The 60,948-nt window shown below is 40.8% G+C and overlaps 2 protein-coding genes across 3 annotated transcripts; one reads left to right on the top strand and one right to left on the bottom strand.

The window, feature by feature from the left end:
- The first annotated feature begins 3,932 nt into the window (after positions 1-3,932).
- On the top strand, positions 3,933-10,112 carry ppa2 (inorganic pyrophosphatase 2). Its single transcript, XM_034230155.1, has 12 exons — positions 3,933-4,199; positions 5,122-5,186; positions 5,293-5,337; positions 5,430-5,483; positions 5,805-5,924; positions 6,141-6,227; positions 6,383-6,509; positions 7,657-7,784; positions 9,465-9,550; positions 9,645-9,714; positions 9,829-9,868; positions 9,957-10,112. Exons 1-12 carry the CDS (start codon positions 3,941-3,943, stop codon positions 9,977-9,979), a joined length of 1,104 nt encoding a protein of 367 aa, XP_034086046.1. The 5' UTR covers positions 3,933-3,940; the 3' UTR covers positions 9,980-10,112.
- Positions 10,113-10,733: 621 nt separating this feature from the next.
- On the bottom strand, positions 10,734-45,529 carry tet2 (tet methylcytosine dioxygenase 2). Of its 2 annotated transcripts, none has more exons than XM_034230153.1 (10): positions 45,167-45,529; positions 18,087-21,116; positions 17,916-18,006; positions 17,725-17,818; positions 17,413-17,621; positions 16,167-16,317; positions 15,979-16,068; positions 15,551-15,688; positions 15,054-15,402; positions 10,734-14,909 (listed from the first exon to the last, which is right to left on the bottom strand). In XM_034230153.1, exons 2-10 carry the CDS (start codon positions 21,070-21,072, stop codon positions 13,510-13,512), a joined length of 5,508 nt encoding a protein of 1,835 aa, XP_034086044.1. In that variant the 5' UTR covers positions 21,073-21,116; positions 45,167-45,529; the 3' UTR covers positions 10,734-13,509. The 2 variants fall into 2 exon arrangements, with proteins under 2 accessions (XP_034086044.1, XP_034086045.1); XM_034230154.1 differs by lacking the exon at positions 45,167-45,529 and adding an exon at positions 37,041-37,859.
- Between the last annotated feature and the right edge of the window lie 15,419 nt (positions 45,530-60,948).

Below are 60,948 nucleotides of genomic sequence, written 5' to 3'. Positions count from 1 at the left end.
GGGTGCATCTGAGAATAGAGAGGGTGCAGTGGTAAAGTGCTATTTTTATAAGTGGGGAGTGGACCTAACACCCTCTAGGGGGGTCCTCACCTCCTCTAGGGGGGTCCGGGGGCATGCTCGGGGTTGATTTTTCTTTTTAAATATTGAAGTTAAAAGCATCAATCTGGTGAACTTTGAGAGCAAAATGAAGAGATCTATGGATCTATGTGCTCTTTGCTTGATTCATGCCTTCCCAGTCCCTTATCACGTAGCCTCAGTGGCGACTGGTCATTAGGGGCAGGTGCAGCCCCACCTAGTGTCAGCAGAAAGTATTACAAATAATGATTACAAATAAATGCAAAAAATGAATTCAAAAATGTATAAAATATATTTTAAGATCATGTTTAATCATCTGATTCGTCTGTACATTGCTGTTTTAGTCTGTGTTCTTCTAATTAGTGTCTACAGTGTGTGCCTATTGAGCTGTTTAGAGCCATGCGGGACAAAACCCGATCCTGCCCCTCCCTCTCCCTGTCCCAATGGTGACTGTAAAAACTACACTGCGCATGCTCAGAATATTTTCCTATTTAATGTGTGTGGCAAAAGAATAATGACGATAGGGGCATAGAGCTGCCATCCCCACCATACGTCATCTCACATAATTCAGAGCTGATTGGCTGTAAGTACGTGTGCCGCGAAAAGTGTGGTGTGTGAAGAGGAGACGAGAGAGCTGCAGTGAGGCGTCCTAAAACCCGGAAGTAAGCTGCGCATGGCTTCCCTCGACAACAAAGCAATGAGATTTCTCCATAGGATTTTAGAAAATAGCTCCAAATAAGATCTGTGGGAAACAAACCTGTTAGATAAATGCACGTTTTGTTCAGCCGGATAATATCCACATGTCTACCCTACTTTTATAATTTTCGAATCATAAATCTATTGATTAGATTAGATTTATGATAGAATTTTGAAACTACAAGAACATAAGGAGGACTTTTACAAAAAAGTAAGAGATTTTTGTCCAGAAGGATAGGCAAATGGACTTAATCTTCAAGTCAAGGTAAGACTGCAATTTTATTGAAAAGGGGATCTTACTAAGAGAGAACAATTCAATATTTAAATGATAAAATTACATTTTTTGGGTATCCTTTTGTTGAACTGTCTGTTTAAAATTAATTGAAACATCAGACAAAAAAAGCTTTTGAAAATAATATTATATTTTGATTTAGGTCAAAATATAATATTTGTAAACCTGAAGAGTCAGTGCCAGTGCCTCACCAGCCATGAACCTCACTGCAGAAGCTTATAGACATCTAAGTTTTTTGTGCCCCACCACTTTTGTACATATAAAAACGCCACTGCGTAGCCTATAAGAGCATGGCGCCAGTTGTTGTAGCCAGTTGTGGTGAAGGCATCTGACTTACTTGAACCGAAATGTCTACATGCATAGCAGAGGATGGCATCTTTTTTACATGAATATTCCAGCCAATCTCTGTTTTGAAACCATGAGCTGCAAAATGAGGCGAGTTGGGTACTTTTTTAAATATACCTGGGCAGGCTCTGTTTTGCTGAGATCCTCTGGCACTTGCGGGCCGCCGAGGGGTGGCGGTGTTTGGGGCAACGAAGACGGCTGCGGCTATTCCGCCTCCGCGGGCGAGGTGGGCAAAGCCGGCGAGTCGGACGTTATTGTCCACGACAGTGGCCGCGGCTAACGTAATGTCCCCATGATCTGAACTGTTATTACCTGCAGTAGATGCAGTGTTACTGCTGGCGATAAGGGCTGGTTGTTTTAACAATTTTCTGATGTCCATCACTGACTGCTGTGTAAGCACCTTGCAGATGACGAACGCGCAGCGGCACACGTCACGCACACCTGACATAATAATAACGTTACTTACCGTTTAAATTGACCAAATAAATGCAGCAGACAATGTTATTTAACCACAATTACAATTTATTTTATTTCAACTAAATTCTTATTATTATTATATATGTAATTTTTTTCACATTTTTCAAATGAGGGTGCATAACGACTCAACTGAGGGTGCAATGCACCCTTATGCACCCCCGTAGAACCGGGCCTGTGTCAATCTGATCAAAAGACTGGTTCAATGGCATTAAAACGAGAAAAAACGCGGCTGAATCGGTTAATCCATAGTTTGATAATGTTTCTGGGTAATAATTTGTTTATAATCCATAATTCCATTTTAATGTAAAAATCGGAGAGTAAAAGTTAGCTGCTAATGGTAGCCACCAGAGTTATCGCAGCTTCCGGTCTTGGCTATGCGGCAGTCTCACACACACACACATTACCAAATGAGGAGTATTTGGGAGTTCCCCTCGATTCCATTGGCTCTGACGGTTAGAAAGAGATATCAATCAGCAAAATCGAGCAAGGGGGGCCAGAGATAGGTCAAATCCACCCAAATGACCCCAGAAGTGGGTTTTTTGTTTAATAAATCTCTCTAAAAAGGTCAAATATCACTTGTTTTGCATCAATCTTGATGCAGGGTACTTATTATATGTTGTAGTTTGGATTCATAAAGCTTTTAGTCTACCATCCCATCATTCAAGGGTGGTTTTCACTATAAGTACTTTTTTTTTTGGACGGACACAATAATTTACATTTATTTACTGTGTTCAATCTGAATTCACTTTAAAATAAAAACATCTATATTGATTCTGACACTTCTACATCCAACTCACAGGTGTAACCTTGCTTTGAGGAAAAAAGATTATTAATGTAACCCTTTTAGAAGGGAAGATATGGTCATTTGTTCTGAGAATGTAATTTTCGAGCCTGAGACCTGAAAAACAGGCTCGGGGTTTAACAGGTTAAAACCCACCTCTTCTCCTTAGCGTATTAACATCTTTTAGAGTGTTGCTTTTATTGCTATTAAATTGTCTATTGTTTGTACTTGTACTTGTTTTATGGTGTGTGAGCTGTGCTGTGTGATTTTGTGTATGTTTTAATTTGTTTATTTCACTGGACAGCACTTTGGAGGTGATGCTCTATAAATAAAGCTGTATTGTACAAACTTGTTGTTAGCTCCCATTCAACTAGTAGTTACTACAACTTGTTTCTCTTTAGTAAACTCTAATATGGAAATAGCTACAATTAAAAATATCAAAATAATAAATGAATAGAAAAGAAAGTCTTCAGAGATTAATTTTCCTCTCTCTCCTTGACAGCCATGCTTGAGTAATCACATCAAATACCATGTTTTTCTTAATAAAAGGGGCAACCAGCCATGTTTCCAGTCATTGGACAAAGATGTGTGTGTTAATGTGTCCCATTGCTAGGTGGCAGCAAAATAAATATAGCCTACACATGGACCACCACAAGTATGCAATGGCAGAGCCGTGAAGTTTATATGGACAAATTACCGGTTGCATTGATTTGACTTCAAAGTAAAAGTGCAACTATGAATTACAAGCAGCTTTGTGTTCCAAAATCAGTCAGTAGTTTACATAACATATATGTGGATAAACAGAGATTAAATGTATGCCAAAAATGTCTTTGTGCCTGTCTGGAAATGTCCATTTTATCAGGCCACATAAAAAAAATAGAAGATTGACCCTCTCCACTTTCGAAACCCCCAGAAGCATTTTTTGTAAGCATGTTTATTGAATTTATACATGTAACCCATTATACATACATATGATAACGCTTCCCATTGAGAACTACTTTATTTCATGAAATGCATCAAGTTATTATAATAATAAGTAAGTAATAAGTAAATTAATACATTTAAGGATTAATGGTAAACCCTGCAGTGAACCATTTTGTCTTTCCGTCAACCGCTTATATGTTGTTATTAAATTCCAACATATCTTCTCCTTTATGTTTCTTCCATTGGGTCTTGATTTCATTGTGTATTCATATAACATGTGGAGTGAGCATAGTCTCAGCCTGGAGTGCTTTTACTTTGAAAACCTCTAACCGGAAACGCCCGGTTTCATCATGGCGGACTTGACATTTGTGGAAGTGTCTGAGGTGAAAACGGGAAGCAGGCCAGGAACCGGGAAAGAGTGTATAATGAGACCGCTGCGCCCTCTGCTCGGCTGCCTGGACACAGTTTTCGGCTCATTTCGTGCTTCTAGAAACAAACTCGTCACACAAGCAGCAGTAGTTCCGCATCTGAATTATTTCAGGAAAACGATGCACTATCAAACGGAGGAGAGAGGACGCCCCCATTCTCCTGACTATCGGATTTATTTTAGTAAGTTATGATCACCACCGCCATGGGGACGAACCAATGCGTGTCCCATTCATTTCGTAGTGTTTTAGCACACGCTGTGTGACAGGTTTGACCTTTGAGTTGGATGTGCAAGGTTGTTATTGTAGCACTATTAGCACTTAGCTTTGGAGTGAAACCCCCCTTAAAATGCTCAACGATAGTTATCCGTTTGCTGAAATGGTGCATAAGCAGAAAGGCGAGAACGATGTTTCTATTTCGATCCGGGACACATCCTCACGTGGTTTTTACATCCTGTTTGGGCTGTCACGTGGTTAATAGCTGCACATACATATTGAATATTGACATTTACTAGTCAAATTAGGATATAATGTAACACATTTTTAACCTAGTAAAGTGTCACTTTGTTCTGTGTCCAATATGGATAATGTTACTATATTTAGTCGTGACTGTAGGTGTTGTAATTTAAACAATAAGAAGGTGGCAACTTTTAGTGTCTTGTATAATTATAAATGAACATGAATGACTGAAAACGGATTAAATTAGGAAATATTTAAAACAGTCAGCCTTTCTTAGTGAATCGAACATTGCTATGACAAGAACAACTATGCCTATAAAGGTCACTAATACAATAATATATGTTGTCTCAATCAAAAAAGCAAATGCTGTATTTGGCTACATTTGCATTTCATAGGATACTTCAGCCACAAAATGCATCAGTTACTCACCCGTTGTCACTTTGAATTGTTAAAGATAAACGTGTTTATCTCGCAGCCTCCAAGGTGAATGAAGAATAAAAAAAAATTGAGAAAAGACTTGATTTGAAAAAAGGAGGCCACGTTTAACAAAAGCAAAACTTTATCTGTTTACAAATAATTGTAAGTTCATACTGTTTGTATGGAGGTTGCTGTATTATTTAAAACGTTTTGGGTTTGTCTTTTCTCAGAAACATCTGATGGAAAATACATTTCACCTTTCCATGACATCTCACTCATAGCGGAGACAGAACAGGTAACGCTTTGATAACACCTGAGTGATAAATACTGTAAAAAGTTCACAACCTGGATAAACATAATATTCATACCAGCAATTTACACATTTGTTTTTGTTTCAACAGGACAATGATGTGCCAGCTAAAAAGCCCAAGAAGAATGACAGTGAGGTAATGTCTGATTAAATTATTTATCATAAGTTGACCACCTGGAAACTTTCGACCCCAGCAAACACTGCATAAAGCATTCTTTCTTTCTCCAGGTGCTCTTTAACATGGTGGTGGAGGTACCTCGATGGTCACATGCTAAAATGGAGGTGAGAAGGCAGTACACTACCTCACTTTTATGATTGTTTATTATTATTTCACATTTACTACTACTACTGCTTAGGTAAAGGCTGATATTGACATTTTTAAGTTATAACTGGAACGCCAACTCCTATTCATTGAAACTCCAAGGATGTAACATGAGTAGCCTCAAACTATTACTGTTATTATTTAATGTGTTTCTAAACGGAGGTTCCAATACTAGCTTTTTCCACAGTTAGCAGTAGCTTGACACTGTTCTGAGTGTTAATGAAAACATTTAATTAAGTTTACAAAATTACACAAGTCTGATTATTTGCTTCTTTTTCCAGATTGCAACGAAGGAACCCCTGAACCCGATCAAACAAGATGTGAAGAAAGGAAAGCTCCGGTATGTTGCCAACATATTTCCCCACAAAGGTTACATCTGGAATTATGGGGCGATTCCACAGGTGAGGAAAATGCACGGAAAGAAAATTAAGTTATTCAGGCTTTTTATGTAAAAACAACAAAAGACTTAGACCTAGTGATGAATTCAGTTTTTGTGTCCAGACATTTTTTGTCAGCTGTGTGTTTATTTATTTATTTAATTAGTCAGATAGATGGTTCAAAAAGTTTGGTAGAACATTTTCATTTCTTACATGTTTTTGAACGGTTCCTATGGAAAGACGTGGGAAGACCCGAACCACACGGACGCAGAGACAAAGTGTTGTGGTGACAATGATCCCATCGACGTTTGTGAGATCGGCACCCAGGTAAGACTGCTTTAAGTGTTTTATTAATATACAAATTCTCTCATTAACACCTCTTGTTGTTAAATACCAACTCTGCTAAATCCTCAGAACTATCTTTCGAAGATAGCTTGGATTGATTTGACTACTTATTTGTTATCTGTTGTGATGTGTTTCAGGTGTGCTCTCCAGGTCAGGTGATCCAGGTGAAAGTGCTCGGTATCCTGGCCATGATCGATGAGGGAGAAATGGACTGGAAGGTCATCGCTATCAACATTAAGGACCCTGACGCCAAAAAGCTGAACAGTGGGTGTTTTCCTCAGATCACATCAACAGCCAGCATCTAAAAACCGCCTTACAATGATCCATTGTCTAGCTTGGAATAATTTAGTTCAGGAATCCTTGCCTCAGGGAAAATAGGGATTTATCTATACGCAAAACTTTTAAGTACAAATGGTTTTATATTAAGTGTCAATGAAAGTAAATGAATATGCCCAACCTATCTCCAGAGCTTGTCAGATCCACACTTTATCACATACAGGGGCGGACTGGGACTAAAAATCAGCCCTGGGGGGGGGTGCTAGTGAACTGTCAACAAACTGTCGGCATTCTACAGATGGCCAGTCCGCCCCTGCCGCTAACGAAGTGTAAACGAAGTGTAAACGAAGTGACAATGATCCCATCAGCGTTTGTGAGGGTACCGGCCCATCGGAATTCGTCCCGATGGCCAGTCCGCCACTGATCACATATGATGATAAATAATGTCTGTCTGAGTTGGCAAGTCAGACAGAAACTTCAGACTATAGTTTAAACTCTTACCTAAAACCTTCCCTGTGGAGTTTTCATTGTCAACACAGCTTTGTTTACAATCAACATTTCTCTACTAAACTATTGTGTATATCCTAAAGGCATTATAAACATGCTGAATGTTTCTTACAGCAGTTGAATAACCTGTTTCTGTTCTACTTTTAAGCATGCAATGTTTACTATACAGCTGCAACCTTCTCCTAATGTGGTTTTAACAGGGCATAATACATTGATTAAGGCCTGTCCACACCTAAAGAAATGAATCTAATAAACATGTTAAACTGAGTTTCTCCACAAATGATCATGCAAAAGCACCATGTTAAATCTCGTGCTCATGTGTTTGTTGAAAAAGTCATTAAGCGAGAATAAAGGCACAATAATTACTTTCTAAGTATTTCAAATGTACTTTTCTAATTAATGACATCTATACTCGTAATAAGACATGGCAGTTCTAATCAATTACCTTTTTAATTTCTAATCTCGAAAACGTTTGTAAACAAATACCATTCTACTGAAGGATGTACATTTGCAACATGATATATCCCTAAAGTGTAAATGGAGTCAGAGTCGTATCTAATTTATATTTAAGACAAATTATTGTGCATTTAGTACTCTGTTGTGATTCTGTTTAATGTGTTTTCTTCAGGCATAGAGGATGTCCGCAAGAGCCGGCCTGGTCATTTAGAGGCCACTGTCGACTGGTTCAGGAAATACAAGGTTCCTGATGGAAAGCCTGAGAACCAATTTGGATTCAACGGACAATTTAAAGACAAGGTACAGAAACTTTTGTAACACAGTATGTAAATAAGGCATGTTTACCCGGAGGTAGAGTCTTTTGTGCCTTAAAGGTCACCTATTTTGCAAAATCCACTTGTTCATGTCTCTTCTACATCAACATGTGTCTCCTCTGTGGAAAGAGACTCTGAAAGTCTCAGGAACAAAGATTCTCTCTTTTTGTCCTGATCCATTTCTATAAAAACCTGTCTAAAAATGAGCTGATCAGATTTTGGCCACTTTATGATGTCATAACGATTTTTTTTGCTTGTGTAACCATTAGCCAATCAGCAACCAAGGTAACCCCCCCCCCCACCCCCCCCCCTGCCTTATCACCTGAATCTCCTCCTAGAGCACCATTGTGTTCTTTATAACCAAATGTCTCTCAGAGGGGCGTGGGGCAGAGTCCTGCATCGGGTCGGGTACCCGACGGGTGACCCGCAAAAAAGGTGATTCGCGGGTGGTATTTTTTCAAACGCTTTTTTCCGGGTTCGGTTCTGGGTAAAACAAAGATGATGCGGGTCGGGTCGCGGGTATTGCATAATAAATATATTAAAATAATAATAAATTAGTTTAATGTTTAAAATCCTCAGACCTCTCCACCGCGGGACCGCGCATAATCATAACCTCTGCAGCGCATCAATCTGCTGCTGTGCGCGCCACATTCGAAATGGCTGAGGTGAAGCTCTCTAGCGGAGAATACAGCATTTTCAATAACACTTCCTCAAGAGCGAAATCCAACGTCTGGGAGGCTTTTTGTGTCATCCTAGATGGAGGAAATAACCAACATCCCACGCTTTCTGAGACAAATATGAAACTGCGTGTGTTAATAACTGCACGTTTTCACTGCTCATAGGCTATGCGGGTTCGGGTCGGGTTGCGGATCTTGTGCCGACGGGTCGGGTCGGGTTGCGGAACTAATTGGCAATATGTGCGGGTAGCGGGGCGGGTTCGGTATTGCACGTCGCGGGAGCGGGTCTTGAAAATCAGACCCGTGCAGGACTCTGGCGTGGGGAGGGGCTCCTTGTTTTCATCTAAAGTAACAGACAGAGAATCAGCACTTTGGAAACAGGGCTGAAACAGAGGGGATTATGGGATGCGGTAATGATCTGTTTGGTGTTTCAGCCAAACACTTCAGAGACAAGTTTGTATATCTGAGACCTATAATAAATTGATGAAAAACAGTATGATAGGGTGTAACGGAGGAGATCTTTGGGGCCATAGATCTCGGCCTCCGTTACGGATTGTGTAGCTTCGTTGGTGGCGAAGTGTATGTAGTGTGTGCATCTGTCTGTGTTTTAGTTTGTCTGTTTCTGTTTGCTGGTTTTGTTTTGAAACGTGTTCCCCTTTCCCCATGTTACTGCTGATTGTGTGCACCTGGTTCCCTGTGTTGTCTCCCCCCACCTGTGTCTAATTAGGCTCTGTTTCCCTGTCTGTTAGGGGGCTGGTAGTGTGTGTGAGATCCTTGTGGCTGGTGACTGTGCTCACGGGAACAGCAGGATTGAGGCTGTGTCCTGTGCTCGAGTGTAATAAATGCCCACACCTGGTTATATTTTTGGACGTTCTGCCTCCTTGCTTGGTCGGGCCGCTCACTTGTCGGCCTCACATAGGGGAACTTTAAATTGAATGTATTGCTCCCTATGAAATCAAATGTGTGTTTTTGTATGTATTCTCCTATAGGACTTTGCAGTTGAGATCATAATGTCCACCCATGAGCACTGGAGGGCACTAGTGCAGAATAAGTCAAATAGCGCAGGCATCGCATGGTAGGTAGGAGGTGAAACTCCTGCAGTGTAAAGTTATGTGATGTATGTAATTAGCTATGTTTGGTGAATGAACACAACTTTTCTTTTTGTATAGCAAAAATATCTCCTGCTGTGAGAGCCCCTCTAAGTGCAGTGCAGAAGAGGCCAAAGAGGTGGTGGAATCGGTGAGTTCTTCCATATGCTGGTGTTTCAACAAATATTATAGCAAACATACACTTTTAGATAAAACTGTGAAAGTTATGTTTAGTAATTCTCCTGTGTAATGTTTGACCCCTCAGGCCCCTGCATTCGACAGCGCACATGTTGCGTGTCCAGAATGTAAGTACACAAAGTCTAACCTGCATTGAATGTGTTTTTTTATGATTCAATGCTTTTATTCTTATTCTAAATCTTCTCTCGCTCGCAGTGGGCAAGTGGCATTTTGTCTGAGGATCTGAAGACAACATGGAAACCAACTTGAAGCAGCTGAACACTTTTGAATGCAGCTTGATTGATTTTTTATATACACTTATATACTAATAAAGGACTGGCTTATCTAAAGCCAGTTGAGTATCACTTGAAATGTTTGGCTCTATGAAACCTGATGTACTTATATGATTCTGTTTTCTTCAAGGTTGTGTCTTCCTGGTCGAATGTACTTATTGTAAGTCGCTTTGGATAAAAGCGTGAGCTAAATGCAATGTAATGTAATTTTTGGTAAGGACACATTTTAGCTGTAAAAAGTGCCATCTGAGTTTATCACCAAATCATTTGGAGTAAAACAATTTAATGGAAATACAAAGGACTTGAAAATGGGACAGTGAAGATCTGTATGAGATGTTTTTGAGTGTCATGTTGCACACCAGATTGATTTATAATAATATTTTTAATTCAGAGGTTAATCCCCTCCAAAAATGTATCTCCTTTTCCATTGAATTTTAAATGATATTGTATATTTTCTGTAGTTTTTTTGTGTCAAAGTCCAGGTCCAGCCTTATATGGGACTAAAGTCATGATAAGGTTTTTATTGGGCTTTAGGACTGTAATCAGTTTCTGCGAGAAACCATAACACCGATTCCTTTCCGTTTTGGTAAATCAAATAAATCCATTAATAATCGTCTGTCTAGTTTCATCCATTACTACAAAACGTCAGCATGTGGACAATAATGCACAATAATTTAATTACTAGTATTAACAAATAAAATTGTTTTAAATAAATATAAATTTTATTAAAAAAACACCCACATCTCAGCAATATCAGGAATGATATAATTAACAGCTTTCAAATAAACTGCATTCATTACATTACAATACTTACAGTATTAATAACCATCCTTAATTCCATTTTCGTAGCATACCAAACTTCAGGAGAACAAAGGGAACGCTCAAAAAATAAAACGACAGGGAAAAAGTTGCACATTTTTTTTATACCCTTAGTGTCTAACTGCAAAAAGACCAAGTGTGTATCAACTTCTAGCTTGACCTTTGAGCTGAGCACGTGTTAGCGCACTGGTTAAGCCCCGAAAGTCATTCAAGTAATGTTGACTCACTCAGAAACACTCCCAAGCATCTTCAAGTATGGCTATGCTTTTAAACCCGCTACATCTTAGACACCTTGGCTTTCTCAACATCAACCTGCTACTGTAGCTGGGTCCTGTACAAGGAAATTCAACATTTTTAATGTATATTCGTTTATACAAAATTTAAACAGTTAAAAAAAAAACTAGAACTTCTAATATCTGAGCTGACAGGATAGTAAACATTGCTGTGACAGTGAGCGTACATTTACAGACTTCCTGGATAATCCAACCGTAATCACTCTGTTAACCTGAAAGAGCCGAAATAATAATTAAAGATATGACGAAGATTGCTGATGTGCTCTGTGGGTCGGTTAGACAGACCAAGAAGAACCTACATCAACATCAAATAATGAGTTGTATTCCTGCAATACAGGTTCTTGGTATGTACATTGTGACATAATTTATTTATTTTTTAACACATTTACAATCTATTTAAATAAAACGTTTTGTAATTCTTTATTACATATTTTTTTTCCTGAAAAAGAAATGAAGTGCTTTCAGAAAATGAATATCTTGAAGAGTGGGGTAAGTCATTACTATAACATGACAGTCATATTGCATTAATTAAATCAAACAGGGAAGGAAAATCATTATACAATTGCTTAGTGGTTATAAATAAATTTAACTTTACACAGGCGCAAATATGTGCAGCTATGTTAATCACTGCCCTGGTCCTGCCCCATAGCAAATACATTGCTTTGTTACTTTGTCAATAGCATACTTTCCCTTTAGTCAACTCAGTGCATGTTCAAATTACTTTTAAAAGATTGACACTATCCCACTTAATAGAAGTACAACAATTGCAGGAAAGTATCTTGTGGAGCAGACATATATCAGATTCAGGATGCAATGGCCAGTACCTGAATTAGAAAATGACCGGATGAATTCAGACGATGAACACGAAGTAATTTGAAAATGTCCCTGATTTTACAGTACCTTCAAAGGTTCAAGTTCAAGCAATACTTTCTAGCACACAGATGAGAAAGTAAAACATGAACTGCTGTTGGTGGCCTGAAGTTGCACATTTTGAAAGTAATATACAAAGGATAAAAGAAAAATGTTTTAATCCTATTGCCAAACTAGTTTTGAGGTATATGAAAGGTTTGCACTGTACATTATTTAAAAGCCTTCTCAAAAAGTCTCACATTGTATGTTTCTAGTAGGTTGGATAGCACCTTTGTTATATAAAAATCAGTTGAAACCCAAAGTAAGACAATGAAATAGACTGTTATCATTCTTTACAACACAAAATCTATAACAGTAATTCCAAAAAGAAATTAATTTACTGTACAAATCTCACCTGTTTATCTTACAGTTAGATTACAACAATTAAAGACCCCACAGCAAGCCAGCTGCCTCTGAACCGACACTGAGCTGACCCTGTTTCATGTTCCTCAGTGTATAAAAAGCACATTTCCTAAGCACCACAGACATACAACTACACGCAATATTCACAGTCCAGGTTTGTTCAATGAGCCCAAGGTAAGGAACATTGAAAACAGTTGTTGACGACAAAGTAAACCTGGAGAAAACAGAATATGACAAATGTGGACTTTTTTCCCCTCAAAATGTTAAAAAAGCACCATTATAATGGCTCAATTTACAGTATAAATGACATAGTAAATTAAAAGAAGCACCAACACAATGATAGTTAAAAAAATCTTTTTGCGTGACCTTGAAACATTTTCCCGGATTGACCATACAATCCAGTGTTATAAATTATGAATTTAATTTGAATGGTGCGTAGAAATTAATTATTCTAAATGTAACGATTAAGTTAACCAGATTTCATGATTTAAAACTATTATTAAAACATAAAATTCTCATCATTAAAAAGTGCTCTGAGAAACACTGACTTGCCAAAAACCATTGTAATGCTGATTGACTGACCTTGGGAAGATATTTTCAGTGTCCTTTTGAGATAAGTTATTGAGTGTCACTCGTAGAGTGCGGTATTGTCATAGTATGATGGAATTTGAGTTTAAATAAATGGTAACAATCACACACGTTAGCACCGTGAATGTTGTCATTTACAAAAAGTCAGTGTTTTATGCCAAGAGTAGAATTTTGTAAGAAAAATAAAGCCACAAAAAAGGAAACTTTGTTTCCATTAAAAATAGGTCCTTATAGATTAGACTGAGAGCACCAGAGATTTTGACAGTGTGTATCTTGCGAAAGTTGCCAAACAAAAATAAATACATCCTTAGGAGGGTCAACAATCGGAGCTTGATTGTTAAAGAAGTGAAAGACCTGATGGGAAAGATGATTCATATCTCAGTTGATCACAGGTTCCTTTTTCAACACTGTTGCCGACTTTACGGATAGGAAGGAGTGTTTAGACGAGGCCAGTGGTGCTTGTGTTCTTTGTCCGTCATAAATAAAGCACCTTAAATGTCCATCTTACACAAACTGACTGTATGGGCCTGTGACCTTGGTGAAGGCGTATGGAGTTGTATTGACACAGCTGTTTGTTGTGGACGTCATGGACCCCTCCATTATCGACTGGATGAAGCGCTGGTAAGTTTCCCCCCCGGGGGCTTCTAAAAACTCTGGAAGCTCACGCTTCACCGGCTTCTTGCTCTTGCTAGGTGTCCCCTCGCCACCGTTCTTTTCTGCGTCTTCCTCCTTCTCTCGAGCCTTCTCGGCCATCTTGGCTTCCCATAGTGACAAACCATGCTTGGCCTCGTTCATATTTTTGTGCTGGTAGAAGACCAAGGAGATGCGCGTAGGGTGGGTGCGGTTGGGGTTTTTAACTGGAGTTGTAGCATGGAGCTCTCGTTTTGCACACTCGATGAGGACTGAGCCGTGGCTTGGTGCCAATGCCACTCCGCCGATGTCTGGGTCCAAGAAGTTGTGCTCATTGTCCGACCACACCTCAGGCTTTTGCGGGGTTGTGGGAGTCTGTGGTATTCCAGGCTCTTGCTTAATACCAGAGCCCATGAGGCCCCCATTAGGCATACCTGACCCTGGCTGTGCTTCAGGGTGTAAACCCCCACCAGTCATCTGAGCAGAAAGCATCTGTGGGCGAGGCAAGCCCATCTCTGTCTTGATTTGCATATGGAATGGATCTTGGCCTGGAGCTACGATTTGAGGACTCCGAGACAGGTATGGATTTGGGTATCCTCCAAACTGATTGCCTTTGTTCACAGCAGCATAGTCTAGACCCCCATGAGCTGAGGGTGCTCTTGAGAGGGGGTCCATAAACTGGGAGTCTGGGGCTCCATTAGGACCATAAGGGGAGTAAGGTCTCATAGGGTGAACTGGCCTCATGCCGCAAGCATTGTAACCATTGACCTGTAAACCTGGATCACCATACCTTGGCGGATAATTGACCTCATAACGTGGCTGTACACCGTACTGCTGCTCTGAGTAAAGCGCTGGCCGCTGTTGTCGATACATGTCCAGGTGCTTGGGGTTTGAGGCATAGTACGGATGGTAACTGTCCAGGGGCATTCCTCCGTTACATTGATAACCTGGGTAGGGACGATTTGATCCATTTATGCAAGGGTTCGGTACGTGAAGAGGAGAGGGGTAAGGGCTGGTTGGTGTTGGTGGCTGAGGGGGATACATGCTACCTGGCCTGGAAGTGCTTGGAAAAGACCCAGGGTGGTTGGGGAACCTGGGGTAGCCGGCTACATTTGAGCCAGGATAAGGGGGAAGAATGTTTTGGTGCTGTTGTTGCTGTAATTGCTGTAGTTGCTGTTGTTGCTGTAGTTGCTGTAGTTGCTGATGATGGGCCCCCATGGGGTGTGGTGGCTGACCTGCCTGTGGGATTGCTCCCACAGCACCTTGGATAGGTCCTAGAAAACAAAACCACAAAAAGGTAAAAAACTGAGCAATCCAAAGTCACCTTTTGTCAATAAATTGCTCTCAAGTTTTTCACTACAAAGAGATACTATATTTAAAATACGTATAATAAAATGTCAGAATAAATGCTACCCTACCTGCCATAGGAGTGATCTGAGGAGGTCTCTCATAAGTGCTAGCTTTTGCCTTGGCCAGGAGGGCCTTTTCTGCCTTTTCATTGTCCAGCATGGCATTCCTCTGGGCAGCTGCCTTCTTAGCATCCAGCTTTTTTTGCCGACAAGACTTGGCTGGCTCTGAAAGCATGCGCACCTGACGGCGGAAGGCACTGAGGACTTGGATGGCGCCTGACTTGATTTTCTCCTGTTGAGCCTCCTCACTGCCAAATTCATCAGTGTTGGAAGCCTTATAAAGAGGCAGGACATGGAGCTGCTCATCCTCTGGTATCTTTCCAATCTCCCGGTTATCCTCACCTGTTAACGTGCACACCTGGAGAAACCATTTGTGTTCAATACTCTTGTACGTTGTTTTGAACTCAATGGGACTTAAGTAAAGCCCGATTTGCATTTAGCAGTTTCTTCTCAACAAAACAAGATACTTATATAAATATACAGTCCATCCACCAGGTTTTGCTTACCACAGTGCTGCCTCCTTGCATGTTGTGGAGGTCTCTGTGAGCGTGTGCACAGAAGTCCAGACAAGCAGTGACACCAGAGAAGGGACGGCCGTCCTTGAACCCCAGACGACAATCTGGTGCCCTGTGTTCATGTTCCACCTGTGTCCAGGAATTATATGACGTGCATTTGATATTTAGAGTTTAGAAGTCACAATACAATATAGATAGGAAATCTGTACCAAACTACTTCATTATGTTTATACTTTGAGCAAATACCATGTGCATTGTTGTATGCAAGTATCACTCACATGTACACATGTTAAATAAAATCAAAGCTTGCTTTAGATTTGATCTGAAAAACAATGATACCTTTAAGAAACAGGACATTTTTGTTATATTCTTTGATGATAATATATTATTTCGATGTAAGTGTGGAAACAATTACACACCTGGTTTCCATACGCATCAGGTGCCAAGTTTTTATACAAAGGACCCAGTAAGGTTGCTAGATTTTGAAAGTTGTGCTCCAGTCTCTCTTCCTGAAAGACAAAAATCAGCCAAAATTAGTCATCTGAATTTATATGAATTATTATGTATTATATAATAATTATTATATGATAAACATGGGGAATTATACCTCTTTCACATCATCTCCCAGTAACTTGAATTTTCTTGGTATTTTGCTCCGGGCAAACTTGCAGCCGTTGTAGTACATGCTCCAGGAGCAGCCGAAGGAGAACGATGCTCCACAAGCGTCAGGATTTAACCCCTGGCAGGCACAGGTTCTCCTGAAGAGGGAGAACGAAAAATATTAATGTTCCAATTTGCCCAGGTCAACTCAGTGTTCAGAACAAATTGTGACTTTTTAGTTATTGAAAAGGGAAAATAACAACCAAACATTGACGACACAAATGTTTTGTTTAAAACTAGGGATGCACGATATTGGTTTTTTGAAACCGATACCAATACCGATAACTTCCTGCTTCTCAAGACCGATACCAAAAAAAAAATTACGCCACTAATTATTTTAACGCGATTAACGCATGTGTATTTTTTTTTCCTAGGCCGCCCCGTAGTTTCAGAGCGCATCGAGTTTAAAATACCATCTACAAGCTGATGCTGACAGCCCCGCTCCTGCCGCCCGCTTGTGGCAGACCACACTTCCACGCTCACCGGCAGGCACCGACTGGCCATCTGGAGGACCGGGAGGGTGTGTGTATGTGTGGCCCGAGCGAGCGAGAGAGAGACCTTACGTGCATTGTTGTTGTTAGCATCTGGTGCTAGCTAGCTGCGCTAACGGATATACGGAGCTGTTTAAATGAAAACAGAGGAGCGACATTTCGCCACAACTGCTCTGAGCACTTGACTTTATGCAGGAAGCCAGACAGTGGGACATTGTACGAAAAGTCAGCACACTCAGCACGGATAGTGCGCAACATGATTGCAGCGTCCAGGCAGCTCCGGTTCGAGCATATGCCTTGAGTTGCACATAGCTCCAACGCCCATACCACCGACGACATGTTTGTTTACTGTCCTGGCTTCACGGCCGCACACCATTTACGTCACAGCCAGGCATGAGTTAGGGAGCGCTGGATTTGTGAAAAACTCCCGTCTTCCTAAACCACTAATACCACAGTACTGGCAAAACGGGAGGAGCCGAATGAAAAACAAGCGCCCCTCATCCCAATCCACCCACACCGCAGTATTTTTTTCTTTTTTTTTACCCCAAAAATATATTGTATATTATCGGGGCTATTAATACTGGTATCGGGTTTATCGGGATGACGTCATAATTCCTAATATCGGACCGATAATTATCGTGCATCCCTATTTAAAACAACTTCTATTGCCCACTTGGCCAAACTTGTTTTGCTGTCACTTACTCCTCATTGATTGCACATCGTCTCTGGGTGTGGGCTCCATGCTTTGTTAGAGTTTCTCGTAGCTCGAGGTAGAGGCGGTCAGCCAGGCTGGGCTGGATGCCCTCCCAGACCAAGATTACTACAATGATGCAGGCTGTCTCACATTTGTGACCACTACGCTCCCGCACTAACACCAGTAGCTTTTCATCTTCACTTGATCGACGAATCACCTGAAACATGAAAGGTAAAACAAAATTGTAGGAATGTAAAGGCAAATAGAAGGGAAGCTGAAAAGCCTTTCCCTCAAATTAAATATACAATACTGGTTCTTACCCATTTGGCTATGGGGCACCCTTGTGTACTTTTTCCTTCCTTGCCTGTGTAGATTACTTTCTCAATCCTGATTGCAGGCCCAGTTAGACCGGACCTTTACAAAAAAAGAGGCAATAAAGATAAGTAACAAAGTACAAATGGTGGTAATGTAACACAGTATTTTTAAAAACATAAACAAATTTGGGCTTTACCTGGTCTCCATGCTCTCACGTATACCGGCGACACTCGGAGCTGAGCCCAAGTGAGTGTAATATGGGCCTTCATCCTTCTCACTGATTTGTTCTAAATATAAAAAAAACATACATTAATATCTAGAAACCAACCAATTAATCATATTTCAGAAACAACATAATGAGACTCACCAACACAGTGGCAGGATGCAATGTCATATTGTGTTTTCAAGGGAGTGTCCAGCAGATTCTTTATAGGAGTATCCAATAGCTTCATAGGAGAGTCCATAAAGCTTTGTAAGAGAGGTTCCTTCTTCGGGGTGAAATCATGGTGTCTTTTTAGGCCTACAGCAGGAGGGGCAGCTGGTGATGATTCATATGCACCAAGGTCAGTGTTGGTTGACAGGATGGTGACAGGCCCAGAATATTCCACCTTGACTTTATTTAATGGATTGATGATAAGGGATTTCTTCTCAAACACGGGGGAAAGCTGGTATTGCCTCAGGCTTTGTTCCATGGAGGCCAAGATGCTTCCCGGCCGCCTGCCTTGATCACACTGGACTGTTTCATTCTCCTGCTTAATCTGCACTCCACCTAGGCCTGCCTCTCGCATCAGCAAATGCTGCTCCTGCTGTTGGGAACACTGCATTTCGAATCTGGGTTCGTTTTCCATTTTAATAGCTCGCAGGCCATGTTTGGGATCAATAGTGCTCTGAAGGGGATGAGGAGGGCCCTGGCGCTCCTGCCTTTGTAACAGGTGCATACGCAGGGCTGCATGCCTCTGAAAGTCTGCATGGGGACCCACAGGTGCCAGAGGCAGTCGAGGTCCCCTTTGGAAGTGAGTGCATGATGTCTGCAGCTCCTGTTCAGCTTTAACATATATCTGTGCTGATACCTGTTGGTTTAACGCGCCTTGTGGTAAGTGAGGTTGTGGCGGCGTGGAGGTCTGGGAGAAGTCTGCATGGTTGGGCTGGTGGCAGTGGTTGTTAGGCTGTTGTGGTTGAAATTGCTTGAGGTTACTGCTGTCTGGGTTTGGTGGAAACTGTCTTTGATGTTGTTGATGTTGTTGCATCTCTGTGGTGTTATTGTAACTGAATGTTGCACGGTCGCTGTGCTGAATGTGTTGGTTGTTGGATTGAGAAGAATTGTTTCTAGGGGGCTGGTTGTGTTGAAGCTGCTGCTGACTTGGCTGAGGCTGACTGCGGGGTCTGTAATCGGGAGACTTGAGTGGCTGTCCCTCAAATTGTGGTGGGTGAGACAGGGGACGTTGTAGAAGACAGTGCTGTTGTTGTTGTTGTTGCTGCTGTTGCTTTGTTGGTGAAAACCCAGGTGACAGTATATCCTGCAGGTCAGGGTCTTCACATAAGTGCTCTGACTGCATCTGGGTCAGGTAGTGGTTGTCTGCCTGCTGATCTTGGCAGAAATTACGCTGCTCAGGCAGTTTTTGGGGTAAGGGCTGTTGCATTTGAGGTGTTTTCGAATTTGAATGCTGCCACTCAGGGGCAGTGTTGTGCTGGGCTGGAGCACTGTGTGTTTGGGCCTGGAGACGTTCCTGCTGTTGCTGCTGGAAGCTGTTGCTGCTATCTGTGAAACCTGACTGTGTCTGGAATCTTCGCACTGTATTTTGCTCCATCATCTGGCAGTGAACCTGGGGGTTAGCTATCTGCTGCTCTGACTGAGGCTTAGCAGGAAAGCCCCTCCACATGCCCTGCTCGTGTGCCCGGGATGACTGGGCACTTGCTGCTTGCTCCTGGGAATGTGAAGAGCTCAGCGCTGCCCAGGCTCTCTGGTCAGGACTTAGCTCAGACGTGTCCTCCATACCGTTTTCTAACCCAGCATGATGTGGCTGCTGACGACTTGGCCCCATGGGTCCTGTACTGTCAGCACCATGTGAGTTCCCAGCATTTCGTTTAAAGGTCTGGGCTTGAATCTCATACTGCTGGCCCCTGTCATTGCCATGGCGCTGATTCTGAATAGACCTGGGTTCTTCACTTTGCCCCATCTTCTGTATCCCAGAGTTAGGAAAGTGTCCATATCCACCTGTCTCTGCTGCCTGTGGAGGAGCATTGCGCTCTAGAAAAGAGTTCTGGTTAAACTCTTGGTTGGCCTTTGCATATATTCCTTGACGATTTGTGTCATCTGGATAGCACCGTGGGCCATTTTGACGTTGTTGTGAGCTATTAGCAGTATTTGCAGTTGGCATCATGCCAGGCAGCTGACCTAGAGACCCCTCTTGACCAGAGTAAGATGTTGTCCGCTGCTGATGCTGGTGTTGCTGCTGATGCTGTTGTTGCTGCTGCTGCTGCTGCTGTTGTTGTTGCTGCCTGTGGTCTGCTTCAAAATTGTTGGAGTATCCATTCACTACAAAGTTGACAGAGTTATAATTGTTGCCACCTTCAACATTACTTGATGCCACAGGCCGCTGTTGCTGTGAGTCAGGCATCTGAGCTAAATTGGGCATTCCTGAGGTTAAGGGGGGTTGAGAACTTTCACTGGGTAACTTATTTGTCAGCGAACCATTGACAGCATCAAGCTGTTGCCCAGATGTTTGTGGTGCGATTGACACTTGCTCAGGATAATACTGAGACAAGGTTTTTTCTAACAGATCACCAGGAGTGCCTTCTATGTTTGAGGGAGGGGATTCAGCACCGTTTGGAATCGAGCCTTGTTTATTTCTTGGCAGACCAAAAATATCTCCATTGGGAAAAATAAAATTCCTGTTGTCCAACTTAATCTCTGTCTGTGGGGAATTGCGTTCAAACTCTGTTGCCTTTGTCAACTCAGGAAAGCTATCCACCAAACTGGAGGTAATATCATCATTTCCTCTCATTTCAGAATCTACTTTAAGTTTCTTGGGTTGGTGGGTCATTAAGGACTGCTCATTGAGTGCATGCTTCAACTCGCCATTCATCAATTCTCCGTTCATCGTGTAGGGTCCTTGATCGAACAGCCCTTGTACAGAAGCAGGACTGTTGGAGTTCTCCCTGTGCCTCTTCATGGAGTTGGCACCTGCACTGGACTTGTAATGGTTCCAGTTCGTATCTCCAGCGTTCTCCAGAGAATCACTCTCTGAAGACTGGCCTCCATTCTGGAGTTTGTGAGGGATGTTGCGAGATGTTCCAAATTGTGATAATATCAAACGTTCTTCCGTCTCATGTCTGGCCTGTTCTGTTTCCATCTGGCCTGCTCAGAGTCCATCCACAGGGCTGCCCTCTGTCCGTCCTGCAGGGCACAAAGAGGAAGAGATTGTTTTAGTTACATTATTATAATTCATCTGTTTTCCAATACAATTATATGTACCAAACAAATATAATGGTACACAGCAGTTCTCGCAGAATTGTACCCCTAGATCTGTGCAGGGTCATATATGATCTTCTGACAAACATCTAAACTCAACATTCGTGAACCCTAAGTAAAAGTCTGAAAAGGACCTGGGTGAGGGGAATATCAGTATAGTAATTTGTTAAAGTAACACAATCCACTAGAAATGGATTCATCCCAACCTAATCCCTCAATTTAACAGACAATGTATCAAAAGGTTTCCGTAAGGTACACCAGGTTTTGAGGTCACATTTTTTTCAGTGCCCAGTATCAGGAGTGCATCGCAATAGTGTTTCCTTTTGAAGACCCTTATCTCAAACTGAATGCTGTGTCTTCCTGTTTTGTACAACTGTTTTAAATGTCTATGAGGAAGGTGTTAGGACAACAATGTTTGGAAACAAACCAGTTGGTTCAGTTTGCCTAACAGTGCAATCTTTCTTGGACAGACACAGGAAGAATTCTAGGTCTATTGACCTCAATCTGGATTTATATTGTAGTAAAACAATAGCTTTGATAGTTTTCAATACAGATGGAAAGAAACTTGAAAAATGGTGGTCAACACAATATACAACCTCACCAACTTACAAAAACTCACCTCTTCAATCTGGCTTTTAATGTGTGATTGTTTTTGTATTGCTTGATTTTAATTTAACTATATTTATTTGTTGTTCTTTTCTTTTCACTATCTCTGTAAAGCGACTTTGAGCACCTGTAAAAGCGTTAACAAAATAAATCTATTATTATTATTCATCCGATGATAGCATCTGTTTAAATCCATTTTCTAGATTCTGACCTCAGTTCTCATGAGTGTTCTATGAAGTCACTCAAAATCACGAGTGATACTTTTTGGTTTATTTGTAATATCAATTTCAGAATATATTATAAACTAAACATGAGTCCAGTTGATTGAAGGCAGTAGGATGCAAGGTTAATGTCCCAGATGGTAGATGGGAGGAGGAGCTGGCTGCTCGTCAGCTGTTCAGTGGTGCTTTTCCTCACCCTGAACACATTGTCATGTCAAATATGCAAATGACACTGGGTTGTCTAGTTTGATGCCTTTTGTTATCATGGTTCCTAGCCATGTAAGCTTTTTGCCATGAAGCTATGATGAGAATACAAATGTTTCCCACACTAACTAAACCTTCTGGCTAAACTTCTTTACACAATGTTTTGTTTCAACTCTAAAGAGTTTGTTAGCAACACATACATTGGAATTTGTTCGTTGCTATCTGGTTCCATCTGAGCATTACATTAAGCATTTTCTTTTTTGCAAACATTTTTACTGCACTGAAAAAGTATGAACGTAAAAAACAGGTCTTATAGATTCAAGATAAATAGGACAAATTGTGAGAGTAGCTTCAAATTGCATAACTTGGGATCTTAAGATCTGGTAACAAAGTCATGTATTGAAAATAAGATCTATATTATTCTGTTCAGCAGCAAACAGAGCTTATGGTTTTATTTTTGCTTTCCCTGCACGCTTTCTCTCTGCCTAAAGCATATAGATTCCAGTGAATTCAACAGAACATTGATTTCTGTCTGCCTCCCTCAATTATTAATGCATGTCACATCCGCAGCATCTGCAAAACAATTCCAGCACGTAGGCACAAAGAGACGCAGTCTAATCCATCATAATTATGGGCAACTCTCTTGCAGATGCTGAAGGAATGCGCGGCTGACAAGCACCACGAGGTGCCCACATTCAGTTTTACAGTAAAAATATTAAGCTCTAGAGCAGTGGTTCTCAAACTCTTTTCAATAATGTACCCCCTTTAAAAAAAATTCAGCCAAGTACCCCCTGATCAGCGCAAAAACTATTTGTTGTGGAAAAAAGCCTATATAAAGAGGTACAGTACAGCGCTGCACCATCAGTGTCTGATTTATTAAAACAACAACCGTGTAACTGAGAAACACTTAAATGCTACATTTCAAATGTTTACAATCCATCACTAAATTCATGGCAAACCAATTTTAACATCATGCAATAACACAGAGACGACATTAGTTGCATTGAACTGATCTGTTTAATAAGTTGTAATTTAGTGAGAAACATGTGCGTGCTGAGGATCTTTGTCATTCTGACAGCGAGGCAAACTGCAGTTATTACACTTCGCGTTTTGAAATATGTGTAACTCTATTAATATAAAACCCACACTGCTCAAACTTCGTTACTTTTCCTAAAATTGGTATATTTATCTATTTTTTTTCCTTCATTAACATAAAATAAATCTCACGTACCCCCTGCAGTACTCCAATGTAGCCCTAGGGGTCCGCGTACCCCCATTTGAGAACCACTGCTCTAGAGAATCTTAGTTATAATGTAAATTCATGGTTGGCAGGATTAAAAGGGAGTGTCCTTATACACCACAAAACTTGTTGCATCAAAGAAAGCATAATGACATTTTTATCTTGCATGTCTTTTTATTTGACTACATTATTTACCTGGTTTTGACTATCGACTTCCAAGAAAGAAATAAACCCTCATACAGTTTTTCCATTTCTGTTTAGCCTGCGGTATCTAATGCAATATAGATGGCCATCTTTTCAAAAAAGCCATGCTCATCCCCGAGCATCATTTTACCTCATATGTTGAAGACAAGAGAATATACCATTTTATGACTTGAACACAAGCATCCCACAGCCACAACAACCTTTACTATGAATACTCACAGACATTTGGAGCGCTTGACTAGGTCTGAAATAGTATGTGATCTTTTTTGATTATTGTAAAACATGAAACCCAATATTACAATACTTTAAAGACGACATGTATCATCCTTTACATTTCACTTTGTTTCTTATAGTTCATCCAGGAAATGATAAACCTGCAGCATATAATAACAAGATACTAATGAAATTATTATTTGTATCGTTTGTCAGTTATCAAACGTGTGATCATGATGAATAATTATACGTGATGTGGACAGGTCTTAAAGGTTTAAACGTGCCTTGAAAGTACATATTTAAATACAACAGGCATGAAATAAAGCATCCTGTCATACCTAAGATATGTTTTCCAACTATATGACTCTTTGTCAAACTGTCCGGGCAGCTTCAAATAGTTTTAGTATATGGTCTGGCACAGCACGGTGTCCACTAAACAGCACTGTTCATCAAGGCAATGTAGGTTCTTGTAAGTTAAAAAGACTTCCTGCTTTAAGTTCTTATACAATTAGGTCAGCCTAGCTCTTGATGTACTTAAAAACAAGTAAATAATGTCCTTGGAGCTCTGAGAGAGGCCTGGAGTCACTACTGCCGGCTGCTATGGTAAAGTTCAGAGAAATATGCTTTACAACCTTTGAACACATAATTGGATCCAGCTTGAGGTTCCCACAAAAGGCCTCCTGTTAATGCAAACCTACTATAGGCTCACTATAGGCACTGACTAATGTTTGGGGGGAAAATGGAAAGAAAAAGAAAAAATATTTGAGGTACTATGGCGTGTTTCATTTGGCATGATCATTCACCATCATTGCGCCCGATTACCACATCTGGAAGAGATTACAGCTGCTTATGATTCTGGCAGAAGAGATGTCGTCTTCAAACAAATCGTTTTATCCAAAGCATTATAAAACTTTTTGAAATGTTTTTGTCTATGTATTTAAATATCCAATTAACTACAACATGCATGACCGTTTGAAGAAAAATCATCCATTAAATCATGTACATGGCCTCGTTCGAGAAGGACCATAAACGAATGTAAGATTCAGGGGTGGATTGCACTGGATGGAAACATGTACACTGCGCAGATGTGTAATATGAGTCCAGAAAATATATATCTAATATATTACGCTACACATATGGGAAGAATCTGCCTCTTGGGAGTCTGTGGACTTGAGTTTTTTGTCTAAAAACAAGGACACTGCAGCAGTTCAGTTTACATATTCTGTCTAAAAACATATTTCAATTGCTTTTTAAAAAGTTGCCCATTTCATAAAGAAAACTAAGACTGCAAGATACTATGCACTTTCAGGGAAAATGTTTATAATCCGGATCTATTTCTTTAACCATTATGTCCAAACTGGTCACACGGACCATGAGCGAGAAGAAAACAAGTCACATCGTGGCCCAGCGGACCGAATACATCACGTCACCCTAAACAGGAAGCTGTCAGGCCAAGCAGACGAGCTGGTTCACATAATGATCTCCTCCTCTGTGTCAATCATCCCTCCAGGACGTTAGCAGCCCTCCAGACCCCCAAAGTTAGCGTGCTAAATCTCCCACTAACGAGCCAAGCTGTTACAAGGGTGTCTGGAAGCTCCCAGCGTTGTTGCAACAGAGCAGCAGCTGCCTGTTAGCAGGTGGAAGAGAGGAGCAGTACAGTGGACACAAAGACAGCTCTCAGGTCAATGCTGCGGAAAATACTTTCATTTGGTGTATGCTCGTTAACTTTTCTTAAACTTGTTCACCTTTTTAAGAAAAAACTGTTGTTGTGAGCTTCATATAAATATAATTGTGTGTTATCCAATATGGTTTGAAAGGGTTTCAGAAGCCAGAAGAATAGAGAAGTCTAGAAAACTCTAAACTAATGATTTGGAAAAATATAATAATAATATCCACTTCCTTTTAACATGAATAATACTTGATAGAAGTGATGATAGAAAATAGATTTGTTTAATGTCCCCAAATGCTATTTAATGGCTTGAAGAGTCATTTAAGGATGGCAGCATGCACATGAAAGTGTCTTTAATATAACGTTGATTAACCAATGCAAATTGTTTCAGTTTGTCCATTGAATTGCTAAAAGATGATCTTTACTAAAACTTAAATCTACAAATGAAGTTACAATGCCCCCAAATGCTACCTTCTTTAATGGCTTGAAGAGATGATTTATCCATTAGTGTTGTGGTCAGACTACAGACTAAGAACTGGGCCAATATAATTCAAATGTAAAATATCTACTGAAATGATACCACTGTGGGTAACTCATTAGTTCTATCCTCACAGCACTGGAATGTAAATATGAAGCATCTCGGGCAACAGGTTGCAGAACGAATCTCCCCGTGCTGCTGTCAGACACAGCCCTAAATGAAGAGCCATAGCGAGACGCCATCCTCAGCATTGTAATCAGAAGTGACACTGAGCCTCTTTATGAGTATGTCAAAGTTATTAAAATTGAAATGTGTTATTTTGACAAATGAGTACGAGAAAACCATGTGGGAGTTGTGAAGCGTCTACGGGTGATGAATGTCTTTGCATCCCGGAGGTGTCTTCATTCGACACAACGTGTATCTGAGGCAGATCTGCTGATTTCAAGTACTGCGAAGCTTGTAGCATGATATGAAGAGGATGTAACGACATGAGGTGATAATGATCGGTCATATAACACTTTTCGTGCAGAATAATTAACTTTGGTCATAACAATGATGCAAATGCAAAAAAATACACTGTCTCCATGCCAACAATATACTAAATAATTATTCCCACCTTGATTTAAAATGTTAACATTCTTACTAAAAATCAGCTGCACTAAGTTATAAACTAAATACACAATCCAATTAAGAGCTGTTTTGCAGTAGACTCTACATTCACTACGGGAACTTCAATTTGAATCAGTTTGGTTTGAGGTAGAAAAGAGTGACCTGATGCTCCCACCTCTGAACCCTCTCACATATAAAGCATCTGATCCCTGCAAACGTAACAATGAGGTAAGCGGGTGAATACCACTTCCCGACCCCATGTGACTACTCCTTTGTTTTGTCTGGCCCCTCAGAGCAGTCTGCAAATCAGTAACTAAGTCAAGAGGTGACCGGTGGCGCTAAGCTGCTTTCGGCGCAGATCCATTCCTGCGGGACAGTCCGGGCTTTCCAAAGGACTGAGCGGAGCCAAGCAGCTTGTCACAGTTGGATACACCCACACTGAGAAAAAAAATAAAATCTTTGCAAGCCTAGAACAAAGCCAGAGATCCCAGCTGAGTGTGTGTGCGCCTGTCATTGCACAAACACAAACACACCGATGTTTATAAGTCCAACTCTGACTGGGCTTGCTTTAAGACATTCCTAGTATTCGCTGCTTCCTCTTAATTATTTATTGGACGTGATTCACAGGGAGATCTATTTTTGCTCCGGAAGTAGAGTGCTAAACTAAACCAGAGGCCTTGTGGTGGCTTCAGTGCCTGCTGGAAGTTATAACGCTTTGATCTATTTTGGGTTTCTTTCTAGTAGCTAATGTCCACCAGGGGAAATGAGAACTCTGTTTTTTGTTTATGTTATGACTCAACTTGTTTGGCTTGAACTGGACTCCCAACAAAGCTTTCTTTTCCTCCAGAAGCCAATTTCTTTGTCTCTGTATACGCTGTTGTTTGGCTTCTCTCCCTCTCCCGCAGCCTTACCTCCAGTCCTCTGCCCTGTAATTACTCCTCCAGGTTCCTCCACATTATCTGACACTTCCCTCCTGTTCAGTCTATCGTCTAGCCTGTAGTCATGACTTTGGCCACTAAACGCTGTTGTGAAAATCTAGACAGTCATTGTCTCTGTAGGTATGTATTTTCTGGAATTTATAGATGTTCACTTGCTTTAGTGCTTTAGAGCCTGGGGGCAAGGGTGGACTCCTGAACACAGTGTGACCAGTGTTGTTAAACAATGGACACAGTTTGCACAAGAGTCATTTAAGGGTGGCAGTTAATGCACAGGAAAGTACAGCCTTATTTTACATTACATTACATTGCATTTAGCTGACGCTTTTATCTAAAGCGACTTACAATAAGTACAGTCGACCAGGAAGACACAACCTTGAAGAAAACAGAATCATATAAGTACATCAGGTTTCATAGAGCCAAACATTTCAAGTGCTACTCAGCTGGCTATAGATAAGCCAGTCCTTTATTAGTATATAAGTGCTCTGTTAGCAGTTCTTTGTTAGTAATTATATCGCTTATTTGTTCAAGTGTTTTGTTTTTGGTATAACTTTGCTTAACCAAATGCAACTTGTTTCTGATAGTCCATCGAATTGCTAAAAGACGATATTTTTGTCAATGACTTAAGCTGCAAAAATTGGTATTATGGATATTTTGTTTTGGTTTCTTGATGCTTTTTCTTCACAATACTAGCTTAACAAACTTTAATGCGCCTGATAGCACCGTGTTTTTGTTATTCCCAAAGGAGAACCAGTGAAATATGAGAGCTGCCATAGTAGATGGGGTCTATTTGGCGTGACTTGGCAGCCGTATGTGACATTCAGCGCTAACGACAGCTGCTGGGAAACTCAGGTCTCTGCACTTTCAGATTGAGACCTTTATATATACAGTCTATGGTTGAGACCCAGGCAGCTAGGCTAAAGAGTCGTGCTGGTGTAGAGCGAGGGAGAAGGTGCGGTGCGGGGCAGCACTGTAAATCAAACACACACATGCCAAGCCACACCGCTGTTTTGATGAATAGCTCCAAGAATAAGCCATAATCTCAAGTGTATATTTCCTTTTCTTGGCTGTTTTGGGTCCATTTGCATTTTCCTGTTTGTAAGATAAGAACCTGCAGCAGGCCAGAGACAGTACATTTCTCAGAGTACTTATTAAAAGGTTCAAACCACATGCGCCAACAACTGAGTCCTAACAGAGTCTGTGTATTAGTAATACTAATATTTCTCTATAACTTGGCTACATATTATAACTGTATTTCCACTACTATAACTCAATGCTGATGCTACAATAACAACACCATTACACACCACAACCTATGATATAACAGTGAACTAACAGGGTTTGTCAACAGTTTAATATGAATATTCACAATATCAATACTTACTACAAAGAAGGCTTTTGCTTGGTACTTTGCCAGTTATTTAGCCAACTTTCCCACTGCATTGCTATCTCTTTTTTAACCATAAGTATAAACAGGGTCTATGCAGGAATCCTGAAGTCAAATGTAAGACCTTTTAAGAGCTTTTTTAAGACCCTTTCCATACATTTTAAGACCTCATCGCCACTTCCAGTTTTAACCGGTTACATTGGCGACACACTTTACCTCACATTTACTATATACAGTATTGATTGTCCTTCCTTCTTATCTTCCAACCATTTGGACGCAGACTTGCATTTCCCCATAACGATGTTGTTTAACAACCGGCGTAAACGGACCTTCGTGCACTATCAAGCAGTGAGCGTGCGATGTCCTGTTCAGATGACGTCAAATCCAACGGGATGCCATAAATAAACTACACAGAATCACACTACACACCTACGCAATGATTACATTCAGGCAGACTGTAGAACACAACCTCTTTGGACAATTCATATACTTATTGAAAACAAGCTACAAAATGTAATACCTTGGAAAATGTCGTTTAATACTTTCTAAGACCCCGCGGACACCCTGATAAACATTGCCTACATTTGAAAACATTACTGATCGATGTGATAGTGTACTTATCAAACAAACATCTCGTCTCAAACTTAAATTCAATTGCTTATAGAAGTGTCAAAAATACGATGTAAATAAACTGGGAAAAATTTCTAAAAAATGTCTTACTTCCTAAAGTAGTATTTATATTGGTTTGTTTTCAAAGTTTCTAAGTATTATTGTCATTTAATATTCCAAAACTTAAAACAGGGTGTAAAAAACCCAATAATTATATATAACTCAAAGTTAATTACAGTGTTTATAAGTTATATGTAGAGCAGGGACCTTAGTTCTGCTGAGTTGTTGAAATGTACGAGCCTCATTGGAGCCATAATGAAATCCAGTAAGGTCTAATACTTGACATATTAGAGGAGATGAACTGACCTATAACTTTTTACCCATCCAAATATAAATCCAAATCATGATATGGAGTGTAAAGAAGGTAAAACTAGGTCCTTGTTTATAAAAGGAGGCGTGTGGTGTTGTGCATTGGTGTTTGGACCAGGAGGTCACAGGTTCAAACCCCACTGCAGTCAGCATGTCGTTGTGTCCCTGGGCAAGACACTTCACCCCAGGGGGATTGCCCACAGTATTGAGTATGTAAGTCACTTTGGATAAAAGTGTCTAACAAGTGACATGTAATGTAATAAAAATCATGGGATTGATATTCAATTTCAAAACATTGAAATACCATTATGTGATGTTAGACGGTTCAGAGTGAAACCTCATCCTGAGAAACCTCTACCACAGTAATGAAGTCAGATGACTTGCATTATGCAGTGTTTTAAATCCCCCCCTTAAATATAGAGCGGGACCCGCTGCTCTAAAACCTCATGACCTCTGGAACATTTTCACAACTCTGCATTCCAGCTGGCTGTGTAAACAACACACATGCATGCTCAGAAACGGGGGCTCTTTTTTAAATATTTATTATCAGTCTTGTGTAGAATGTTTTTCAGGTTTTTCAGCAAGTCAACCTCATACTGTTTTGGTTTTCAAACAACATTTTAGTGGGGCATTTCAGTTATATCTTAGTCAAAGAAAACTGTAGTTTCTAGTAGTAGTTTTTTAATATTTCTTTTTTGTTTGTTTTTTAGCAGTAAAAGTAGTTTTTTTTTGTAGCATTTTAGTATAGTATTTCTTGCTTCTTAATTGTTAGATGCACTTATTGTAAGTCGCTTTGGACAAAAGCATCAGCTAAATAAAATGTTATGTAGTAGTTTACGATCAATGAAAATGTTTGACTTTTGATTCTTTGCTTGGTCAACAGATTTTATTAAACATTTCAGTCAATCTTGTTTTCAAACTACATTTTATTATAACATTTTGTAAATAATATGGAAGGTTGATATAGTCACAGTTTGTGTCTAACATACAGTAGCATATACAGTAGATGTATTGGAGTAGGTGTAAGGAGGATTTTTAAATATTGTCTATAAAACTACATCTGTATTAGAACCTTGTTATTTTTTACATTAACTCTTGTACAAATCTTAAAAAAGTCCTTTTTGCATGAAAAAACAAGCTGTTTACTAAACTGGAAGAAATTGATGTTTATTGGAGTCTTAGCACTTAACCATACATGCTCGACTAAGTGTTATGGGTTCAGCTTTTGATGGCACAGCCGGAAAAGGCTCTGTCAACAAGGATAAGAGGACATTTTATGCCCACACATTTGGCTGATTTAAGCCAGTGTTTGGTTATTCCTTTAGACATCCGTGTAGACATTTTGAATGATGGCAGTGTGGCATATGGCTAGCATATGAACGGAGGGAGTTGACTCCACTGTAGAGAGATTTGGGGGAAAGTTAAGGGGGTGGGGACTGGAAAGTCTGCAAGGTCAGAACACCCCAAGTCATAAAGCACAATGTGAAGTGAAGCGCTGGTAGCATGTGTTGTTACTGACTGCTGGGGCTACAGGACAGATGTTAATTTGTGTTCTGCATCTCACAGTCTCTCAGTCAGGCACCTCACACACTCATGCAGTGTGTACAATGCACCTCACATGGTTGCTCGTGCCTCCTCTCTCTTTCTTTCTGTCTGAACATATGACACTCTCCACCCTGGCTCCGAAACAAAAGACCCCTATGTCTGCAATCGTTTCTATAATCCTCCAAATATACATGCTGGCCAGATCCTTGTTGCATATTCCTCGGGGGAGCTTAGATCTTGTGGCTGCGCTGTCACATGAGTAACCTTAGGAACATGTGGGATATAGCGCAGAGAGAGGAAATATCCAAACAAATTAAACATGAAAGTAAATTCCTGAACAAAAACCTAGATAAAAGCAGACCACACGCACACACACACACACACACACACACACACACACACACACACACACACACACACACACACACACACACACACACACACACACACACACACACACACACACACACACACACACACACACACACACACACACACACACACACACACACACACACACACACACACACACACACACACACACACACACACAGGTCAATGCTCTTTGCAATCTTGCTATACCTCATTTGTGAAATCATAGAAATACTACTTTTTATTTCTCTTAAAGGATCAGTTTGATATTTTGGAAAACTTCACTTTTTACACTTTAAAATGTATACCTCCATGCCTGAACCATAAATATTAAGCTACTTTAAGTCACTGCGCTCTATAAAAAGTTTGGTACATAACCCCCTGTATCATTTTGACACTTTTGTTTTAATTCAACTACTGCTATATAATAATAATAATAATGCATTTTATTTATGGGCGCCTTTCAAAGCTCTCAAGGACACCTTACAGAGCATAATTAAAAACAATCAACAAAGAAGAGCACACAGTAATACAAGACTTAAAAAAAATACTTAAATAACAGAGACTTAAAAACAACAATCAGTTTAGCAGAGATTAAGAAATAGAATACGCCAGTTTAAAAAGGTGTGTTTTCAGGCTGGATTTGAAGGGTGGGAGGGAGTCCATATTGCGGATGTCTTGTGGGAGAGAGTTCCAGAGACGGGGGGCAGAGTGGCTGAAGGCTCGTGACCCCATGGTGATCAGGCGGGCAGAAGGTACAGTGAGTTGGAAGGCAGAGGAGGATCGGAGAGTACGAGAGGGAGTGTAGATGTGAAGGAGCTCAGAGAGATATGGAGGGGCAAGAGTGTGAAGGGCCTTGAAGGTGAGGAGCAACACTTTGAAGTCTATGCAGTGCTTTACGGGGAGCCAATGGAGTTGTTGGAGAACCGGAGTGATATGATTAATGAAAGGAGTTCTGGTGATGATACGGGCGGCTGAGTTTTGGACCTGTTGGAGCTTACGTAGGGATTTCTGAGGAAGACCAGAGAGGATGGAGTTGCAATAATCGATACGGGACGTAACGAGGGCGTGGACGAGGATGGCGGTGCTGTTGGGTGTGAGTGACGGGCGGAGGCGGTTAATATTGCGGAGGTGGAAGTAGGCAGATCGAGTGATGTTGTTGATGTGAGCTTCAAATGATAAGGTGCTGTCAAGGATGACACCCAGACTCTTAACTTGGGGGGAGGGTGAGACTGTGGAATTGTCAATAGTGAGGAAGAATTTGTCAGTTTTAGCCAGAGTGGACTTGGAGCCAACTAGGAGAAACTCGGTTTTATCACTGTTGAGTTTTAAGAAGTTGGATGAGAACCAGGATTTGATTTCCAGTAAGCAGTCGGAAAGGGCAGTGGGGGGAGAGTGGAAGTGGGTTTGGTGGAAAAATAGAGCTGGGTGTCATCCGCGTAGCAGTGAAATGGGATTGCGTATTTTCTGAAGATATGGCCGAGAGGTAGGAGGTAGATGATAAATAGGAGGGGGCCCAAGACAGAACCCTGAGGAACACCAGTGAAGACTGGTTGGGACTGTGATTTGAACTGTTTGAGTTGGACAAAGTGAGTACGGCCGGAGAGGAAAGATCTAAACCAGGTGTGGGATGTGCCAGTGATACCAATGGAAGATAATCTGTCAAGGAGGATTTGGTGTGAGATGGTGTCAAAGGCTGCAGTCAGGTCAAGGAGGATGAGTATCGATAAGAGCCCAGAGTCAGCTGCTACTAGGAGATCGTTTGTGATTTTAACCATGGCCGTCTCTGTACTGTGTGAGGAGCGGAAGCCAGACTGAAATTCTTCAAAAAGATTATTGTTGTTCAGATGAGTGTGGACTTGGGCTGCAACTGTTTTTTTGAGTATCTTGGAGACAAATGGTAAATTAGAGATTGGGCGGAAATTATTCAAGTTGTTGGGGTCCGCACCAGGTTTCTTGAGAATAGGGGTTATTGCACCTGTTTTGAGGGATGAAGGGACGAGACCAGAGGTAAGGGAGGAGTGAATTATCTCGGTAATTAAAGCGGAGAGAGAAGGTAGACATGCTTTAACTAGGTGGGTAGGAAGGGGGTCAAGCTGGCAGGTGGATGATTTTGATTTCCGAATGAGATTTGATATTTCAGCGACAGTGGGAAGTTCGAAGCTGGATAGTGGGGAGGAGAAGGGAGCATACGGAGTTGAGTGAAGTGATGTATAGCTGGAGGAGGTCAGTTGCTGGTGAATATTTTTGATTTTGGCATTGAAAAAGGTCATGAAGGTGTTACATTGAGAGGTTGAGTACAGGTGGGGTGCAAGAGAGGCCGGTGGCTGTAGAATGCTGTTGACTGTAGAGAACAGAGTTCTGGTGTTTCCTTCACCTAACCTAATTAAATTGGCATAGTATGCTGTTTTAGCAGAGGAAACAGCATCCTTATAGGCGAGTATGTGGCTGTTGTACATGTCCTTGTGCACTACAAGGCCAGTTTTGGTGTACAGGCGTTCAAGACGACGACCTTTAGCTTTGAGCTGGCGTAACTCAGGTGTATACCAGGGGGCAGAGCGGGTGAAAGAGACAGACCGGGTTTTCAGAGGTGCATGTATGTTTAAAAGGTTCTGGAGTCCATCATTGTAATGGGAGACCAGCTCATCGGTGGTTGATAGGCAGTCTTTGCAGGGGAGGTTGTTAATTCCATTAGAAAAAGCAGACGTGTTAATATTCTTAATGTTACGGAATGAGATGGAACGTGACATATTTGCTTTGCTATATATTAGGGATGCTCCGATCGATTGGTCACCGATCGAGATCGGCCGATACTCACTCTCTACCGATCGATCGGTGCTCTCTAAACATGCCGATCGTGAGAGCCGATCGCATGACGTAAAATACATGACACTTTTCTCTGTGTGCGGCAAAACAAGCTCGCCAAAATGGCTTCACCGGTCTGGCAGTATTTTAAGGTGTCCGAAAAAGACAGTAAAATAGCGGTATGCAACGTGTGTGTGAAGCAGAAATCCTGCAGCTCTGCCCGCCGGACCGGTAAGCGGAACGAAACAGACAAGAGTTAGACCTAACACACTTAGCTATTTTATCTACCTCTGGAACAAGCTAAACTAGTCATTATAAATATATGTATTCTTCACTGTCGGGTCACTCATTACTGGATCAGTGAGCTCCATGAGATACTGACAGGCTGTCAGGAGAGGGAGAGAGGGGGGAGAGAAAGAGAGGGAGAGAGGAAAAGAGAGCGCTTCCGCTCATTTCTCCCGTGTTATTATCCAAAGTTAATGTAAACTTGAATAATGTACATCATTTGAATGTAATAATTAAGTTGATTGTTGTTTGTGGAAGCTCCAGTGAATGAGCCCATTAACTGAGTTTTAAACATCACTTTAAATGGAAGATTTAAAGTGATGTTTAAATCTTCCATTTAGGCCCCGCCCACTCGATCGGATCGGCGATCGGTATCGGCCGATACTGATTCCGGCGATCGGCCCCGAAATTGGCGATCGGAGCATCCCTACTATATATATATATATATATATATATATATATTTTGATATTTTGTTAATTCATGTCTTTTTAAGATAAATAGGTTCTAGTAGGTGGTTAGGTACCTTTTGGACTGAGCTCGACTAGCTGTTTCCATGTGTTTCAGGACTTTAGGCTAAGCTATTGTAAGCTAAGCTAACCCTCGGCCGGTTAGTTAATATACAGAAGAAGAGTATCAATCTTCCTTTTAACTCTTAATAACTATCAAATAAGCATATTTCCTAGAAGGTTTAAATATTCCGTTAACGCTGAAAGATAACCTGAAATGCTAATGTTTGGATTGTTTTGCACAAACTTCTTTATGTCATAAAGAATCCCCAAAAGTTGATCTATCTGCATTATGCTATGGTCCTATACCGCTTCTGTTTTGGATTGAGATGTGGCAATCTCTAGTTTTGGTCAGTGAAAGAATGCAGACACATGTGAAGGTTTTCACCAGGAATGCAGAAGCTCAAGGTTAGTGATGTGTCTCATGTTGCTTTCATCAATAACAACAAAGGCCTATGCACAAGGAGGGAATCTAAATTCACACAGAACCACCCGGGGTCTATTTCTTCTGTCAGGTAGAGAAGTGCAGTTTCCTGTTGATGCTCTCAGTGGCCTTATTACTACACTGTGACGTAAAGATGGCTGCATCACATGACAGCCTGCAGCCACAGATCTGTTTTTCTTCCCTCTTCTATGCGTCCCTCTCCTTTCATGGTTGAACAAAAAAACATGCAGCTCTGCAGGTACAATGAGCATGCTGTGAATTTGAATGCCAATACATAAATAATGCACTTTTTCAATTGAATATAATGGGAAATCTCCTTACAATACAACAGCATGCAATGTAGCTGTTTAATTTAATTATGTAGCATTACATTTTTGGGGTATTTTAGGGTTATATACATGCAGATACAAGTACATGCTTTTCACTATCTTGTGATTTCCTGCTTTAAATCTGGAGACAAGATTAATGGATTAAAGCAGGAACACACACTTATGTTTGTAATTTCTGAGAGCCTCCTCCCCCTCCTTAAGAAGAAGGGATCTGTACTATCTACATTGTTCTTTATGTGTAATGCAAGACAGATGTGGCCGGCTTGTGGAGAATCCACTGCAGTCTCTTTGCTTTTTGTCTCATTGCCTTCTCTTACTGGGTTGTGACATGTTTTAACTAACTGCAGCACTTTTTGATTGAGTTCATTTTTGCAGTACTTAGCATACTTTAATTGAATACATGTCTTTTTCATTCATTTTATTACCAGTGCTTCAATTCACAAATGTCTCATTAGTATCAGCTTTGGGAATTTGGATTAACTATGCAGCTATGAAGTTATAATTGTTATAATCAATTATGGTTATAAAGTGTAAAACAGGGGAAATCTAACGCTTTAATACTAGAGTGCAATGTATATAACATTATGTGGACCTACACAGGATCTTAAAGGGAATATTAATCAATTTAAAGACTTATTTTTCCGCTAAAATCGACATAATTCAGTTTCAGGAATCTGTTCTTTTTTTGTCAGCCATGACAATACAAAAATGTATATATGAATAGCTGACTGCAGGAAAACCAAAGGTATAAGTGTAGGCTGTGCACATATTCCTGTAAAGGCTGGATATCTTTACAACTAACTTTTTAAATAGTTACCTGAAAACAGCCTCAGTTGATGCAGCTGGAGGGTGAAGCTGAAAGATAAAACTGGAACAATGTAGTCTGGATAATAATAATAAGTAGAACTCGTATTTCATTTACTGGTAGAGCTCCCTTCAGGTAAAAAATATCAACTTCAGGGTAAAGAGTAACTGGCACCATAATACTAATAAGCCCTATCTAGGTGCTCTTAGCCATAATTAAGATGGATGTCAACAGTAATCCAGGATTGTTTGATAGTGTTGCACAGGGTTCAGTGCGCTCAAGAGTTGCGTGGACAAGACACATAAAATATATTTACTAGTAAAGACACACAAGGTCTGGGAAATATAGGAGTCGATGATTTGTGGCAACCTATTAAGGACCCGAGGACAAAGCGTTTTTGTGGAGTCTACTTTTCAGGGGCGAGGCCGCACTGTTGACAGTTTGAACTTGACACAGTCCACACTGTGGATCCAAAGCCCTTATGTAAACAGAGAACTCCAACAGGATCTTCATTGAAGAGATTTCCCTTTACAAATAGAAAATTCAGTTCAACTTAAAGATACAAATGCATACATGTGGGATGTTATGCAGGAGTTTGAGGACGTTGGACGTGTCTTGGCTCTAATGCGTGTGGTGTATAATGTCTGAGTTAGAGAACATAAAGGAGGTGTACGCCTGAAGTAAATGGTAAAGGTGAAATTGTTGAGCATGATATAGGAATGTAAAACTCAACGTGTTAGAGATTAACACGTCTCCGTACATTTCTGATACAACTGGTTTAGTAGGTATTCTGGGAAACCTCCCACTCGCATGAAAAAAACATCCAGCTACTTTACACTCCTACCTATAACTATCTTTTTCGAATTATGCTTGTTTGTTAATTATATATTTCTTCCTTTTTTGTTATTATAACACCGGAACATGATAATTAAAGTCGTGCCAAACAACCTCTGATTACCGGCCACAAAGTCATAGATCAGATCTTTAAAGCAGCTCAGTTCAGCACCATTCACACGCATGTCGTGCAAGAGAAGTACATTTTTGATGGTGCACAGCAGTTAAACAGACTTGACAAACCTGTTGGTATTCATTCTCCCTGTTTAATCACCAACCAGAGGAAAGCCTGCCTAACTATGAATCCCACAGTGCAAAGCTTACACACACACACACAGTCTAAACCCTTCTGTGGCTGCATCACATGGAGACTCTAATTAAGAAATGGGCTTCTGAGCGTACAACCCCACTAACCTGCCCCCCCACCAGCCTGTCTCTCTTCCCTTCTGACCCTTTGTCTATGCAACAGTCAATATATCTGACTAACTTGATGAACTGTGCGCTGAGTAAAGTTAATTTCTCTCGGAGTGCCCGGTAGCCATGGCGACCATCTTATGAGCTCCCCAAAGCCCATCTGGTCAAAACATTAGCCCGGCTCGCTGCAGATCAGGCCGCTTTGCCGCGCTGTGCACATGTGCTTTATGCATTGATCCGGGCCAGTAAATCAACAGTGCCGCATATATATTTGCACGTGCGGATCAACACCTTTTAAAATTGCGAGTATTGAAACGTAGAAAAAAATCAAACCTGGCCCACATTTCTTTCTGGAGTTTACACTATTAAAATCTAACAGTCTTCTTTTGATCTACAGTGTTTATTTTTAGAGTGAAAAACAAATAGAAATAGAAAGGAATACTTTATATAGACCTTTTCCTCGTCATTCATTCTCCCATCCACTACGATTTGGCATGGTATGGAAAAATTCAAGCCAAGCGATGATTAAACCGAATCCCATGTTTCTACAATTCGTCCTCTCGGCTGCGAGCCTTGGCTCATTTGTTGAGCAGATATTTCCTCTCTGTTTGTGTGATCCAAATCCAAACCAGTCTCCAATCAAACAGGAAGCGGAGGTGAATGGTAAACAGAGCAAAGGGAAACATTATTTTAGGAGGGAAATTAAAACATGGCACAAAGGCACTGAAGGAATTTTAAATGGTCTTAATCCCAGGCCAGATTTCAGAAGACTGAGCTTCAGATGGTGGTTTACTGGGAACCAAAAGCAAGGTAAGTTTCTCTACTTTCTTCATTCTTCTAGTCATGATTAGTAACAAATGTCTTGGAGGAGTACATATTAGCTCTGTCTGTCTTTTGTCATCTGCTAAGCAAATGTGTTGATATTCTTCCTTTCATTGGTTTCTAAGCAGCATGACCTGAACCAGTGTTGCTAAGCTCCCCTTTTCCCTCCAATGAGTCGGCGGCACCTGACTCTCATTAAATAACAACCACAAATCCTCCGAAGAGAGGGATATTTTCTGTGATTCATAAGGAAGTTCAGAGATTTCAAACAATATTTTATATAGAGTCCTTTAACATTGTCTGTGTTCAATTGTTCACCAAATATGTATGAACCTTAGAAATCATCAGAGCTAAAATTGGACACAAAGTTGGATCCTTTTAAACAAAATAAGAAACTATATCTACAGAGGGATTTGTCATGAAGTCATTAAGGATCTGATGCTTCTCGTTTTATACTGATTTATTGTATAGTTTCTTTTATTGGTGCAATTTTGTCTGTGTTTTATAATTGAGTTTAACATTTGGAGCTTTAATACTAATTGTTGAGATGTTGTGTTTTGTACTGTTGCTTGGGTATTCTTTGTTGGGTTTTAAGTATTCTAACAGCCTGTGGACTGGAATGAGCATTGACAATAATGCAGTCGGTTCATGCATACATAACTAAACATTAGAATACATAAATAAAAAAACGCACAGGAAACTGCATTTGCACGTAACATGTCTTATTTTGGTATAAGTTTCCATCCATTCAGACCCATAGCTATACTCAGTCTTTGAAACGTTCCCAATATAAATACATATGTAGACGCAAACCAGCCTTATTGTCATTGAACACAACGGCTCGGAAAGACACCAGCTGCTGCACGCATACATTCCACTCAGGAAACCTAATATTGTGCGCGAGCCACTCGAGGCCCTCAGAGGCAGTTAGTGATGTCATTCAGAGCCTTTGGTAGGGGTACGCTCCTAAATGACATTCAGGACCAGCTGTCTGTCTTTGCGCTTCTTGCATAGACAACAGGGGGCCACGGAGCCTAACCTTTTCAATGACAGGTCCTAGCAGCAAACCGTTTATATCTGACAGCCATTTTAGAAAAGGGTTAACAGCCAACAGAAGCACTTGTTTAGGTCATCGTGGATCCCATTGAGCTGGCCTGATCATGACAGGGCTGTGATGATCATGAGACCGGGGCATTAGTTATGGAAATGCCTTTTCATATGTTGTTCTAATCAAGCCAATTTGACCAGAAGACAACATTTGACAAGCCATAAATGAGTCTCCTCTTTCGGGTCCTTTTATCTAATCCTTCGGCATTAGACCTGTGACAAAGCCTCCTTATTGTCACAGATTGAATTTAACTGCACAGACCTCTATACACCTTGACATGCAAGTCTTATCAGGGTCCTAGCATGAGGTTGGATCACTTTTCAAGATCTGTAAGGCATATTGACAGCCTGTGTTCAGGTTTGCTTTTATCCATGCATTGGAACGCCTTTTGTCAATCTTTTTTCACAACCTTTAAAGAGCTCTAGATTTAACTCAAATTCATTGATGCATCCAAACATTTGTATTATGTTCATCTTCTTTAATCAGTTTTCTCAAATATTCCATATAAAACTGTGCAAGCTCAACGGTGAACTCAAATGTATATTATTAGTTTCCTTGCCCATGTTGGTTTTTTTCATGTAATTTTGCTTTCATGACCCAAAGCTTGAAGTGTAAATGGAGTTTATAAAATCATCTAGCTCGACAGAAAAGTTAAACAGCCAGTTTAATCGTCTGACCTGCACTATAAAGGCCTGTCGCTGTGCTATTCGCTGTAAGAGCAGCGTCCCCATGCTCTCAGTCTCGCCTACTCCTCGAGCACAGACACTGTTGTGACTGGAGCTCTTTATTTCCTCTTTTCTTACTCTTAACTTCTCATAGCGGAACTGGCGCCACAGCTTTCAAGCAGGTTGTCCAAGCGTAGGAGCGGCTGCCCGGCGAGAGGCGGGAAGGGACGCTATTCGCTTTGAGGCGGTTACGTAACATCTCACTTCCCTCTCTGGGCGCGGAATGCCAGGATAGTGTTTGTAAACAGAGCGGCCATGTGCGTGTGCTCACGTGGAGGAAGCTTTTGAGTCACTGCCCTCGCTGTCTCACCCCTGAGGTAAACCCTGACATCGATACATTGCAGGGCGAGCAGCACTCCCTCCAGCCCCGTGCCACTCACACAGAGCCTTATCACACTCACTCCGTAATCACGCTTCAGCCCGACTCACCACGCACCGCCTCGTGGAAAAAGAAGGCCACGAGTCATGTTCGGGATTCCCAAAGTGTCTCGTGAGGCAATTACTGATAACAATGTCGTATCTCAGACTTATAAAAACATTTGTATTACATAATTATAGTGTTGACCGATAAACCACATGCAGGACATAAAAGTCTCTTTAGCAGGCTAAGACCTTCAAGGGAAAGACAGGATTCTTGGCGCAGTGAATCTGGTGAGGCAATTATTGATCACTGATTTTTTTCCTTTGTTTGTGATTTTGATTCAGTTCATTCTTTGGGTTTATTTCTGGAGGAAATAAGCACAGAGAAATCTGGAGCCCAGAATGTTTACAGTTTGTACAGACATAGAGAAGGGATTCACAATCAAAAGACTTTTTGATTCAGGCTTAGAAGCTGATCAGTGGGTACAACATTGGGAAACATACATTAAATGGAAAAACCAACACATCTACCATGCTATTTTTTGTATTAAAACTCAATAGGTATTTCTGAGCTTATTTAACATTATTCTGAAAGTCTTACTTTTCTTTTATCAACAAGAAAATTATCAAAGCTGTTGGTGACTAATTTAGTTTAAAAATGTATGTGTAAATGAACAAATACATCATGGCATGTCCATTGCAGACACACTTGATTGTGGTACACTGCTTTTCTATTGCTCTCTATAGAAAAACAACCCCCAATGGCAGACAAGAAGGAAATCAATATTGTAAAAATCAATACAACACTCAGTATCTCGCCATTTTGTCTCAGGAAAGCAGTCCAAGCGACGACCTGCACAGCCAGTCAGCAGGTAGTAGCAATATATAAAATGTCTAACCTGCCACTGGGCCGGCTTCTCTGTGTCATTCGTGCTGCAGCCCCTGGCTTGAAATATGATGCGTGGGCTGTACAGAACAGGGTCAGAGGTGAGGGCTTGGGTAAGGGCTTGGGTATTGTAAGTGGACAGCATTGTTGTGCAACGCTATGGCAACTGGACATTCTTACGAAAGGTGAGAGTGTCTTTGCCCTGGGAGTGACATAAAGGAGCCTTACAGCCACGACGAAGAAGCAATCCAATGGCACGGCTTTATCTGTAGGTGTGGATAGATGAGAGAAGCTATGTGCATGTGATTGATCTATCTGGCCCTTCCCCCACCCAGCTCAGTAATGCTCTGGTGCCTTTTCAGCTGCTGATGTAACAGCAGCCATGCAGAGGCCCATGAAACAGCTCCACTCAGATTGTGTGCTTTTAATTTTTAATTTCAGAATGTGGCATTATTATGCAGGTCAGGATTAGCATTTTTAATTACACCCAGGCAACAACCAGTATAATGTGTATGTTAGTAGACTGCAATGAACTGGGTGATGCATTCTAACTATGCAGTATATCATGTGAAATGTGTTGTCTGATGTGCTTAAAGTATAGTTATTAATACATCTAACAATTTAATTAGACTACAAATATCCATAACTGGTAGTTGTTGGTTCATTTGAGCTGTTAATTTGTTAGTTTTTCTCTCTGGTTAGCTAAATAAAAACAAAACAAATATCTAACAAAAATGTACCCAATCTGGCCTTTCATTATTCACAGTGTCTTATCATATTGGATTGCCCAAAGGGACCACAACACACACATAAGTGTAAAAGCGCACACACAAAAGCATAAAGCACCTGATCTCGTGCTACTATTGAGAACACACCTGCGCTGGTGTTGACACTACGCAGTCAATGACCATGCTTGCCATATCAAAACACAACAACGCCATTGCGTCAGACGGGTGCACCAACATTGTTGCTTCGAAAGTTTCCTGACAGCTCACTGGGAATAACAAATTGGATATTCCTCTTCTAGCAGATATTTTTCAGTAGAGAGTAAGTGAGTGCACTGTAGTGTTTTGGTTGTCGGTTGTGTTATAACCCAGAGAAATGCATTATGTAAACACACACATTTTTAAACAAATGCTTAATTCAGAAGGGGAAAGGGGCAGTTGGCTGTGATAGAATAATGTTCCCCTTTGTCATCATCAGCTGTTCAAATAAAAGCTTGGCAATTGTCTTCAAGTCATTTGACAAGCAACTGACTTGGGTTTGACTTAACTGCCACTTCATATTCTCTGTATTCCCTTTTCCCACATATTTCATTAAATGTTTCTCTCTTAACTTGAAGCTTTGACTTGCAGTTAATACAAATGTGCACAATTTCTGCAAACTGAATTCCTGCCTTCCTGCAGACAGTTGACATTGTTTATTTACAATGCCCAATGTAAGGCCTATCATTATTCTCCACCTTGCAGGCATGCCTTTACTTTGCTCTTCACCTGAGGCCATGCTGTTACATTACGACTGTAGTCAGTAGAGTCCCACAAGCCCAATACACAAACCTGAGGAAGATCTGTTATAATCTAATGGGCCATTCTGATGTTAATCTGAGAGTACTTAGTGAATGCAGAAGAAAAAACAACTAACAACCAATTACCTATGTGCTAATTAGAGATAACAACTAATGGCCTATTAAACATCTCAATTGACATGTTGTTATCACACATATGACAAGTATATGTCTATAAAATGTGTAAAAAACCAAAATGATGCAGGCACAAACTCTACTGTTATCACTCCTATATAACTTCAAGCAAGTATATACACCACCTCATTTTAAAATGCTTACAGATAAGCCACACACACACACACACATTCCTCTTTGTGTTGTCAATAATCTATTAGTCAATAGCTCTGTTTCACAGCAATCTGATTGTTGTGTGACCTTTAACTGCTTGTGCTGCATTAGTAATATACAATCCTGTCAACCATCCCTTTGTTTTAGTTTCTCAAAGCAGTCGACACTCAGACATAGGATGTGTGCTGCTGCTGCTTTCTGGCAACAGTCTCATGTATAGCCTCTAGTTAAAAGAAAAAAGCTGCTCCACGATGACCATTCTTGTTCCCCCCAGTTAATGGTGCAGTAGGATAGAGTTTCATTTCCTCCAGAGCTTTCTGACCTTGTCTGCCTTCACTACACTCTGCCACCACAATTCCCTTCTCTTTTTACTCCTCCTTGGGATTTGTCTTTGTGTCTGCTTGTATTCGGTGGTGAAAGCAATGAAAGCTGATTAACAGAGATACACAGAGCCTAAAGCTATTCCAGTTCTACTGCTGTGCACACTATGCACGTCCAGGTTGGACTTGTACTCTCCTGCATAGTCTCCCCACTGAACAGCACAAACAAACACATACACAGCCATGGATATTGGAAGAAGAAGCCACAGGGGGTAACACTGCATGCAAATTAACCTATTTGAAAAAAAAATACCATCATTTTGTAATAGCTAATAATTACACATAAATGAAAAAATGGGAATCTCCTCTTAAAACAAATGCATAACTAGTACACGTCTTTCAAGCACACCTTTAAAAAAAATTCTTATAAAAAAGCAAAGGTCAAATATAGAGGAAAGAAAGAGAGCACGATTGAGGCATTTCATTTATGCTTAAAGAAAACTCCTGAACAAGCAGTCTAAGTACACCATTTTCTATGATGCATTGAAAAGCAGCAAGAATGTGCAGTGAGCACAGAGCACACAGGAAAACACAGAGGGTGTCCTTTCAGATTCAGCTGGCAAAAAAAAGAAAGAAAATTGTCAGCCATGTTGGAGTAGCTTTATCTAATATCCCCTCCTTATTATGTTGGCTCTTGCTTTTACGGTGGGGGACATTTGCCATAGGTCGCCTGATGCAAAAAATCACCAAAAATACACATAAATACAAAGTAAAAAAAAGTGTAGGCAGAGCATAAACACACTAAGCAAATTCTCACCTCCTTTTTACGTCCCTCCACTTTGTAGAAATTCCAACAAACCGTCTGGATCTCCTCTTTAACAAATCCTATAGGGCAGCCATCTTGCCTCCTTCTGTTCTTCTATGAAACAGACTATCCTCCACATCAATATTCATGGAAACCAGTCTGACGTCGGCTCTCATCATCAGGAGCCCTGGTGTCGCTGTTTTGCCGGCATGAGAAGCACACACTCATATGCACTCTGGTGTAAAGCAGCAGAACAGACAATATGTCGCTGCAGGTCAAGGGGAAGAGCCTTACTTTACTGGCAAACTCAAATAATCACAAAATCACTTTCCTGCTGAGTCCTCCCACACAAAGAGACAGGTTTTCCTTCCCTCCCCTGCTCCCTCCTCTTTTTTTTCTTCTCCCCTCAGCCGCACACAATAGTGAACACTATAATGATGGCTGCCCCGAAGCACTGGACTGGATTCAGTGAGCAGGACAGGACTTTACCCACAGTGCACTTTATGTTGAACATTGCACTGTCTGACCGAGGCAGAGCAGAAGAAGCCACCACCCCCTTCCTTCCCTCAGACAGGAAGTCAAGTGACTCAAGGTTTTTCCCTCCCTTTTTACCCTCGTCTATCTTGACTTCCTTCTTTCATTTTCTTTCAATTCTCTGTCATTGCGTGCAGAAGTTCCCCTGTTGTGTAATAGGCCTAGTTCTTGAGAGCATTATAGCAACACTCTGAGGTGGCCTGATTGGAGTCCAACCAGTTGAACACTCATTTCCAACGGCTGTGTCCTATTTTGACACACCCCAGCCGGCTCATTTTAGAGCGTAAGACAACTCTCCAGCCTCCATACAGGCAGCATACTTTGCTCATCGCGTCTGCCAAGACCCACCTCCTGTTGACACTGGCCACGTGGGCTTGAAAAAGATAGAGACAGCAGTGTGAGAAAGGGGCTTTAAAAGAGCGATTTAAAAGACAAATACAGCCTAGGAGGTTGTTGGAATAATACTTGTACAAATATGTTGTAATAGGGACAGTACTCAAACCTCTGCTGTGGTTGAACATACTGGTGTTACATACTTGTTTATTTTGCAAAGTGTGCAAGAATATATTTTATTTAAAAGTTCATAAATCTAATCTTAAACAGATTTCTAATGACACAACAATAAAAAGCATGTTTTTAAGAAAACACAAAAACACAAATGTTGTGATTTATTAACATATGGCCAAAGCTTTAACAAAAATGCTCAATAGTGGACAGCCAACCCCATTCACTTTGCTATTTAATTCCTCTTTTGCTTTACTAACAGGTGGGTCTTGTCTGAAAATAATCTGCCTTTAGCTCCAGTCCAGGATTAAAAGGAGACCCCACCTCTTTTCTATCAGCCCCTGCCTAGCTGCAGTGACATTTGTTGACTCAATAGTTTCAGGCTCAGAGCAGAAAAGGAGATTTGTTTTTACACAGAATGGGGGAGGGGAAGAGGCAGCGGGAGGAAGGAGGAGTCACTCTAGCTGCAACTCAGATCCTGTTAAGACAAAATAGAGCCCTTTACATCAGATCTGCCTTCTTTCTTTACATAACTCAGCTGTTACATAAGTGAAGTTTGAAATGCCTTTAAACCACATTAAACAGTTGCCATTAAGTCAGAATGGGTCATTCTGGCTGCAGGGAAAGGTCCTCATTGATCTGCTCTTTAGACTGATCACAAAGGAGGGGATATAGGTCGACTGAGAACAACAGAAGGATTTTCCGCTTGGAGATGTTTGTGTGAAAAGTATCTGCAAATAAATATCAGAAAGAAGTTCCTGATATATTGAGTGTGCATGTACCGCTACTTAATAAAGCCTTTATTAAACAACTGAAATATAAAATCAGTTTGAAGTTAAAGAAAACAAGTTGATATCAGAAATGGCTCAACTATTGTGTGATATGTCTGAATACATTTGGAGTATCCGGGGGACTGTTGACAGTGGCGTGTTTAATCTTGGCTGTTGTTGGTTATCCTTGTGTGCACACACTAAGTTAATTTGAACTACAGCTAATGGTTAGAGAGCTTTTGACCACCAATGTCTAATCTCCAGATGAGTTGTGAAGATTGTAGAAGTGACTGAATGAAAAGCCCCTATTTCCCCCTTGCTTCATCTGCAATCAAAGCAACCCTGAGCAAAGCAGTATACCTACCAGTAAACCAGTGAAGGGTCCCGTGATCTGCTGCAGGGCTTTCTGCGGTTGTTTGGATTGATCAGCTTCCTCGCCTTGTCTCTGGCCATGCTGCCTCAGGCCGCTGCTTTGAAACAAGAAAGTGAGTCAACAGTCTGGTCAGATAATATAATGTAATGTAGGATTTGGTATTTTTGGTATTTAGCAACAACTGTTTCACAATGCAATTCGTTAATACACTTCTTGTGGAAATATGGACAGCTTTAAAGATTATGAGATTCAAAGGTTTGATAGTCATAGTAGCTAAAGTGAAGTTATGTTAATTAAAAACGTAAGTCCCAGGCTCCTTCAACAATGCAACATAAACATAATTAAGACATAAAACAACAACAAGAGTGCAAAAAGCAACAGAAAATAAATATAATATTGCAAGAGAATGTTGCATGTGTCCAATGTGCAAGTAAATGTGTAAGAAGCCAACTATAAACATGCAAAATAGAATAAGATGAGCTAAAAACAGAATGTAAAATAAAATATGTAAGGAATAATATACTGTGTATTGTAATAACAAATAAATATGCTTTAACGTTATACAGGTACTTGTTATAGTTACATTATGATGAACAACTAGCTATCTGACAACCAGGCAAGTGCAACAAAACAAGAATAGCAAGCTAGCTAATTGTACTTAAATATGTAGAGAATTTGGTTTCCGTTTCCAGCAAACATTACCCCAGCCGCAGGTGGGAAATCTTCTCCTCCCAAGTAGTTCAAGGCTTGTTCTGGCAGAGTAAACACTAATGCTAACTGAGCTAACAGCTAGCTGACAGCAGCTACTGTTAGCCGCAGTTAGCATTACGTAAGCAACAAGTAAAGCTTTCTGTCGTTTAGGAAACTCCATAAATCACCGAACGTCGAAGCACAGGAGCAAGAGGAAGTAAAAGGGAAAATCTGAAATGTTCCTCAATAAATAATGATCCAGTTTTCCCAAAATCAACATATTGCATTTCTCCAGAGAGATTGCAAAGTCTACTCCAAAAAGTTACAAGAGGTCTTGGTGCAAAGTTGGACTGGAATAGAGACCATTGACTATTTCATTAAGTCATTGTAGCATCAAAACTGTTTTGAAACTGACATTTTAACGTAAAATAGTAATTGATCTAAATAAACATTACATTTGTTCTAACTGTTATAAGATGTCACTATGTGTTCAGTTAGCTGCATTAATGCTCAAAGTACAGTTTAAATGTAATGTTCTCAAGCAGCAAGCCAGCTGTTTTTTTAAAGTGTATGTATTTGTTATATTTGAAAGGGCTGATTAACAGTGACAGTAGCTTACTCCAAAATGCAGCTAGTGCATTTTATCAGTGATTTTCTTGCATGCAACTTAAAAAAGGCCACATTGACTTTACTGTGTGTATTGCCAGCAGTCAGGCAGGAGAGCTCTTGGCTTCCCCCGAAAGCTACTGTACCTCGTAAATCAGAGATTATCTCGTCACTCCTCTCACCTTGTCACATTTCAAAGGACTTGAGGCGTGTGCCGTCACCTCATCTGTAAACACAGAGCTGTGGACTCATGCTGACCCAGGGACATCAGAATTTAGGCACACTTATCACTTGACTGATTTCACACCTAAAGATGACGACGAGCATTAAAGACTGTTTTTCTTGGGCCGGTGCTCTTGTTGATTTATGCCAAACAAAACAAAGACAGGATCCTAGTGGCTGCTCAGGTCAAAGATCTGGGCCTCTGTTCTTAAGATCTGTGTGTCACTATAAGCCGCGTGGTGTTTTATAGCTATCCTCCCTAAACAGGCCATGTGGGCTCTTTTATAAAAAACTGTGGTAAAGCATGAGTTCACATTATCACTCTGGTTGGTGAAACCACAGAGAGAAATGAGTCATTTTGTTCAACCTTTTACAAAAATGGCAAAACTGACAAACTGACAAAACTCTACTCATAAAGAGAATTCGATTTTATTTTAAATTCCCACATTTCACAACCTATTAACTACTGCGAAAAATCATAACTAACTTTCCTTTTACAAACCGGAGATCCTTACAGAAGATATGACTTCACTTTAACCGTAAAATGTTTTAATTGATTAAGAACAATACTATAATATTGACTCATACTACTTTTTTTGTAGGCATTTCACCAACATGATTGTTTTAGTTAGCCTCAAGCTACAGTAACATACGCATTTTAAAATAAAGGCATTTAATTTCACGTTTATTTCCTAAACCCTTTCATAAAACGATGTATTTCTTTATGTTAGGAAACATGGTTGATATTTGATCTGAAGCTAAATAAAGACTTAACTACTTATTGTATTGTTTAGTCTTTTCAATGTGATCCGCACTTTTTTCAAAACAACCGAGCTTCTTGTTTGTAAAAAACTTAATTTATTTGTATTTACTCCAATTACTGTTGACATGACCTCACTTTCCTGCCTGGAAAGCTTTTTTATATTTGGTGTGACTCATTTGGTCCTAAATAAGGAGGACACTCAAATAATTGAGGGCTGCTTTGTGACGAAAGCCTTGATTTACAGCTTTCTTTACATTGAAAGTGGGAGAAAAAAGGGTGACATCTGAGGCGCGACGGAGCTACTGGGGCTCGTTGTGAAGCTGAGAAAATCGTCACTTCTCACAAGCACCAGTGGCAATGAGCACACATCTCACCTGGGGCAATCTAAACAAGCTCTTTATGTAGGGTAATAGCTAGGTATCCTCTGCCTGGGCCAATACACAAGCAGCTGACCACAGGAATCCCCCCTAACAAGATGTCACCCACTGCTGCCCCTCCTCCTGTAGTTATCTTAAGACAAGGGAGAGTCGTTAGGGTGGGTCTCACATAGCCTAATTGTTTAAGTCACAGCAGGGGGTCTGGTGCAGGGTGGTGGGGACGGGGGTTTACAGAGAGAGAGGGAGAGTGACTAGAAAGCAGTTATTTTACATTATTCAGCTCCAAAAGGTGTCACAATAGATGTTATTTGAGGTGTTTTAACTTGTTCTCATGCCCTGCAGAGTTGAAATTACAGAATTGTTGTCCCGTTTCAAATTACCTCCTCAGTTTGCGGTGCGTGTGCCAACTAACAATTAACAGAGTAGCTCCTCCCCGAGCACAGCAGGGTTGGACAAGGCCCATCATGGCCTGCCGCTGTTCCCGTGGCGACCTACTGCTTCAGAGAGCTTTAAGAGCTGGTTCCCGCATTCAGGCTGCAGGTGCCTCCATCCTCCGCTCACACACCGCTCACACACCGCTCACACACCGCCCCCAGCTCAAGACTCTGGAGGCTTGGCCCTCTATTTAGAGTAGGGAAGCCCTTTTTTTTTTTACACCAGCTGTGTGCTTTAAGCCTCTCACCCACTTCTCCAGCTTTCCATCCCAGAGGGGGAGTCATCGTCAGGCCTCAACTCAGCACTGCTTTCTGTCTTTGGCCCCATTGCCTACAAAACACAAATCAAAAGAGAAGACAGTCAGAGAAAAAGGAGGGTAAAAACTCTGTGGTAGAACAAAGATTTCCCTTTTGTAAAATGACACGTGGAATTCAAATGTTCCACATATGATCAACTTGATAAGTGGCCCTGGTAAAAGACAGAAAGCAAAGCAAAAATGATGAGTCACACTTTCATAGAAATAACCATAATTTCCACGCTGTTCAGGATTATCTACAAACTGCTCTTAAAGCCCCAGTGTTGGTTACATTCTCTGCTGTTTGGCACAGAGCAGATGATGACCCCTGCTGGTGAAGCATGGTGACCCACAATGCATCAGATCCTCTTTTTTAAAGAGATGTGTGTGCTGCTGCTGCATCAGCCAGCTTTGCAGTTTCCTGGATACTGAATTCACAAAGAAATCCTTGCTTTTTACTTACCATTTTTAACATTTGTGTTTTCTATAAACCCTCTGCATCAAAAAATATTGTAGAAAAGTAATACAATTCCCATTTTATTGATCTTTTCTACATATTGAAAACTAGTACATCACAATATAACTAAATTGGAGGGGAAACCTTTGGGTTGTTTACTTGTTTTGTAGAGGCACAAAGAGGTTTTATGATTAATGGCTTATACAAATGAGATGCAGCCACTGCACGTGCAGACAGCTGGCACTTGACATTTGTGACTATAATGTCACATTACACCACAGAAGCCTTCAATGTCCCCGTTCTGTCTAAACAACATCCTGATTCACCGTCCTCCTACAGTTGGCCTCTGGTTTGGCCCCCACCTGTCTGACAAATGTCCCAGCAGCAAATGCTCTGCTGCAGCAGCCAGATCTGCACACTGTCCTTTTATTCCTTTGCCAGACTCTGTTTCTCAAATGAATAATAAGATGGTATATTGACATCTATCTCCTACTCAACAGGAGTATCAAAAATAAAAACTATTCAGAGGTAAGTACACCACAAGTAAAGAATCTAACTCAAAAAGGTTAATTATATAAGAATATGTACCTTACGGTATGTGCCTTATACTTTAAGAAAAACAAAGTTCTCTGTTTTCTCTAATACAGACAAATTGTATTGCAGTGTAACTGCTGGGCTGAAAATGACATGTCTGCATAAAACCCAATAAAAAAGATTAAAAAAAAAGAAAAAGGGAGCACAAAAAAAGAAAAAGTTGAGCAAATCTACATCAAAGTAATTCTTCTCACTTTACCCTTACGGCCCGTCTACACTACAGGCGTCAACAAATGCTTTCAACGCTTCGCCCATTCATTTGAATGGGGTGACGTAGGATATTTTCAAACTTCGCCGAACTGCATTGTGGGTAGCATGGCAAGGCGTTGCAAGCATCGCGAGCGTCTATCGGCGTCAAAAGTTGAACAATGTTCAACTTTTGAGGCTCGATGCTTGCGTCAGCCAATCAAATCCCGTTTATGCAAATCTGCCAGTACAAGCTAGCCAATCAAACCGCGTGTATGCTGGGAGAGAGTACGCAGGTCATTTCCTCATATTCAAAAAAATGGAGGGAAAATTCATTATAGCGGTAGTGAATCACCCGGTGCTGTATGATCAGTCTCTGTTGATCTACCGGGATACAAACCGGAGGAGCGAGGCATGGAGGGAGGTGGCAGAGACAGTGGGTGAAACTGGTAGGTTTTCGCCTGTTTGGGGATTTTATATCCAGTTTACTTCGTTTTAACATTGCTATTGCTTTGTATGTCGGGGGCGGGAGATTCATGTGATTGGTTGTTGGTCGCGTTGCTCGCAAAAAATCGCCAAACCTCAGACACGCCCAGCTTCAAGCTTTTTCGACGCCTGTAGTGTAGACGGGCCGTTACGGAGCCTACACACGGCGGCGTGCGTTGCCGCTTCAACGCTTCTGCCCATTCACTTTGAATGGGGTGACGTCACGATTCGCCGAACTGCATTGTGGGAGCAAAGCGTAGCTTCTCTCGCGGTGCTCGCTGCAAAAGTAGAGCAATGTTCTTCTTTTGCCGCCTCGACGGAGGCGTCAGCCAATCAAATCCTGCGTATGCAAATCTGACTTTACAAGCACTAGCCAATCAAACCGCGTGTATGTTGGGAGAGCCAGACCGCAGTTATTTCCCATATGTAAAAAAATGGAGGAGAAAAAAGATCGTGGCGGTACTATATGACCAGTCCCTCTTTACATACATGGATACAAACCGGAGGAGCCAGGCATGGGGGGAGGTGGCAGAGACAGTGGGTGACACTGGTAGGTTTTCGCCTTTTTGGGGAGTTTATATCCAGTGTACTTCGTTTGAATGGACAGCTAGCAAGCATAGACAGTATATTTAGCCAGCATGGATGTAGCATGAATGCTTTGCTTTGTATGTCCGGGGCGGGACATTCATGTGATTGGTTGTTGGTCGCGTTGTTCGTAAAAAATCCCCAAGCTTCAGACACGCCCACCGCCAAGCGGTAACGCACGCCGCCGTGTGTAGGGGCCGTTACAAGGAAACATAATTTGTATTCACTGTAAAAACAGTTTTGCCTGTACTTCACTTGTTTTTGCAGTTTTTCTCTCTCTACCTCCTACATTGATCAGACAGCATTACACTTAGCAGATTAAGATTTAACATACAACACAAATAATGTTTTTTTTTTACATCAAGTATATGAGCGGTGGTGGCTAAGTCCATAGGGACTTGGCTTGGGAACCGGAAGTTCATAGGTTTAAGACTCGGAAAGACCAAGTGCTACCGAGGGGTCCCTGAGCAAGGCACCGTTCCCTACACTGCTCCCGGGCGCTGTACATAATGGCGTCCCAATGCTCCTAACATTTCCCCGTTGTGGGACAAATAAAGGATTTCTGATCTCTGATGAAACATTTCTGATACCTAGTAGTGGCCTACTCTACTCACATGTTCATTCTTACGAATTTGTGTCTATGCAATTTATTATTTATAATGTATGTTTGCAACATCTACCAGTAAATAATCTCTTAATATTATTCCCACACAGGAATACTGCCGTTTTTAAATAAGTGAACATTGAACTTTTGCACCCAGCTCAGAAACTATGGCATCTATAGACGTGATGGCAAACAATGGGCTTGCTCAACATCATTGCTGTCAGCCTGTAATGATGCCAGCCCAGTTGCAGCAGCAGCTCAACAGGCTGCAGCAGCAGCAGCAGCTGCATCCTTATCTCTGCATTGGCAGCTGAGACGATCCTCAGATAGCAGACATGAAATCATCTCTTCACCTGCTCCGGGCTTGGTTCAGCATGACAAGCACACAGCGCAAAAAACTGCCCCCAGCCATGTTGTCTATCACCAGACAAACCTCTGAACCATAAAACACTTAAACCTGACAGGAAATAAAAACTAGATAAGAAAGGCAATGCTATGATTTGACTCCCAAAACAGTGTGTGCGGATGGTGGCTCGGATTAAGAGCTTCAAGAGCAGAATTCATCCAGACGGGGAGAGACAGTCTGGCATTAAGGTAATTAAGGTGATGTTTTGCAGCAGCGGAGATGTGCTTGTGACTCAGAGGATGTAGCGCAGCAGCTGTGCCGTGACACATAAGCCCCCCCTCCGCGGCTCATCACTGATTGTGGCGAGTCCTTGGCTGTGACCTTGCTCTCCCTCTGCCCACACTGTTTTGAGCAGGAGATGGTTGACGATCAATTTCAGTTGCGAGAGCGCTGCGGAGGAAGGCAGCATATGGTTGGACATGATTTACGCACAAACACGAGCGCTCCCTGATTTGCCCCCGTCGCCTCCTCCTCCACTCACAAACAAGCACTTACATAAATTATCATGTTTTGTGCTGCTGCAGGTATTGACGGTGAATCGGTAATGTTACTTGCAGGTATGGGGTTTAGCGAAATAAGGATGAGAGAAGGGTGAGAGAGGATGTAAAACCTTCAGCCCAGAATGAGGGATAAACTTAAAGGGTGATTGGTCAAAGGTTTGTAAAGAGTTTTTAAGGTATTAAAGTATAGGTTCATTTTTTCCTATCACATGCCCAACAGTTTTCATGCTGCAACTAACCTCTTTTCCGTGCTGGCTAATAAAAGATTATCCCAACACGATTTTAAAGTGAATTATGAGTGACAAAATCCAGTCCAGCGGAAAAAACAAATACTAACATGATTATCAGACCTACAATTCAAAGTATTTGCAGCGGATCTCTTAAAGGAGCCCTATCATGCTTCCTGTAGTGTACTGTACTGTTACAATGACAACAGAGCTGGCCAGCTAACCAATCAGAGCAGACTGGGCTCTGGTTTCAGACAGAGGGTGAAAAGAGGTGCTGCAGCACAGGCAGTATGAGAAAAATAAAGAGCTTTTTGAACATTAAAGCATGGAGACATGTCACAGTAGAGACACTAAATACAATGATTGACCTGAAAATGAGCACAATAGGGCCCCATTAGTGCAGTAAAAACCCTATTTGACACCTGCCTATTGTTTTAAGACAGACGTGACAAATTGTAAACCTCCTTTTATCAACATACAGAAGCCACATTTACAAAACATTTAAAAGGATATTTTTTAAAGAACAAACTAGGGGTAGGAGACAAGATAATACAAGTTTTAGTTTCATAGACATACAGTATATACTATATACTGCGAATGAAGCTACAAAACCTTAGAATTTTCCCAAAGCAAGTCTCACTCCTTCCTCATAACGAATCCCTCTGCCCTTCATCCATAAGTATTTTCATGCCCTCGGTTCATTCCCTAATTTCTCGACTTCATTCACCAACCTCTTTCAGTCCTCCTCCTCATACATCATTTGAATACAATTATTTGTATACCAAGGTGGTGTAAACTATTATCATCTCCGTTTCTTAAGCAGATACTGTGTGGGCTGCATAAATCCTTCAGGTGTGTCAGGATAAATCTGCAGGATGCAACCAGCAGGGAGGTGGTAAGAATCTGTGTGATGTGCTCCGACCTCTGACCTTCAGCCACCGTCCTGCAGCAGCAGAGGTTCAAGATGCCTCGTAGATTATCGAGCACTGAATGTCAGTCGAGCCGTTAATGCTTTGTAGCTCTCTGATGTGTTTGTGATAAAAGTGTCGTCTGGGTGAGGGTGACCACTGTGAGGTCAAGCAAACGGGGGATTGGAGCTGCGAACACAAGCAATTGTATTCTGGTTGGACAGGGATGTGTCATGTGACTGGTAAGATTGGTAAAGCCTCAAAATAAGAAACTTCAGTTGAAAAAGAACAAAATGTCAACAAATATGGTGTAAAAATGACCAGTTAAAATGGGATTTCCCTACTCAGAACATTTGTATGAAGACAACAAATACAACTATTTTCAGTTTAATCAAAATAGCATTTGATAGATAGATAGAATCGGAGGGATGAAACCCTGTTTAATGGTCACACATGCAGAACATTTGTATGAAGACAACAAATACAACTATTTTCAGTTTAATCAAAATAGCATTTGATAGATAGATAGAATCGGAGGGATGAAACCCTGTTTAATGGTCACACATGCAGAGCACACAGCACACACAGTGAAATGTGGCCTCTGCTTTTAACCCATCGTAGTACCAGGAGTCTGGATGTTGTTGGCTATTTGCGTACCAATATGCGGTTTTCTGGCAATGTTCAAAGTCAGACTGATATTTTCAAATGAAGTTCAGGTTCAGGTCGGGTTTTTTCATGCTTGACATGTTGGTTTTTCTGTTCCTTTCTTTTTTGTGAAAATATACGGTCAAAATGAATAAAAAAAGATGGACCTGCTGTCTCTGTGTTAGGCTACTTCTTGTTTAATCCTAGATCAAGCATCATTTAAATGACCAGTTGTTGTGTAGGAACATTACCATGCCAATCATGACTCATCATCAGGTGGAAACAAACTAGTTTTGCCACTGTTAGCTATATGTTCCCATGAGGTCAGTGACAATTATTCTAGAAAAGTAATCAAATTCACATTTTATTGATCTTTTCTACCACGTAAAAAGCTATTTTGATTAAAGTGAAAATAATTGGATCGGTTTTAGAATTGAAAAAGTGTTGAGGAGGCAACCCTTCATCGGTAAAAGCTCCAGATGGTTTGGTGAGGAAAAATGAACCTGACTGCATTTCATTTGTATTCATAATGGCAGCGGCATAATAAAAGTTAAAATCAGAAATGTGCCTCAAAATTAAAAAAAGTTTGACGACCCCTGCTCTCCATGGGAACCAATAGGAAGATCAGTTACAAGTTTTGAGGGAAGTCGAGGTTAAAATAGGAGATTCACATTGTTGGTTTGTTATCTACCTTTCTTCAAAAGCCAGTCTAATAATTATCAGAGCCTAAATCAGAGGTTAGCCAATGCCTGTCACTGCTTATTAGGGGTGTAACGGTACACGTACCCGTACCGAAATTATTCGGTACGGGCCCTTCGGTTCGGTACAGGTGTGTACCGAAGTGTACCGAACGAATATAACGTTAAACGTAAAAAATTGAGAACGTGAATAACTTTTTGGAAGTAATCTTAGGTGCTGTGTCGCAGCATTCAGAGTAATTTGCTCACATTGGGTTCAACGCGTCATAGAGCGAGCAAGTCATTTCATTGGATGAGAGGCATACTATGAGAGCTGGTCAGAGGGATGCGTTCAAATGTAGTCAGTAATTTGAGGAACTGTCAAAAATTAATGGCGAACGCAGATAAAGTTGAGCTCGAAAATCCTCCAGCATCATTGAAGTCTCCGGTTTGGGAACATTTTGGTTTCGCAGTTACGTACAAGGATGACGGACAAAGACAGGTGGACCGAACCAAAGCTGTTTGTCGGCATTGTTCAACTAAAATTGGTTACGCGGCTGGCAATACATCAAACTTGCACACTCTTGAAAAGGCATCACCCGAACGTGAATATCACCGGTACCAAAAGAAAAAAGACTGAAGTGCAAACCCAACTCCCGCTAGCATGTAAGCCTCCACCACTACAGACCGAGCCAAAGCTATTACAAACACCAAATATCCTTATGTTGCCATGTTAGCAAAGCGCTACCTGGCTGTATCTGCTACCTCTGTCCCTAGCGAGAGGGTTTTCTCCACATCAGGAGACATTGTTAGTGCCAGCAGATCTGCCCTTTCGGCAAGCAATGTGGACAAGTTAATTTTTCTTTAAAAAAACATGAAAATACAATGACAAGAAAGTCCTAATGTCAAACTGGCTGCTTAGGTGCTAGTACAGTACAGTTCAAATACAGATGATTTCAGTTCATCGAAATGCTGCACCTTAATGTTTATTTTATTATATTTGGTATTTATTTGAGTGAATACATTATTCACAGTTTAATAATAATAATTTAAAAAAAATATATATATATTTTGTTTTGTGAAAAAAAATTCTGCTGTACCGAAAACATACCGAACCGAACCGTGACCCAAAAACCGAGGTACGTACCGAACCGAAATATTTGTGAACCGTTACACCCCTACTGCTTATGTCCAGTGTTGTGCTAGTTACTGAAAACCAGTAACTAGTTACCATTACTAGTTACTTCATTTCAAAAGTAACTCAGTTACTTTACTGATTACTTACACCGAAAAGTAATGCGTTACTGTGAAAAGTAACGTGTTAGTTACTTAAAAAAAGGGCTCCCATTAATGCCCTTATAGCCTTAATTTCAGTACTGTTATTGCATTGGAGAATAATACAATCTGTCGATCAACTTGACATGCATTATATGCAATCTGGATTGCATCGATATTAGCTGGCTTTCCATTTTTGTATATTATTTCTCCAGGTAGTTGGAAAAAGTTTTCCGTCCCATATGCCGTGTGCCGCCCGGACATGCTATCATGCTAACTAGCTCCCTGAAAGCGGGTGACTCCACTGTAGCAATAGCCTGCATGTGTTCTACAACATACCGTGCAATGGCTTCATCAACTTTTCGCTGGATAGCAGTCCCTTGGTTAAAATCCAGCCGCTGTTGCTTAGGTGGAGGTGGAGTGGCGTCGGCTGAGTCTCTGTGGTCTTAGCTACTAGCTTCGTCCCAGCATGTTGTTTTTGCAGATGTTTTAAGAGATTTCAATTACTGGTTTGGGCAGTAGATAGGATCTTTGACCCGCCAAGACACAACTTACATTTAACTAAAACGTTCTCTTCTTTGTGCTCGACAAAAGTGAAATAGTGAGAATATCTCCAGGTGGAGAAACTAGACTTGAGCTCCGCCGCCGCCATGATAGTCTTGTTAGTAAACAACATGTCTCCGCATGTGACACAGGAAGTATCTAAGTACATTTACTCAAGTACTGTACTTAAGTACAGTTCTCATCTCTGTTCGCCTGGCTGTTGACTATATAAAAAAAACTAACGGAGTAACGCACCATGTAGTAACGGTAACGAGGTTACTGAATTAAAAAAGTAATGCGTTAGAGTACTAGTTACTGACGGTGTTACAGTAACGCGTTACTTTGTGAGCGCGTTAGTTCCAACACTGCTTATGTCCGACTTCAGTATTGTTGTAGCTTGTGTCATACATGTAGTACTCATCCCAGATGGAGACAAGACAGCAATATGGTATTGCACTGGTAAATAGTGTGTTCTTAAATATAACATCTAAAAATAACTGTCTTAATTCAATATAACGTTTCACAAAAAAGTGTTCTTAACATAAGAAAAAGTTAATCATCCAACCAGAACATTTTAAAGACATATCCACTTAAGTTATGATATAATAAGTAATACAACACGAAATGGACTTCATCTTCAATATCGCGTAACAAAATATGCCTTCTCTACATGGAGACCAATAAACCTGCCTGTTATGTAGCTAAAGGTATTGTACTTAAACGCAACTATTAGGCTAACTATTTTACTTTTGGATTTATTTGTTTCACATAAGTCTCTACGCTGTAGTTGTTTATCTAATAGTCTTTTAAGCAACAGGAAAGCAAGCTGGGGAGCAGTTTAGTTAAGTCCAGTCTCGTTTTGAATATATCTCGTCAAAAAAACACTTGGGAGCAGCGGGCTTTCAGCTCACTTTTACAGAGAGCCACACCATAATGATATTTTTATTCTGGGAGACATGGCCTAAATGATTTCATGTGCTAATGCAATGGGCTTGGCCATCCCCAAGGCAACAGCACTGGTCTCATTAGGGTTTCAAGTCATGAAAGTGAGGGGAAAAGGAAACGCGCTGAATCGGGTCGTTAAATACATCATCAAAGAGGTGTGTCTCTGCTCTCTCGTTATAACTTAAGATAACGCAAAAAGCTCCCCGGTTTAGGGTGGCGGAGGGGGGGTGCAGGGGGGAAAGGCAGCTTTTTAATTTTTGCATTTAATTACTGAATCTTAATGAAATGTCCATGTCTAAAGAAACTATTTAATTTCGTAGCAGCTAATGACACCAGTTGCGTAGGTTGGATGTATTCAAGTTTAAAACCCCTTTTAGCTCATATTTACTTTATTAACACCTCCTCTTTTGAGATCAATAGGAATTTAATTATATAAATCAATAATAAATAACTGCTTGTACCTGGATACATGATTATATAGGACAAATGTGTTTTTTAAATGATTACTATAAACGGATTTGTATGCAGATATATGCTAGTATGGTTGCTCCTAACCACAGAGGAGACTATAACTCATTCAATATTAATCTCACTCCATTAACATCTGCTGTGAAAAGTAACTTCTGCGGGATAAAAGATTATGAAAAGACGTCATTTTGGTCTGTGGCTGTGATGTACATTACATGTCCACAAGGGGGCAATGTGTCCAATGCATTCAGTCAGATGTCACGTTTCATAAGGACGAGAAACCACACAAAGAGAAATGACAAAGAGTCAGTTATTATGCAGTGTGCAGATTAGAAGAGTGAAGCACCCTGACATCTGATCATTACCTTGATATGAAATGAGGTTTTTTTTCAGCTCTCCTTCAAGGTGTCATATATATTATGTTTTGCCGTTGCTCTTTGCAAGTCTGATTATGGAGCAATTTTCAGGTAGTGTTTTTTTACACTGTCCACCTTGCGATGTCATACTGCAAATTAAATCCAGTAATGATCCGGCTTGCAGTATGATTTATTAAAAAGGAAAATCTAAAGGAGGATGATGGATCTAAAATACAGTTTTACTACTTTTTCCCCCCACCTGTTTATTGGTAGCTATCCCTGTGGTATGGTGTAAAGAATATAGAAAATGGCAATAATTCAACCAGATTTAGTGAAATAATAATACATACTTTATATTTTGGT

The sequence above is a fragment of the Gymnodraco acuticeps genome, unplaced genomic scaffold (genome assembly GCF_902827175.1).
Source record: "Gymnodraco acuticeps unplaced genomic scaffold, fGymAcu1.1, whole genome shotgun sequence".
Lineage (NCBI taxonomy): Eukaryota > Metazoa > Chordata > Actinopteri > Perciformes > Bathydraconidae > Gymnodraco > Gymnodraco acuticeps.
Note: the sequence above shows the minus strand (reverse complement) of the source record. Positions and strands in the feature narration are given on the sequence as shown.

Excerpts from the sequence above, each read along its gene's own strand:
- ppa2 (XM_034230155.1), top strand. The coding sequence starts at position 3,941 with ATGGCGGACTTGACATTTGTGGAAGTGTCTGAGGTGAAAACGGGAAGC. Across the intron at positions 6,510-7,656 it reads TGACGCCAAAAAGCTGAACA|GCATAGAGGATGTCCGCAAG; the intron begins GTGGGTGTTTTC and ends TGTTTTCTTCAG. Across the intron at positions 9,869-9,956 it reads ACATGTTGCGTGTCCAGAAT|TGGGCAAGTGGCATTTTGTC; the intron begins GTAAGTACACAA and ends TCTCGCTCGCAG.
- tet2 (XM_034230153.1), bottom strand. The coding sequence starts at position 21,072 with ATGGAAACAGAACAGGCCAGACATGAGACGGAAGAACGTTTGATATTA. Across the intron at positions 15,689-15,978 it reads CTGATGCGTATGGAAACCAG|GTGGAACATGAACACAGGGC; the intron begins GTGTGTAATTGT and ends TCCTGGACACAG. Across the intron at positions 14,910-15,053 it reads TCAGATCACTCCTATGGCAG|GACCTATCCAAGGTGCTGTG; the intron begins GTAGGGTAGCAT and ends TTTGTTTTCTAG.